The 71,153-nt window shown below is 49.2% G+C and overlaps 1 protein-coding gene and 1 long non-coding RNA gene across 3 annotated transcripts; one reads left to right on the top strand and one right to left on the bottom strand.

The window, feature by feature from the left end:
- LOC102190222 lies at positions 21,001 to 23,211 on the bottom strand. Its single transcript, XR_310197.3, has 3 exons — positions 22,791 to 23,211; positions 22,464 to 22,666; positions 21,001 to 21,227 (listed from the first exon to the last, which is right to left on the bottom strand). It is a non-coding gene; the product is annotated as an uncharacterized LOC102190222 (long non-coding RNA).
- MFAP3L (microfibrillar associated protein 3 like) lies at positions 23,353 to 70,806 on the top strand. Of its 2 annotated transcripts, none has more exons than XM_018051813.1 (3): positions 23,353 to 23,575; positions 49,337 to 49,759; positions 64,582 to 70,806. In XM_018051813.1, the coding sequence occupies exons 2-3, from the start codon at positions 49,468 to 49,470 to the stop codon at positions 65,493 to 65,495; spliced, it is 1,206 nt and encodes a 401-aa protein (XP_017907302.1). In that variant the 5' UTR covers positions 23,353 to 23,575; positions 49,337 to 49,467; the 3' UTR covers positions 65,496 to 70,806. The 2 variants fall into 2 exon arrangements, with proteins under 2 accessions (XP_017907302.1, XP_017907301.1); XM_018051812.1 differs by lacking the exon at positions 23,353 to 23,575 and adding an exon at positions 23,834 to 24,060.

The following is a 71,153-nucleotide window of genomic DNA, read 5'->3' as shown; positions in this document are numbered from 1 at the left end:
TTTCCCACTGGCACTTACCTTTTCAAGGCTACGAGACCATTGAGTTCCAGACCTCTGGCTACAATGACCGCAGGACTCAGCTACAAGCTAAAAATTAACCATCCCTTCAGAGAATTTTTCACTGGAGGGGTGTAAAAGAGACCCTGTCAGAAAGGGTGGACATGGGCTCTTCTCAAGGGCCAGTCATCCTCTCATTTTCCCTCTAATAAATTCCCCTTTCTTACCTGATTGCTTGGCTCACTCTCTTTTCCTCTGCACTCACCTTACACCTACTACTCTAGGCACTCAACCGAAAGCAGTGAACAAAACAGAGAGATCCTCACGTTTAGGGCAAGAGCTGGCAGAGGAAGATGGAGAGTGAAGAAACTTCTTAGTGTTCTGTGCAGTGCTAAGCACAACAAAGAAAACAATTCAAGATAAAGGGTGACGTAAAGCTGGGGTGCGCCTGTAATGGGGGCTAGAGAAGGCAGGTGAGACTGGCAGAGAGCAGGCTGCACGCATCGTGCATGGTAGCCGTGGAGCCCAGGGGCCTGAGAAGTAACCGTGAAGAGCTCAGAGAGGATGCAGGGTCGGCAGAGGTGGGGAAAGCCCCGCAGATGGCCGGCTTCAGCAACAGAAAGGGAGACCGGAAGTCTGAGACCCAGAGCCAGCAGGGCCGTTTCTTCTGCGGCCTCCCCCTGTGGTTTATGGCTGGACAGCGGCCTCTCCCTTTGTGTGCAAGTGGCCATCCATCTGTGTGTGACTGTGTCCTCACCTCTCCCTATAAGGACCACGGTCACAGGTGTCTTAAGGGACCAGGACCCGCCCTAATGACCTCAGTTTAAATTAACCCCTCTTGAGAGGCTTTCCAACCAAATACAGTCACATCCTAAGGTCCTGGGGGTTAGAACATCAACATATGAATGCCCCAGCCCAACTCAGCCCAAAAGAAAAGTGATAAGAGAGAGAGAGGGCAGGTGAAGGGGTGCTCAACCAGGTAAGGCCTTACAGGCCCTGTGAGATCTGGAATTAGCCCAAGAACAACGGAGCCACTGCAGGGTTCTAAGCAGGAGAGCGGCGGAACTGACTTGGCTTTCGAAGGCCATTCTGACCCAGAAAGTGGGGCACCATGAAGCAGGAGAAGCGCTAGGGGAGCCCCGAGCAGCCTGCAGATGGGATGTTCCGTCTCAGCTGGGGGGTCAGGACAACTCTGGCAACGCAGCATCTAAAGCGAAATCTGAATAAAGGGCAGACACTTGAGGAAGAGAAGCACAACGGCTTTTCAACACAAATGAAGTGTGAAAAGGCTACTTAAGGGGATCAAACCAGCCAATCCTAAAGGAAATTAACCCTGAATATTCATTGGAAGGACTGATGCTGAAGCTGAAGGTCCAATACTTCGGCCGCCTGATTTGAAGAGTTGACTCACTGGAAAAGACCCTGATGCTGGGAAAGATTGAAGGCAGGAGAAGGGGACGACGGAGGATAAGATGGTTGGATGCCATCACTGACTCAATGGACATGAGTTTGAGCAAACTCCAAGAGACAGTGAAGGACAGGGAAGCCTGGTGTGCGGTCACAAAGAGTCGGACATGACTGAGTAACTGAACAACAATGAATTGAGGGTGAAACAAGTACTGCATGGTTCCTGCTCTCATCTGCTTTGAATACGTAACTCATTTTCTCACTTACCAGCTTGGTTTGGCTCATTTGCTTCTCTTTGGTATTCCTGCTTTCATGGGTTTTTATTATTATTATTATTTCTTTATTTCATACTTCTCGTAAATGTTTCATGTCCTTTTTAAAGCTTGAAATTTATAACTGACACTGAAAATTTAAGTACTAACTTGTAACACAGTCATAATTCCAGTAACACTGAGTATTTACAAGCTGGATTGCTCAGACACTACAGTCATATGTTTATTAGAGTCATTGAAAAAGCACTTCAGATGAGAACCTCACGGGGCTCTTAGTGATTTTACATTCAAGGAAGAAACCAGGAGAAAATCAAACAAGTCTGGCTACAATTCAGGAACACTGGAGCCTGACTGAGAGTCCAGGTTGTATGCCGGCCCTGGGACAGCCTCCACCTGCGAAGACCTGCCTTGGGGCTTCTCCCCAGGTGCCTTGAACCCCCTCTGAACAGTCCCAGGAAGGAGGCAACGAAGCCACAGGGACACCAAAGATTCCCTAGATACCCTCCCAGGATTCTTAAAATTTTCAGAAAGCAGGGGAAGAATGAAGGCAGGAAGGAAAGGCCTGCATATGTCTTGTCAGAGCACCTGGAGCTCCGAGCTCAACAGCACCTTATGAAAGAAGCGGCCCAGGCGGCCAGCCACAACTTCCTCCCAGTGCCCCCGTCCCCCCGCCCATCCCCGCTCATGCTGAGCACTCCGGTCCTGCGGCCCCATGCTCGTGGAGGGGAGGCCCAGGTCACCATCACCCTGCACTGGCCAGGACAGGGCCTCCATCAAGCAGCACCGCTTTTCTCTGCAGCTCTTCCCATGGGCAGTGATTCTCCCTGCTATTGTTAATCATGTTCTCCTCTCAGGCCCTGAGGACAGGAGCCAAGCCACCCTCCTCAGGGCTGCATCCTCAGGGCTCATCCTCAGCACCTGGCCCGGGGGCAGGTCTTCAGTAAGTGCCTGCTGCCATTGGATTCTGCACTTTATTTGGGACACTAATTAAAAGATGCTTACTCCTTGGAAGAAAAGTTATGACCAACCTAGATAGCATATTCAAAAGCAGAGACATTACTTTGCCGACTAAGGTCCGTCTAGTCAAGGCTATGATTTTTCCAGCAGTCATGTATGGAAGTGAGAGTTGGACTGTGAAGAAGGCTGAGCACAGAAGAATTGATGCTTTTGAACTGTGGTGTTGGAGAAGATTCTTGAGAGTCCCTTGGACTGCAAGGAGATCCAACCAGTCCATTCTGAAGGAGATCAACCCTGGGATTTCTTTGGAAGGAATGATGCTAAAGCTGAAACACCAATACTTTGGCCACCTCATGAAAAGAGTTGACTCACTGGAAAAGACTTTGATGCTGGGAGGGACTGGGGGCAGGAGGAGAAGGGGACGACAGAGGATGGGATGGCTGGATGGCATCACGGACTCGATGGACGTGAGTCTGAGTGAACTCCGGGAATTGGTGATGGACAGGGAGGCCTGGCATGCTGCGATTCATGGGGTCGCAAAGAGTCGGACACGACTGAGCGACTGAACTGAACCACTGGACCTCCAGGGAAGTCCCTTGGATCGTACACTTTAAATGGGGAAGTTTGTGCTGCGTGAATTACATCTCAACAAAGCTAGTTTTAAAAGGTTACCATTAAAACAAATTAATTAATTAAACAGTAAACTAATGGTGGCTCAGATGGTAAAGAATCTACCTGCAATGCAGGAGACCTGGGTTCGATCCCTGGGTATGGAAGATCCCCTGGAGAAGGGAATGGCAACCCACACCAGTGTTCTTGCCTGGAGAACCCCATGGATGGAGGAGCCTGGCAGGCTACTGTCCATGGGGTCACAAAACGTCAGACATGACTGAGGGACTAACACAAGTGAATTACCATACAGTGGCATTCAATGTAGTTAAAAAAAAATGAGGTGCATGTCTATCGACATGGGAAAATATTCAAGAAATACTATGCAAAAGAGTTTTGATAAAGCAGTTTGTTTTACAATATAACCCTATTTTGTTGTTGTTTTGATTTTTTTTTTTTTTTTTTTTTTTTTTTTTGCTTAGCAAAGGGATATATCCACATATTTAACTAGTCTTTCTGAATGCCTATATTTGTGGGCACAGTTCTAAGTGTTTGTGACCCATCAGTGAATGAAGATCCTTGTTATGCAGCTTACTTTCTCACATGGGAGGCTGACCATAAGTGATAAGCACAACACACAAGTCTATCATATAGCATCTTAGATGGGACAAAGGGCCATGTGGGTGCGGCCTGGTAGAGAGGGCTGAGGTGCAGGCAAGGAGCGTGGTGCAGGGTGAATTCAGGACACTAGCCTGGGCCCAAACGGGTATCTAGTGGAGCAGTAAGAGCTCAGATTTGAGCCTTTTCATTCAGGGGGCTGCTAAAGGACCAGGGTGACTGCAACAGAGCAAACAAGAGGGACCCACTGGGAGAGGAGGGTGGGGTGGCCAGACCATCTTGTTGCCCCGGTGAGGACTCTGGCTTTTACCCTGCAAGCGGGGGAACCATGGTGGGATTTTGACCATGAAAAAGATGAGGCCTCTAGCTTGAGTTGGCGGCTCTGGCTGCTGAATTGAGGGAAACAGGAGAGGCAGGGAGGCCTGTCGAAGGGCTACAGCACTAACTCAGACTTGGGAGGACAGTGACTGAGACCCAGGAGAGGACAGCCAGGCGGTTAGGAAAGGCTGGTGTCCAGATTTTTCAAAACAGAGCCAAAAGGGTCTCATGTTAACGGAACGGGGGTTCCCCAGGTGGCTCGGGGGGTGCGGCCCCACTGGGGTCCTCCATGACGGGGACATGGTGAGTTCACCAGTGTGTGTGCGGTGCGGCCAGGAAAGAAGAGGCAGAGGAGTGCAATCCTGAAGGAGGGTTGGGAGCACTTACAACTAGGTTCTTGGCACATAACTGCTCGAGAGAAAGAAGCCTGAATTGTATTTGGACTCTGTATCAAAGGCTCAGAAATATAGCCCTAGATTTATCATCAGTGGTCATCAAGAAGGGAGAATAAACATGAAAGGCTTGTGGGAATGAAAATTGCTGGGATGTTCAAGCTTCAGTAATTCATGACAGCTTGGGAAGTTTCAAAAGTCCACATGTAGGATTGCTTCAAGTTGTATTATATTCTTTTGTAATGAAAAATGCCCAGATTATTTGAAATGAAGACTGAAGTAACAAGTCGTGGCCAGCAGGTGGCAGGCTTGCCTCATGGTTCCTTCAAAAGCTTGCCACCAGATTACAGTAAATTTTTGATTGAGTCAAAAATCCAAATATATCTCATATTTAGCAGGAATTATGAATGCAACATTATTCAATCATACTATGGCCTGGAGTGTCATGAGTAATGTTTTTAAATTTGTTCATTCAATTAACTGTAAGAATACAAGATAATACATGTAGGTATTAAGAGAATTAATCAAGACAATCCTGCACATTTCATATAAAGCATTAACATCTAGGCCATTCTAAGTCATAGTGGGGGAAGTAATATATTGAAACATTGATTTTCCCATTAAGATATGTAATCTATTGTGTCTTCCTGTGTAAGGCCTGTCAGTACGCTGTACGCTGCATACTCCTGTGTCTCATTTAATTTTTTAAAAGATGTGCATTTTCATTCATTGTAGAGAAATAACAAAATTTACCTTTAACTTCTCGGAAAGATTAATGTGGCTGTAATTTTCACAATATTTAAAAGTATATTTCACATTGTATTCAAAATTCAAATGGCAAACCCCATAGGATAATCATGGTAAATACATTTACTCCCAAAATACTGGCTGGGTCTAGTCCAGTGAGACAACACCTTTTCCTCCACTGACCTTATTGACATTAAGACGACCTCTGGCTTCCCTAACTACGGTGACAGGTCCCCAAGCACAGCCCTGCCCCAGCAGGAAGTCATCACCAAGCAGGAAAGAGAACGCTTATACTTTTGAGGAGCACACAGCCTTGTTATAGAGATAAGACCAACAGAGTCTGTGCCCCTGGGGACTCCCTAAAGTTCCTAAACATGTGATTGCACATACAGTCCCAAAAAAAGACCTGCCATTGTCAAAGTGCAAATGAGCAGCACGTTTCACGTATGGGTGAGGAACGGCCAGCCAGACACTCATTACCGTCCACTCCACAGCCCGGCCGCACACATCCACTCTTCAAAATCTGAGTGACTAACACTTGTATTTCAGGGGACTTCCCTGGCTGTCCAGTGGTTGGGACCCTGTGCTTCCAATGCAGGGGGCTTGGGTTTGATCCCTGGTCCAGGAACTAAGATCCCACATGCTACTTGATACAGCTTAAAAAAAAAAAACAACTATATTTCAGGAAAATTTCATGTGCCTAAGTATCAGAGTTCCTTTTAATAACAGAACCAGAAACTTCCATGGACAAATGCACAGAGCCTAAAAATGCACAATATTATTAAAACATAAGGTGGTGTGCACATTGAAAATTTCAGTGAATAAAAATCAGGAGACAGAATGGACCTAGTTACTACAGGCTGGTGCAGGGTTGGGTGGGGAGAATAGCTGGCAAATGTTTCCTGGGGGCAGTGGAGGTGGGCTGGAACCAGGAGGATGGGCAGTCAGAGAAAGAGAATGCCCACTGGGGCTGGAGAGGAGACACGGGCAAACAGCAGGGAGCTTTCATTATTGTGGAGCATTTGAAGGACGGTTTACCTGATTGAGGAGTTCCCTGGTGGCTCAGAAGGTAAAGAACCCACCTGCCAATGCAGAAGATATAAGAGACAGGGGTTCTATCCCTGGCTTGGGAAGATCCCTTGGAGGAGGACATGGCAACCCACTCCAGAATTCTTGCCTGGGCAATCTCATGGACAGAGGAGCCTGGCGGGCTACAGTCCGTGGGGTCACAAAGAGCCAGGCATGACTGAATGACGAAACAATGACAAACCACCTGATTTAACTTTGAATATAACAAGGTCTTTACTGCCCACTGAGCTCAGTGCAAAATATTAAGGTTGCATCCAATAATCTCCCAGGACTCTGCTGGTTCTAAGCCTCCATAAGCAGACTGTCTTCATGCCAATCACAGTTATGTGTGGAACTGTGTCCCCCAAATTCATACACTGAAGTCCTGAAGGACCCCTTCCCGGAGGGACAATGGTCCTGCTGACTTACACCTTGATCTTGGGTTTCTAGCCTCTAGAACTAAGAGACAAGTTTCCCTTTAAGGCACTTAGTTTGTGAAACTTTGTTACCACAACCCTAGCAAACTACTAACACTCATCACCTAAATTTCACTACCTTTATCTCAATATATTTGGTTATGTATAAATACACACAGTGAGACCCAGCAGAAGTAAGCAGAAGGAGTCAGCCATTAGAACTGCAGATGGTGGGCGGGGGAGGGGGTGGCTGTTTGTGAAGAGGCTAGATCGATTCAAAGACCCTGGGTGAGCCTCATTCACTGTCTTAAAACCTAGCCTGGCTGCCTGTGGGGACCAGTGAAACAGTCAAGGGGTTGGATGAGCTCACAGATGGGAATAACCTGGAAATTTTTCTTTTTAAATTTTTACTAACAAATTTTAAGGTTTTTTAAAATTTAATAATTTTAACAAACGATTTTGCAAGAAAATTTTAAAAGAAAAACTCAGAATCCAAGAGTTTCAGTGTGAACAAATAAATTATACACCTCTTCTGTAAGAGAGCTTTTGAATTACCGTAAAGCCTTCCCTGGTAGTTCAGATGGTAAAGAACCCAGCTGCCAATGCAGGAGACCTGGGTTCGATCCCTGGGTCAGGAAGCTCCCCTGGAGAAGGGAAAGGCTACCCACCCCAGTATTCTTGCCTGCAGAATCCCATGGACAGAGCAGACTGGCAGGCTGGAGTCAGTGGGAAGACAAAGAGCTGGGCATGACTGAGCGACTAACAGAGTGTCTCAAAATGAGCAAGATCCAGAACCAGTTCCGAAGTTGGATCTAAGGCCCCTGCACTGGAGTCACAGGCCCATAAACACCAAGTGCAAACAACCCCACAGCAGCGTCTGCGCTAAGGGCGACCCGAACGCTGCCACCCCCATAGCTGGCCTCCCAGTGGCCCTGCTGTGAGCGGACGGAAAGACCACGTTCGAGACAAACGTCCCCTGGAAACCATCTCGTCAGCCTGAGCTGCTGTCACAATTCCCCAGGCTGGGAGCTTAAACAACAGACATTACTGTCAGTCTGGAGGCTGGGAGTCCGCGGGTCAGCTTCTGGCAGGGCTGGGGGCAGTGTTCCCAGCCTGCACAGCCGCCTCTGCTGTGTCCCCATGCGAGGAGGGCCCTCTCTGACTCTGCTCACAGGAGTACCAGTCCAGAAGGAGAGCTCACCCCCAGCACCCATCCACCCTTCCTAAGACCAGCCCGTTGGGAGTTAGGCTCCCACGTGGGAAACTGGGGGGAACAGGACTCCATCCATGGCACAGGGAAGGATGGACCCAGCCTGCCAGCCTGTGCGGACCAGCCCGTGGCACACAGTTGGCACAAGCCCAGCAGGACTTGTTAGGGGAAGCACTCTGACTGAAGCCGCCCACCCTGGCCAGGCACCATAGTAACCATCTGCATGAGTTGTTTCACAACAGGAGCTCCTGGTAAGGAACTCGGAACTAATAAGCCACCACCAACCGGAAGAGTTCGGGAAAGGTCAAAAGGAGACACCACATGTCCAACCACCTCCCAGATCCTTCTCTCTGGCATCAATCTCAGCTGAGCAAGGTGTGCACCACCAGGAAGGACTCTGAGTCAGAATGACTGGGTAAGGACAACCCGGAAACTAATCCCATCACCATAAAACCCGAGACAGCAAACCATATGGCAGAGCTGTTCTCCTGGGTTCCCTCACCCTACTGTTCTCTGCCCGGGTGCCCTTTCCCAATAAAATCTCTTGCTTTGTCAGCACATGTGTCTCCTCAGACAATTCATTTCCGAGTGTTAGACAAGAGCCCGGTTTCAGGCCCTGGAAGGGGTCCTCCTTCCTGCAACAGACTCACTCCAATGAGCTTGGGGTCTGCCCCCACCCAGGTGCTAGGACCCAGGGACACAGTACATAGCGCCATGCAGGGCACACCCTTGGACACAATGTCACAGCACGTCAGGGAAGAACCAGCTGCCCTGGTCAACACAGGCAGCTTGGACGGCAGGACTGCATGTGTTGGAGAGAGACCCCATCTGCAGGCTGGCCAGGGGCCGCCGGCTGGACAGGCAGGACACGGAGCATCTGATGTCTAGGGAACTGAGTGCATGGGCCCAAGCTGCTTGGCCCCCAGGCGACACCAGGCTGCTGGGAAGTGTTCGTTATTGGAGATAGTAAACACTGCTGTTGCTGTTTAGTCCCTAAGTCAGGTCCTACTCTTTTGCAGCCCCATGGACCGTAGCCCGCCAGGCTCCTCCGTCCATGGGATCCTCCAGGCAAGAATCTGGAGTGGGTTGTCACTTCCTTCTCCAGGGGATCTTTCCAACCCAGAGATTGAACACGTGTCTCCTGCTTAGCAGGCAGATTCTTTAGCCATCTGGGAAGGCCACTATTAGATGCAATTATTAAGTTGAATGTAATAACTAATAAAAATGAAATTTAACTGACAAACTAAATGTACTTACTCAAGATTAAATGTACTTTAATGAGAAGACAACCAATTCACAGAGCTCCTGGAATGCACAGCCTCCGTGTGCAGTTCTTACTAGGTATGGGGGCGCCTTCAGGGCGGCGCCCCAGGGAAGCTTCCTGCATGTGGTACCCTCACGGCACTGTCAGCAGGCATCTCGCTGTAAGATAAGCCATCATGGTCCCTGGTCCTGGAGCATAAACTGAAGTGGAATCCCTGGCGTTTAGACCATCAGGTTGTTTCAGGATGAATCTCACACTGGCTGTGATCCCTCAGATTCCTTAACAGATTACAAACAGAACTCTGACGGCAGTGAGATTAGCAAGGTCCCTATTAAAGGAAAGGTCAAGAAACAAAGGGCAGATGGAGAAACACAGTCACACAGCTCGAACAGAAATACTGTACCTTTGGTCCAAAGACAATATTGATGAACTTCAGACCACTCGTCAGATCTTACAGGTCATCTCTGCCTCAAGCAACCTCCTGTGATGGTCTTAAACCCAAAACAGAGTGAGACTAAATTCTAATCATAAATAATACTCTGGTTTTACTGTCACGTGTCCTGTGATCTGAGAGCAGCAGCCAATCAAGCAGGCCTCCCTTGAAAAGTTCAAGCTAGATCAAATCCTCTGTGCATGGCCAGGCTGCTGAATGGCTGCCCCTCAAATAACACACCTCACTGGAAGATCTGCTGTGATCTCCAGTCTCCTTCACATCACAGAAACCTTCCTTAGAGGACAAAAGGGAGTGTGGTCTCCAACTCCTGCATCTGACCCTTTCTTGCATGAGATGCAGAAAATGTGACTTGTCTAATCCTTATAGTAAAATGCATTGAAGCATAAAGGTTTTGTTTTTTTTTCTTCTTTTTTTTTTTGCCACTTCGCATGGCATGTGGGATCCCACTTCCCTAATCAAGGACTGACCCTGTGCCTCCTGCATCTGAAGCCTGGTCTCCTAACCACTGGACCACCAGTTAAGTTCCTAACGGTTTAAATACTAAGGCAGAACAGATTAGATTCTGTGGGTGAGCAGGGATCCTGGGCTGTCTCCCGAGCCACCAGCCACCTAGGAATTTGAGATTTCTTCAATACAGTGCTGTGGATCTTACTGCCCAGGTAACAGGCAGGAAGGCCAGGGGTCTCCAAACGGAGGAAATTGGCTGCAAGTGTCAGACATTTTTTTCTCTCTCTCTTTAGCTGCAGGAGGAAACAAACTACAAGTCCTAGATTTTTCCTTTTTCTATACAAATTTAAAAAGAGGTTTCTTTTAAAGTTCCGCGTTGCCATGACAATACCTGGCTCCACCTGAACGTAATTATTCTCAACCTGGACCTGACCAATGCATTTTCCTTATGGAAATGTTTGTCTTAAGCTATCTTAATGAACTATATATTTACCAAAGACTCTCTTCAAGTCCATTCCGCCCAAGACTCAGAAGCAACTTGACAAACCAGTACTTTTTATTCATGCAAATGTTCAGTCACTCAGTAGTGTCCAGCTCTCTGTGACCCCATGGACAGCAGCACACCAGGCCTCCCTGTCCATCACCGACCCCCAGAGCTTACTCAAACTCATGTCCATTGAGTTGGTGATGCCATCCAATGACCTCATCCTGTCATCCCCTTCTGCTCCTGCCTTCAATCTTTCCCAGCATCAGGGTCTTTTCTAATGAGTCACTTCTTCACATCAGGTGGCCAAAGTATTGGAGTTTCAGCTTCAACATCAGTCCTTCCAATGAATACTCAGCACTGATTTCCTTTAGGATGGACTGATTGGATCTCCTTGCTGTCCAAGGGGCTCTCAAGAGTCTTCTCCAACACCACAGATCAAAAGCATCAATTCTTCGGTGCTCGGCTTTCTTTCTTTATAGTCCAACTCTCACATCCATACATGACTACTGGAAAAACCATAGCCTTGACTAGACGGACCTTTGTTGGCAAAGTAATGTCTCTGCTTTTTAATATGCTGTCTAGGTTGGTCATAACTTTTCTTCCAAGGAGTAAGCGTCTTTTTATTTCATGGCTGCAGTCACCATATACAGTGATTTTGGAGCCCAGAAAAATAAAGTCTGCCACTATTTCCACTGTTTCCCCATCTACTTGCCATGAAATGATGGGACTGGATGCCATGATCTTCATTTTCTGAATGTTGAGTTTTAAGCCAACTTTTTCACTCTCCTGTTTCACTTTCATCAAGAGGCTTTTTAGTTCCTCTTCACTTTCTGCCGTAAGGGTGATGTCGTGTACATATCTGAACTTATTGATATTTTTCCTGGCAATCTTGATTCCAGCTTGTGCTTACTCCAGCCAAGCATTTCTCATGATGTACTCTGCATATAAGTGAAATAAGCAGGGTGACAATATACAGCCTCAACATACTCCCTTTCCTGTTTGGAACCAGTCTGTTGTTCCATGTCCAGTTCTAACTGTTGCTTCCTGACCTGCATACAGGTCTCTCAGGAGGCAAGTCAGGTGGTCTCGTATTCCCATCTCTTTCAGAATTTTCCACAGTTTGTGGTGATTCACATAGTCAAAGGCTTTGGCATAGTCATAGAAATAGATGTTTTTCTGGAACTCTCTTGCTTTTTCAATGATCCAACAGATGTTGGCAATTTGTTCTGTGGTTCCTTTGCCTTTTCTAAATTCAGCTTGAACATCTGGAAGTTCATGGCTCATGTACTGTGATTTTGAGCATCACTTCGCCGGCATATGAAAGAAAGAAAGTGAAGTCGCTCAGTAGTGTCCTACCCTTTGCAACCCCGTGGACTGTAGCCCACCAGGCTCCTCCATCCATGGGACTCTCCAGGCAAAGATACTGGAGTGGGGTGCCATTTCCTTGCTAGCGTGTGAGATGAGTGTAATTGTGTGTTAGTTTGAGCATTATTTGGCATTGCCTTTCTTTGGGATTGGAATGAAAACTGACATTTTCCAGTCCTGTGGCCACTGCTGAGTTTTCCATATTTGCTGGCATACTGAGTGCAGAACTTTCACAGGATCATCTTTTAGGGTTTGAAATGGCTCATCTGGAATTCCATCACCTCCACTAGCTTTGTTCATAGTGATGCTTCCTAAGGCCCACTTCACTTTGCACTCCAAGAAGTTTGGCTCTAGGTGAGTGATCACACCATCATGATTATCTGGGTCATGAAGGTCTTTTTTGTACAGTTCTTCTGTGTATTCTTGCCACCTCTTCTTAATATCTTCTGCTTCTGTTAGGTCCATACCATTTCTGTCCTTTATTGAGCCCATCTTTGCATGAAATATTCCCTTGGTATCTCTAATTTTCTTGAAGAGATCTCCAGTCTTTCCCATTCTGTTGTTTTCCTCTATTTCTTTGCATTGATCGCTGAGGAAGGCGTCCTTCTCTCTCCTTGCTATTCTTTGGAACTCTCCATTCAGGTGGGTATCTTTCCTTTTCTCCTTTGCTTTTCATTTCTCTTCTTTCCACAGCTATTTGTAAGGCCTCGTCATACAGCCGATTTGCTTTTTTGCATTTCTTTCTCATGGGGACGGTCTCAATCACTGTCTCCTGTACAGTGTCATGAACCTCATTCCATAGTTCATCAGGCACTCTATCAGCTCTAGTCCCTTAAATCTATTTCTCACCTCCACTGTATAATCATGAAGGGATTTGATTTAGGTCATACCTGAATGATTTAATGGTTTTCCCTACTTTCTTCAATTTAAGTCTGAATTTGGTAATAAGGAGTTCATGATCTGAGCCACAGTCAGCTCCCGGTCTTGTTTTTCCTGACTGTATAGAGCTTCTCCACCTTTGGCTGCAAAGAATTTAATCAATCTGATTTCGGTGTTGACCATCTGGTGAGGTCCTTGTGTAGAGTCTTCTCTAGTGTTGTTGGAAGACGGTGTTTGCCGTGACCAGTGCATTCTCTTGACAAAACTCTGTTAGCCTTTGCCCTGCTTTATTCTGCATTCCAAGGCCAAATTTGCCTGTGACTCCAGGTGTTTCTTGACTTCCTACTTTTGTATTCCAGTCCCCTATAATGAAAAGGACATCTTTTTGGGGTGTTAGTTCTAGAAGGTCTTGTAGGTCTTCACAGAACTGTTCAACTTCAGCTTCTTCAGTGTTACTGGCTGGAGCATAGACTTGGATTACCGTGATATTGGATGCTTTGCCTTGGAAATGAACAGTGATCATTCTGTCATAATTGAGATTGCATCCAAGTACTGCATTTTGGACTCTTTTGTTGACCATGATGGCTACTGCATTTCTTCTGAGGGATTCCTGCCTGCAGTAGTAGATATAATGGCCATCTGAGTTAAATTCACCCATTCCAGTCCATTTTAGTTCGCTGATTCCTAGAATGTTGACATTCACTCTTGCCATCTCCTGTTTGACCACTTCCAATTCGCCTTGATTCATGGACCTAACATTCCAGGTTCCTATGCAATATTGCTCTTTACAGCATCAGACCTTGCTTCTATCACCAGTCACATTCACAGCTGGGTATTGTTTTTGCTTTCGCTCTGTCTCTTCATTCTTTCTGGAATTATTTGTCCACTGATCTCCAGTAGCATATTGGCGACTTACCGACCTAGGGAGTTCATCTTTTAATGTCCTATCTTTTTTGCCTTCGCATACTGTTCATGGGGTTCTCAAGGCAACAATACTGAAATGGTTTGCCATTCCCTTCTCCAGTGGACCACATTTTGTCAGAACTCTCCACCATGACCCGTCTGTCTTGGGTGGCCCTACATGGCATGGCTCATAGCTTCATTGAGTTAGACAAGGCTGTGGTCCATGTGATTAGATTGGTTAGTTTTCTGTGATTGTGGTTTTCAGTTGTCTGCCCTCTGATGGAGAAGGATAAGAGGCTTATGGAAACTTCCTTATGGGAGAGACTGACTGAGGGGGAAACTGGGTCTTGTTCTGCTGGGTGGGACCATGCTCAATAAATCTTTAATCCAATTTATTGCCTGGAGAATCCAGACAGAAGAGTCTGGAGGGCTATAATCCATGAGATCGCATAGTCAGACAAAAGTGAGTACACATGAGCACATGTGTGTGTGTACGGGTATATATATATAGATAGATAGATAGATGATTCACTTTGCTTATATATATATATATATTAGCAGCAGACACTAATACATAATTGTAAATCAACTATAGTCCAAAATAAAAAAACCTTACATTCAGGTTTGACCCAGCAGACACTGAGCCAGTACCAATCACACACAGAGTAAGACTCTGGATGCAGAGGCTGCATAAACCAGAGACAGGCTTCCATCCCCAAGGAGTTTCAACTCGTTTGGGAGGACGGGCAATGTGTGTTCAATGCAGTTTGCTTGATAAAACAATTTTAATGTTGTGCCAGATAAAAACAAAATTAATCAGCTGTGTAGTAAAATTCCTTAGACTGATTAAAAATGTAAAATTTGTTGCTATTTATTGTGACATTTATTCCTGCTGTAATCCTGTCATTGCAAGTACATTCATTATGCTTAATGTTTTTATTAATCTTGTGCCATAAATCACTCATGGGATAAGAGTCACTCTCCACTTTATGACTTAAAAAAAAAGATATCCTAATTCTTTCGTAAATGAACTGTCAGTATAAATTATGCAATGTCTCTAAACTGTTAGACAAATTTGGCATATTTATTTTGTAATAAATTAAAATGCATACATTAGACTCTATTTCCCCACTTATGTGCAGTATTACTTTCACTGGCCCAAAATATTGCATCTAATCCTTTCTAAAAGTCACAAGTTCTGTGACTAATTTCTTGTGCTGACATTAAGAGCAAATTGTCGTGATGCCATATATCATTGCCCTGACTGTTTGCGACCTCATGGACTGTAGCCTGCCAGGCTCCTCTGCCCATGGGATTCTCCAGGCAAGAACACTGGAGTGGTTTGCCAATTCCTTCTCCAGGGGATCTTCCCAGCTGAGGGGTCAAACCTGCATCTTTCATGTCTCCTGCATTGCAGGTGGATTATTTACCGCTGAGCCACCAGGGAAGCCCAGGTGTTTAGGAGGATGTAGCTTGACTCCTGGTGCAGCAAACGAAAAATATTCTCCCTCTAAAAGTATAAACATGCGCTTATAGATATTAGACATACAGAGTCCCTAAAAACATCATACTCCACTGACAAGAACATGACGTTCAGACACACATCCCCTCCTAAACTCCTGTTTCCTGTCTCTCTACCTCTAAACCCTCGAGGAGCCGTGGTTCTTACCGTGACTGTAGGTCCAACTGCAGCTCAGACAGGCTGCTGGCTCTGAGGGGCTAGAGGAAACCCCAGGGGGACTTAGAGGATGCCAGAATCTTCCATAGGGCTGGGTCAGGGTTCCAAAGTCCAGTCCCAGAAAGCAGCAGGGGACCAGCTGTGCTGGGGGAGGGGCGGGCAGAGGTGACAGGAGGGTAGCGGGAAGGTCAGCCAGCGCCAACGCCGGCCTCCAGCGGGTGCCACCGTAGGGGGTGGAAGGGTGGGGTGCTGAAGGCAAAAGACCACGACCTTCCTCCATCACCCCCAACCCTGAGGTGCCCCCCAGTAGGTGCCCATCACCCTGAGCTTTCGCCCTTCAGCCTCCTGGCCCCCAGGCCCTGCACCAGAGGCCCACGTAGACACAGGCTACTCCCAGAGGAGGTGAGGCCCAGGCAGACCCAGCAACGGGAGGGCTTTCGGTGAAGCTGGGGCCGCAGTCCCCCGATCCTAACCGTTTCCTGACAATCCAACACAGCAGATCGCACACCCCGACAAAGGTTTATTTCCAGGGGGTCTGAAAGCTGGCAGGGCTTGAATTGTATAATTCAATGCTCTTGACTGGCCTGTCAGGTCACATTCTGAATCCTCCAAGTTAGGTAACAACTACTATTCAAGGGAAACCTGAGCCAGAATCTCATTAGAGATGAATCAATTCAGCACGCCCTGCACGCAGTCTTGGGAGCTGTCCTGGATGAGAGGCCAGGGAGACCGCCGTTGGGGGCTGCAGCCTGGCCTCCCCCCATCCCCGGGGTCTCAGCACTGATGTGGCTCCTCCTTTTCCGTAAGTCTTCTCAGGAGTCATCCCACAACAGGACGAAAGGAAAGAAGTGACACCCTCAAGGAGAATGAGAGGGGTGAGAGTCAATACACACGAAAACGAGAGACAGAAGACCAGACCGGACCTTCAGAGCCAAAGCCCCGCAGGCTGGAAGGCAGATGTTGACCCTGCCCACGGAAACGACTCCAGGCTGCAGCCGGGCTAGTCTGAGGCTCAGGACAGCTTCAGAGCCGCCTGGCTCTCCCACTTCTCTGGCGCCAGAGGACCGCGGGCCCAGTGGCAGGTGAATTACACATCCATAAGAGGCCAGCAGATGACAGGCCATCATCTCCTCTGTCTCTTACGGGGAATAAGCGACAGTGGGCTTTTAACATAATTAAATGCCATATTCATGTACCAGCCAGAGGTTCCTGAAGACCGGCTGGTTAGCTCAGTCCATTTGCAGTCGTTAGCACTACAGGCCAAGCACAGACACATGGACTTGTAAACCACTGAAGTCAGCCACGTGGACCCAGCCTTGCAGAGCACTCTCCTAGCTCCACTCTGATGGCTCGGGACATCACCAGCCAGTGTCACTGGGTGTGTCAGCAATTTCTGACTGCCTCTCTCCCTGATCCTACAGCCCGTCATTTCCATTCAACACAAGCAAACTGGCGCATTCATCACTTCATACGCACAGTCACAACATTCCCCAAGGAAGGGCTGATTCCAAGACATTGTAGGATTCCTATTAAAGCAAAAGGAAAGGTTCATTGAAATTAATAGCGGAAATGCTTATCTATCACAATAGAGGGCCCTTGAACCATGATGCTGCAAAACCAGCGATTTAGTAGTCTTTTGCAAAAATTTACATGAATTCAGTCCCACACTCATCCAGGATTTATTTGCAGCTCTGCCTTTTTGCCAGCTGCCCCAAATAAGGGAGAAACACACTGGTAACAGATCTAAAACACTTCACCAGAGAGAAAAGCCAAATCAACATGACAGAGACGGAGCCCAAAGCCTGGATGGCGTTTCCCACTAACCAACTGAATGACAGATTTTGTATTTTTACATGCCTGCCTCCAAGATCCTCCAACATGTAGTTCTAACACCAATTCCAGTATGTTATTCAGCAAAATTTATTGGCCTGGCTTACATGCCAGAATCTATATGCGATGAGATTGAAACGCCTGCTGAAGAGAAGGTGCAGAGTTTGTGTCTGCCTGAAACTCGGGTGTGGTCCCGCCAGGAGGAGACTCTTCTGTGTTGGGTCGGATGATTCGGCTGGGTCAACCCCTGCATGGCTGCAAGCAGTGAAGAATGATTCACGAGCACACTTGCCCACCATGGAGAACACACCCCACAATTGTTCCTGTAGCAATGGTAGACACTGCTCTTGTTAGGGAGACGGGGCAGGGATCACAGTGAAGCCTGGCACACTTGGGTGTGTCTCCTGTGATGGGGAAGGAGTTTCAGTCTATTGGGAAACTTTATTTCCTTGACAAGGCTCAAGTTACAGTGGTACCAGCATCAGAAGTAAGTTCAGCCGCATCCCATCACTGTGGTGATAATCCCTGTGTAGCTGTCCAATGCCCCCATGCTGCTGGCTGCAGAACCTGACCCCCCCAACCCCCACCACCCACCCTTGCCGCCCCCGGCAAGACCTGGACTGCCAGCTCCCTTGACCGGAACCTGGCAGAGGGAAAGGCCCAAGAGGAAGCCAGTACCCATGGAAAGCAGGGCCTCTGGGCCTCCCAGTCCTTCAGCTCTCCTAGACCAGCGCTTTCCGCCTTTTGCAGGGCCAACACCTATTCTCCCCACTCCCTTTGTTCCTCCTCACCAGGCTCCTCTCCCCTGCCATCCACCTGGGCCGCTGCCCACCAGGTTCAGCTGCACCCTGGGGCTCCCCTCAGCCTTCGTCCCAGCTGGAGCCACTCTTTATCATAAGCACCCACAAGATAACAGAGGACAGAATTCCTTTCCTTCCCTCCTGTGTGTGCTTAGTCGCTTCAGCCGTGTCCAACTCTCTGGGCTCCCATGGACTGGAGCCCACCAGCTTCCCCTGTCCATGGGATTCTCCAGGCAGGAATACAGGAGTGGGTTGCCATGCCCTCCTCCAGGGGTTCTTCCCAACCCAGGGATCTAATTGGAGCCTCTTATGTCTCCCGCATCGGCAGGGGAGTTCTTTACCACTAGCACCACCTGGGAAGCCCCTTCCTTCTTAGTTCTAGCACATAATTGCTGAAAAGTGAGTGAAGCGTGGAAATCACCAGCACAAAAACCACACCCCGACTCTCTCGCTTCCCCTTGGAGTTCTCAGGTGCAGGGTCCACGGTCCCTCCCACCCAGGTCTGCAGGGTGCAGGTGGCCCTCTAGGCAAAGTCCAGGGCAGAGCGGCACTCGACGGGGGCACAGGGTCTCCCGACTGGAGCTCCCGGGGCACCTCTCTGCGTCTCTGTTTCTCACTTGCCGATCAGCGACATGGTTGTCAGTTTCATTACACGGGTCACTCAACTTTGACCCACGGTGGGGAAGGGGATGTCTTCCCTTCCTCCTTCCAGAGGTGACTGTAAACTCAAAGACCAGAACAAAGGCTACACACAAGAGATCACTTTCTCAGAATCCACGGGAAACACGGCTCTGAAGTCCAGTTTTAGAAAGCCCCCACCGCCACCCACCTCCCAGGCAGGCGCTCTGCAGAGAGATGCCCTCCCCGACCTTCCTGCACCAACACCTCTCCTCTGGGGAAGACCCTGCACACGGAGGCGACTCCTGGATTCATCCCTCTCCTGCCCATAAGCCACGTCCCTAACCCGAGTCACAGTCCGGAATGAAATCTGGGGGCAGCAGGCTCAGCTGGAAGGCGACCAGGGCTTTGCCATGGCCTCAGAGGGCAGCTGGAGAGGGTGTGAGCCCCAGCGGGGTCACCAGTCCTGCGAGAGCCACAGGCAGCCCCTTGCCCTGCCGGTGTCCGGCTGGCTGGTCCGACCACACACGTGCACACACCCCTCAGAGGACCAGCATCAGTGCTCCGTCTCCATCCGGAACAAGGAAGGGGATGCTTCCCAACACTGACTCAGGCTTCCCCCACCCGCCCCATGCCTGCTCAGGCTCCCAGGAACAAGGACACCGCCTAATGAGAGTCACGCTGCACCTCCCAGACTCTTCCGGGAAGGGGTCGGGTCAGAGCACCCACAGCCCCCAACCCCCTTCAAGGGGGGCTTCCCTGAGGACGCGAGTGCTGGGGACTCACACGTGGCCTAACAGCCACCAAGTAAAGCACACAGAGGAGCAAGCAGCTGCCTTATCTTGTGCTGGCGAGGACCCCAGACTCCCCAACACAAGCCCTGGTTGATCAACAAGCATACACACGGTAACACTTCTGAGACAGCTGACCGGGCACGCTTCCCGCCCACACGCAGCTCTCCATCTGAGAAGACCACTCAGGGGCAACTGAAGTGCTGGGAGTCAGTGTTTTTCTTTTACCCATATGACGTACAACTGTGTTTCTCAAATGAACCCAGGGGTCACCTGGACGGCCTGTTGGACTTGCCGGCTCTGAGGCACTCTGCCCAGGAGGTCTGGGCATGCCAACCAGCCCCAGCTAATCTGAAGCAGGGGGCCAGTCCCGCCACAGTCAGCTCCAAGCGCTGGTCCTGCCAGGTAAGCGACGAGATCCAGGAGAGACGCAAAAAAGTACGTTCCTTCTAAACGGTTAATCTGCCCTCCCTGGTGCCACACTCTCAACAGGAAAAAAACACACAATCTATCCTAAGAGTAACCTGTAATTAGAAGGCTACGACTACGCTGTAGAAGGAAACGAGGAGAGAGGACAAAGGAGTTTGCGGATTAATGAGCAATACCACGCGGAACTCTGCAGCCACAGACTGATAAACAAGGACCTGAGACTGGCTCAGCGGACACGCCCTGACCTCTGAAGCTGAAGAAAATCCACTGGGCCAAAGGTCAGATCTGAGGTCTCACTGACATCACTCGGAGGAGCACAGCCATTCAGCAAATTGCATATGATGTAACTTTGTCCTAGTATTTTCCCTTACAATTCTCAGAAAGGATATTTTTGCAGCATTATTTTTCTACTCTCATTTTTTTAAAATTATGAGCGTATGACAACACATTTCCAGGAGGCTGAGAAAACAGAACAAAGTCACATATAGTTCCACCATATATTACAGTTATTTTTAAGTAGAAAAATTAAGATTTTTAGTTGGAGTTTCAATATAAAAATCTCAAAAATTAAGAATGAAAATATAGAAAAGCAGAAGGATACAGTAGACCTGAAAAGTACCATGAACCAATTCAATATAATAAAGATTTATGCAATTTTCACACAACAGTATAATACAAATTCTATTCAAGTTCCCATAGACTGTAAACTAGGAGACACTGGAACACATCCAGAGACGTAAAACCAGGTGCAAAAATTTCACGGGCTAAAGGTATTGAAATCATACAGAATCTGTTCTATCACTGTGGAGTTATGTTAGAAATCAATGTCAAAAGATACTTGAAAATAACTCACATGCTTTCAAGTGCAATGTGACAAGGAGAGATCTTTGACTTAATCATCAAAAGCCTCAATAAAATTAGAAGACTGAAGAAAACACAGAGGGTGATTACAGAGAAGAAAGCATTTAAAGGAGAAGTTAACATTAAAGATACTTTAAAATCCCCATGTATTTGGAAATTAAATGTCCACTTTTAAATGATGAGTGTATTTAAGGAGCTTTATTTACGGGCTTCACGGGTGTCACAGCGGCAAAGAATCTGCCTGCCAGTGCAGAAGATGCAGGTCCCATCCCTGGGTTGGGACGATCGCCTGGAGGAGGAAATAGCAGCCCGCTCCAGTATTCTTCCCTAGGAAATCCCATGGACAGAGGAGCCTGGTGGGCCACAGTCTCTGGTGCCACAGTCAACGGAGCACATACAAGACCAAGAAGCTGCAACAAGGAAAATTAGAAAATATTTGTACCAGAATTTGTTGCATGCAGCTGAAGCTGCTCAATGCAACTAAACACAATGTGGAATCTGGAAAAGAATTTTTTAAATTAATGAAGTTGAAATATTATAGAGGTGCATAAATTTATCATTCACTTATTAAGCATAGTCTTAATGAGGACAGAGTGTCCACAGGAGCTTGCACAGCCATGCTGCCTGGGTTCAGTGGAGATGAAGGAAAATAAATCAAGGTCAGGTGTGTCAGATGGAGACAAAGCATATGGAACAGGCAAGGTGCCCACAAGGAAGCCCTGAGAAAGTCAGAGAACATCCAACCTGCACTGGGTGTTGAAGAAGTAAGTCTGCAAAGGGGTGAGCAAGACGAAAGGAGGCACAGGAAAGCTACAGGAACACAGAGGTGTGACTTTGCATGGTAAGTCACTGGGATGGGGGACATGCTAATTCAGAGAGGGAGCTGGGGGCCAGTTCATGCTTAAACTCAGACTTTATCCTGAAGGCACTGGGAAGCCATGTAAGAATTTTTAGCAGACATATTGAAATACAGTTTGCTTAGAAAGAAGAGTGTGTGGAGACAGGATGGATTGAAGAGATCACTAAGGGAGTATCCTTCTAGAACGTCATTACTCGGGTTGATGGCCAAGATCATGTGACTGAAGAGGGTGGGGCAGGTGGTGGGTCTGCCCCAGCGACGTCTACCGGCAGGTGAGTGGGCCAGCAACTAGCTAGACAACAGGGGAAAGTGGATGAGGGACTCCGGGAAGACGTCTGTAAGGGTGTACAGCCGAGAAGAAGCGTACCGGTCACTGAGCTAGGACATGTGGCTGAGGGGCAACCACAGTTCATCAGTTTTGCTGGGGACAGGCCGGGTGCAAATTCTCACCCATCCTCTCCCAGGCTAGACTCTTCGCACTGAGGACCGCCAAGGGGCCTGGGCAAGCTCAAGAGCAGGGCTCAGGAGTCAGGGACATTGACGGGAGAGAGAGAGGCGGGGACCCCAGCACAAGGCAGGGCTCTGAGAAGAACCAGAGTAAGCTTCCCAGGAAGTTCTTTGCCTGTGTGACCTTCCACGACAGGTGGTGTCCCCCAGCACGCTGGCGCTGCCCTGGGACCAGACGAGGGGAAAGTGATGCCGCCCCACGTAGGGGATCCCACCATAGCGTAGAATCTGGAGGGCCTGCGCTCCCCGCAACCCACCCCAGACGGGAAACAGGCCTCACCCCACTGATCTGAAGGCATCTCTCTGGGGTCTTTAGTTGACGCCTCTCCAGCCTGCAGACTCTCCTTGCTGGAAGCTCTCCATTTCCGCCCTCTCCTCGGTGACCTTGACCCAAGAAGTTCCCCACGCCCACTTCAAGTTCGTCCAAGGTGGCCGAGCGCAGTCCTGCAGGGCCCTGGAGAGTGTGGGGTCTCAGAGGAAGACCTGTTTGAAGACAAAGAGGACTATCATATTGCAAAATGACCTGAGAGTGAGGACAAAGCCTTAAGGTTTGAAAAACCAGGTGACAATGTCGTGTCCTCGTGCGGTTGTCAAAGATGCTTCCTACCCTGGAGACGGGAATGAAGCGTTCAGGCTTCCTGAAAGAAGAAAACAGCTGAAAGTTCCTGAGCTCCTGAAAGTAATGTTAAAATAGGGTTTCTAGGTCCACTCGCTCGTGAGCCAGACCCCCTCCACGCCCGACTCGGCCGCTTCCCGCGCACCTGCGCCCGGACCGCGCACCTGCGCCGCCCCTGCGCGGCCCGACCCAGAGGCCCGGCTGCGTCCAGACGCGGCGGCGAGCGGGCGAGCATGCTCAGTCGGGTCCTGACCCGCTTGTGCGGCCGGGCCGGCGGCGGGGGTCGGCACGCTCGCCCGCGAGGCTCACAGAGGAGGGGGAGAGAGCGGCGTGGGGAGAGCCGAGCAGGGTCAGCCTGCCCTCGTGGGGCTCCAGCCCGGCGAACGTCGGCCCCCGCGGCGCCGCGATGAGTCCGCCGCGCCGGGTTTTCGCCGCAGCCCTGGGGGCGGGACCCGGGAGCTGGTGTGGGCGTGTCTGGGCGTGGCCGCCGCGGTGGGGGCGGCCATAGAAAGAGCCGGGTCCGGGTCCCCGCACCGCGGGGTCCGGCGGGTCTGCAAAGAGGCTCGCTTGCAGAGCGAGGCCGGGCCGCTCAACTTCTGCAGGAGCCTTGGAAAATGTCTTTTCTTACTGAAAAAGTCCCGCAGTGGTCACTAGAGAAAACTTGGAAACTACAAGTAGTCTAGAAGGAGCTCTAGAATCCCGAGGGCCGGCTCAGAAGCCGCCGATTGACGTCCCGCTCCTGCGGCTCCTCGCGGCCGCACTGGGTCCCTGCAAGGGTAGGTGCGGGAGCGGTGCAGCGTCGCGAGTCCAGAGCGGGTCCCCAGCCTTGAGGGCGGGAGCCCGGGACTCCCCCGGCACTGCCAAGGCCGCACGGAGCGGGCGCTGGCTGGGGACAGCCGGGCGCGGGGTCCCGCCGCGGGGCCGCTAGGACCGAGGGGCCGCGCCCCACCTCCCGGCCCTGGTCCCTCCCCCGCGGGCCGGCCCACCGCCCCCAGCCCCGCCGCTCGCCCCGCCCCGCCGCGCTGCAGCGAAGACCCGGCGGCGCCGCGGCGCGCGCACTGGGCATGCTCCGCCCGGCCACTCGTCTCTGCTCTGCTCTGCTCGGGGAGGCTGGGCTCCGGGAGGCTCCGCAGCCCGCACATCAGCCGGCGCGGGGGCAGGGACAGCCGCCGAGAGGCTGCGGGCGTCGGCACGGCGCGGCTCCCGGGCTGGCCATGGCGAGGAGCGCATGGCAGCCGCCGGAGTGGCGAGGCGGCGTCAGGTTAGCCGGGTTAGCTGGGCGCCGGCGGGTGGGGCGCGGGCGGTGGGGAGCCCTGCACCGCGTGGTGGCCGAGTCGCCCCGGTCGCGGCCGCGCAACTTTGGGGCGCTGGGGCTGGAGGAGCCCGCGGCTGGGGCTGCGCTCTGGGAGGCGCCCGTGTCCCCGCAGTGGGCTCCAGGGTCGCAAGATGTTACGGGATCCCAGAGCAGCGGTTTGGGGACACCGCGTCCCAGGCTCGTGTCTTAGCCCTCCCACGGCGAGGAGCACGGTGTGCACCGCGCGCAGCCGAGGAGCCGGCAGGTCTCGGAGGAAAGGGGACGTCAAGCCACGGCGGGGCCTTCGCCGATTCCGGGCCGCCCGGGTCACCGGACCTTAGTGACCGGGATGAGGAGTGTGCACTGTCCTGGGCCCCGCAGGCCCCGAGTGCTGGCGGCGCATCCTGGTGCCGCAGGAAAGCGGGGAGCTATGTGCTCAGGGAGCCGCCGCCTCCGCTGGAGCTCCCGGAGTTTGTCGCATTTGACTCCATAGCAAGTTGACATCGAATTGCTTCATGGCGTGGAATGGGAAAACGTGCTTCATCGGCTTAACAAACAGAGTAATTGCAAAGCCGATTTATTTTAAGCTCGACCATTAACCCGCCTTCCCGTCCAAAAAAAAAAACTTGAGCCTGCAAGAGTTATAAAGAAAACTAGCAAAAAGGAAAAAAAAATGTTTGTAGGTGCATTATCTGCTCACGGTGTAGAAAAGAATCTGTTATGGTTGAATTGTCATTGTTTTTCAGAAGTTGGGTTACTGTAACCATCTTTATTGTACGGTATTTTGTATGTATAAGAATTTTGAAATACCGTGTGGCAGAAGCGCAGTGTTTTTTTGATGAAGTTTTCTCACTTTTGCTTCTAAATGAAACATTTTTTCTCAGTTGCTACTATGCTGAACATAGTAAAATTGTTCAGGATGAAATGGAAGATGGAAAAAAAAATGTTTTCAGAAAGGAGTAAGTTAGAACAATGCAGTTCTACTGGGCTTATAACTTTCATGACAAATGCAGTTTGTAGATCCCACCACAGTTTTTGCTGGTTCTTGAAACATTTAGCACCATTACCACCCTTATGATTACTGGATTTCGGGAGCAAGGGAAACAATCCTTATTCCAGCGGGGAATGGTTAGTTCTAATTCTCAAGCTGGTGTCCAAAAGCACCACTTAGTGGATACAGTTGTTTTATTTATTAAGCGTGTTACAAAACATCTGCTTTGTGCTCTTTATAGACTCTAATAGACTTTTGAGGTATGTTTGCTTTTCATTGGGTTGTGAATAGCTTTTAATGTTTGTTCGTGGGTGAGATGGTGCCAGCTCTCATTCCAAATGCTCTAAACCATTTCCCCATGTGGGCTGTGTGCCCTGCCTGTAGGTGACTGAGGTTTAATAACAAGAGCATTTGACTCCATAGCAAGTTGACATCGAATTGCTTGCTTCATGGAATGGAATGGGAAGAATGGGAAAACAGGTTGCACGTGTCCAGACAACAAGAACAGCAACATGCTGACTCTTTCTGAAAATTAGACCTGCAATTCTTCATTTTAGTCAAAAAGTTTGGTTGGTGGTGTTCATTGCTCCTAAACATTTTTCTTAATGTATTTATAGAAAATTTTAGAAGTTTGAGAAAGAACCAAGTCAAATATTGAGAAAATGTGCTTCCCCTTTCTGTAGAAGTGCATCCAGTTCAAAATCTCCTGTGTATACTACATACATGTAAAGCTTATCTGGTATGATGGGACTCATGTTCTCAGACTGCTTCCTAATACCAAATAGTTACTGTGGCGAAGTTGCTTTTAACCCACAGCACAGTAGTCAGCTGTGGTCAAGAATCATTTCTTAGAATTCAGAAGTAGTGCATGCGCCCAGTCACTAACTCGTGTCCGACTCTTTGTGACCCTGTGGACTGTAGTTCACCAGGCTCCTCCTCTGTCCATGGGATTTCTCAGGCAAGAATACTGGAGTGGGTTGCCATTTCCTTCTCCTGGGGCAGAAATAGTGCAGGTAATAATTCCCCAATGCAGCATCTAACCAAGCATTTGGTGTGTGGCTCGCCCTTTTCTAGCCAAGCTCAGGACATTTGACAGCACTTTGTGATCTATGGCAAATCACAGAAAAGTTAGAAAAGGGTTTCCCTGGTAGCTCACTGGTAAACAGTCTGCTTGCCAATGCAGGAGACACGGTTCGATCCCTGATCTGGGAGAATCACATGTGCCATGCGGCAACTGAGCCTGTGCTCCACAACTGCTGAAACCCATGTGCCCTAGAGCCTGTGCTTTGCAACACGAGAAACCTCTGCAATGAGAAGCCTGTTCGCTGCAACTACAGAAAAGCTTGTGCAGCATGAAGACCCACCACAGCCAAAAAATAAATGAATAAAATTATAAAGTTAGAAACAGCCTTAGATGCAAATGGTTGATTTTAAGTTCGCTGAAAAACCTCCCTGGAATGGTTACAGGATTAAAGGGCTTGGTTGATGATGTGATAAGGACCAGAGAAAAGCTGTCAGAACTAGTTTCTAAGTTATACTCAGCACAGAAGCCCTGTGTGTTTATTGGTCTTGCCTGTGCCTGAGGTCTTTACTCATTAAAACATCACATTCATTTTTCCTCCCCACCATCTTTATAGTCAAGCCCCTAAGGCTGCAGAAATGAGTAAGACACGGTGATTCACAATCTAGTCAGAGAGACAGGCTTGAGCACAAATAACAAGGTAAGTGCCGCCCAAGAGGCATCTGTACCAGGAACGAACGGAAAACCTGCAAGAAGGCCCTTGGGGTGGGAGGGGAGGGGGCCTCATGATAATAGTGATAATAATAGGAATGCCTGAGGAATTGGATAGGCGTCTTCTGACAGGAAGTGGGCTCTCCGGACGGACCACCATGATGGTAGTTAAGCTAATAATGCCCTCGCTCCCTGCCCAAGATGTCCACTTCTGGACTTTGCAGATGTGATTAGATGGAGGGTCTGGAGATGGAGAGATTGTTCTGAGTTATCCAGTGGGCCTCACGTCATCACAAGCGGGCTTACAAGTGGAAGAGAGAAGCAGAGTGTGTGTGTGTGTGCGTGCTCAGTCACGTTCAACTTTTTTGTGACCCCATGGACCTGGTGGCTCAGAGGGTAAAGCGTCTGCCTGCAATGCAGGAGACCCGGTTCAATCCTGGGTCAGGAAGATCCCCTGAAGAAGGAAATGGCAACCCACTCCAGTATTCTTGCCTGGAGAATCCCATGGACAGAGGAGCCTGATGGGCTACAGTCCACAGGGTTGCAAAGAGTCGAACACGATTCACTGTGGACTGGAGCCCACCAGGCTCATCTGTCCATGGGATTTCCCAGGCAAGAATACTGAAGTGGGTTGCCATTCGCTTCTCCAGGCATCTTCCCAACCCAGGGATCGAACCTGAGTCTCCTATATCTCCTGCATTTCGAGCAGATTCTTTACTGCTGAGCCACCAGGGAAGCCCAGTCAGTGTCAGATGCATGTGAGGAAGACTCGCAGGCCATTGCTGCCCTTGGAAATGGAAGAGTCAGGGAATGGGGAGGGAGGCGGGGGCAGGACAGCCTGTGGAAGCTGGTGAAGGTGAGGACACGGATGTCCCTCCCCCACCCCCCTGCCAATTCCTTGCTTAGCCCATCCTGACCCATGTGGAACTTTTCACCTGCAGGATCGAAAGATAACAGAGGTGTGTTCTAAGTCACTAGGTTTGTGACTTGGTGTCAATGGCACCCCACTCCAGTACTCTTGCCTGGAAAATCCCATGGATAGAGGAGCCTGATGGGCTGCAGTCCATGGGGTCGCTAAGAGTCGGACTGAGTGACTTCACTTTCACTTTTCACTTTCATACATTGGAGAAGGAAATGGCAGCCCACTCCAGTATTCTTGCCTAGAGAATCCCAGGGATGGGGGAGCCTGGTGGGCTGCTGTCTATGGGGTCACAGAGAGTCGGACACGACTGAAGCGACTTAGCAGCTGCAGCCTTAGGAGGGAGCCTGAGAAAGGTCATCCGACCGTACACAAGGAAAGGTCTGGTGTGATGGGATTGGGAGCTGGGGCAGAGGAGTTTGGATTTCATCATATTCTTGATAAATAATGGAACATCACCTAAGGACTTTTAAACAAGAGCCTGTGATAGACAAACTGCTGCTGTTTTATCTCCCTAAACCCCAGGATTCACCAGGCAGTTTGACAAAGGGTGTGTACCCTGAGGTGGTCCGTGGCAGTGGGGAATCTGGAACCAGTGTGTCGTATAACTCAGTTCTCCTCTTTAATCTGAAATGACCTTCGTCTGCATGTGTGAAATTAACAGCTTAAGACAGGACTTCCATGGTGGGCCAGTGGCTGAGACTCCTTGCTCCCGACGTGGGAGGGCCTTAGCTTCACTCTCTTGTCCAGGGAACTAGATCCCACACGTCACAGCTGAGAGTCCACATGCTCTGACTAAAGATCCCGATTGCAGCACAGAAGATGGAAGATGCCATGGGCTGCAGCTAAGACCCTGTGCAGCCAAAGAACTAATTTTTAAAAAGAGCTTAAGAAAACTTGCATTCTCAGTTCATCAGTACAGGAAGAGCGGAGATAGTAAAGCAGTGGAGTGGTCACATTTTGGCTATTTTGTTTCTGTTCCTTGTCTTTTTTTTTAATTAAAGTATAGTTGTACACTCTTATATAAATTACAGGTATACAGTACAGTGATTCACACCTTTTTTTAAGGTTGTACTTCCATCTGTAGTTATTGTGAAATTTGATTGTGTTCCCGTATTTTACAGTATATCCTTGTAGCTTATTTTGTTATTTAATTTTTACAGTGTTGTGTCTCTGCTTACAACAATGCAAATCAGCCGTAATGATACATATTAATACATCCACTCCCTCCTGAGCCTCCCTCCCCTCCCCGCTCCAACCCTCTAGTCTGTCACAGAGCGCCAGACTGAGTTTCCTGTCACTGTCCTCCTAACAGACAGCTGCTCTGCTGAATATGCACGGAGCACAGCAGACGTGAACACGGGGCGAGTCTGTGGGCAAGTCAGGTTGAACGTGCTACCTTGAGGCGATGCCAGGTCACTGGGCCAACTCTGACCAGTGGGCGGGAGCTGTCTGTCATGTCATGGGCTCACAGGGACTCAACTGAGAAACTGCCACCCCCATCAGCAGCGTTTGCTGTAGGCTCCGTGTTTGCTGGGGGGCAAGTGACAGTTACCATACCAGGCACCCTAACTTATGGGTTTAAATGTTAAGAAATCCGAGCATTCTTTCCAGTCTCTTTTACGTACAAGGGCTTAATATCAGTCCTGTAAAAACCTGTAGTTGGGGTAAGTTTACATCTCTGTGTGTCTGGAAAATCAGATCTGAAGAAATCTGCTACCTTAGGTGTGACAAGAGTAGCTCCAAGCTGAAACGGAACTACATGTAGAAAGATTAGTAAGGGAGAACAGGTTTTTCCAACAACATGGTAAAGGAAGCCCTGTGCTGAGAAAATCCAATCCTAGGAACAGCACTGAGACGTGATCAAAACTTACCTCAATGAAAACACAGCTGTGAATCTACAGTTTAGCTTCCGTCTGCATAACTTTGTAAGGTTTATACCTAGACTTCCTTAATTGAGTATGAAAATGCAATAACTATTATTTTACACTGTACAGGACAAGCTCAGTATAAGCCGTTCCGTCTTGAAGCTCCTCTCCCTTAGGCTCTGGGATACAGGTTTGCCGTTCTCTAAGGGTTTATCTTTCCTTTCCTGGTTTCTAACCTTACTCCTCTCATCATGAGGTCCATTGTGTTCCTTCTGGGTGATCCCTTTCTCCATGAGCATACCAGTCACCCACACACCAGTGTCCCCAAATCTCTGCCTTCAGATAAGCCTGTCTCATCCATTCACTGATTCATTTCAGCAGATATTGATAACCTGAGAGCTTATAATCAAGGGGAAGGACAGCTGTGCACAAAGACGATCACAGTGAAACTGTGAGGTTCTGGGTGAAGCTTAGTGAGTAGAGGAGTGTCTGGGGCAATCTGGAAAGTCCTGGTTGGCTTTGAACCAAGACTTGAGGGCTGAGTAGAGGGCTCCAGGTGTGTGAGACTATGGAAGGCAGCATGTCTAGAGGACAGGGGTGCTGAGAGAGCTCTGGAATGAGGCTCTAGAGGCTGGCGGGCAGGAGTCCGAATGGAGTGAGTCCTGCCATGGACTTCAGTTTTATACTGGTGGCAGGGTGAGGAGCTGGAGAACGTCTCAATCGGATCTCTCAGAGTCAGCCCACTTCAGCAGCCCCTCGGTGTGTGGACTGCAGGCGGGCCGGCAGGACGGGATCCGTGGGCAGTGCTAGTCAGGAGTTAGCACTAAACCAGGCAGAGCCCTGCCTGCGACAGCTGCAGGGGCGAGGAGGGGAGAGGAGGCGCGTCTGTCAGGTGTGTGGCGGCCGCTTCTAGAGGGACCGTGGGCTGCGAGACCGGCCTAACCAGAGGGAACTGAAGCTGATGGGGGCGGAGCAGGAAAGCCCGGGTTAGTCAGTGTCGCTCCGTCATGCCCCGCTCTTCACAACCGCATGGACTGGAGCCCACCAGGCTCCTCTGTCCCTGGGAATCTCCAGGCAAGAATACTGGAGTGGGTTGCCATTCCCTTCTCCAGGGATGGAACCCTGGTCTCCTGCATTATAAGCAGATTGTTTACCATCTGAGCCACCAGGGAAGCCCCAGGGCTGTAGTCAGAACTGCATTGCTGCAGGGCACAGACTTCCTAAGCCAGGCGAGGCAGAAAGAAAGAAGGGATTAATTCTCTGGTGATTATCCAGCTTGGTTGGTCAGTTTTCATTCCACTGCCAAAGAATGCTCAAACTCCTGCACAATTACATTCATCTCACATGCTAGCAAAGTAATGTTCAAAATTCTCCAAGCCAGGCTTCAACAGTATGTGAACAGTGAACTTCCAGATGTTCAAGCTGGATTTAGAAAAGGCAGAGGAACCAGAGATCAGATTGCCAACATCCGCTGGATCATCGAAAAAGCAAGAAAATTCCAGAGAAAAATCTACTTCTGCTTTATTGACTACACCAAAGCCTTTGACTGTGTGGATCACAACAAACTATGGAAAATTCTGAAAGAGATGGGAATACCAGACCACCTGACCTGCCTCCTGAGAAATCTGTATGCAGGTCAAGAAACAACAGTTAGAACTGGACAGGGAACAACAGACTGGTTCCAAATTGGGAAAGGAGTACGTCAAGGCTGGATATTGTCACCCTGCTTATTTCACTTATATGCAGAGTACATCATGAGAAAAGCTGGACTGGATGAAGCACAAGCTGGAATCAAGATTTCTGGGAGAAATATCAATAACCTCAGATATGCAGATGACACCACCCTTATGGCAGAAAGTGAAGAGGAACTAAAGAGCCTCTTGATGAAAGTGAAAGCAGAGAGTGAAAAAGTTGGCTTAAACCTCAACACTGAGAAAACTTAAATCATGGCATCCAGTCCCATCACTTCATGGCAAATAGATGGGGAAACACTGGAAACAGTGACAGACTTTATTTTTGGGAGCTCCAAAATCACCACAGATGGTGATTGCAGCCATGAAATTAAAAGACACTTACTCCTTGGAAGAAAAGTTATGACCAACCTAGACAGCATTTTAAAAAGCAGAGACATTACTTTGCCAACAAAGGTCCATCTAGTCAAAGCTATGGTTTTTCCAGTAGCTGTGTATGGATGTGAGAGTTGGACTATAAAGAAAGCTGAGAGCTGAAAAAATGATACTTTTGAACTGTAGTGTTGGAAAAGACTCTTGAGAGTCCCGTGGACAGCAAGGAGATCCAACCAGTCCATCCTAAAGGAAATCAGTCCTGAATATTCATTGGCAGGACTGATGCTGAAGCTGAAACTCCAATACTTTGGCCACCTGATGTGAAGAAGTGACTCATTGGAAAAGACCCTGATGCTGGGAAAGATTGAAGGTGGGAAGAGAAGGGGACGACAAAGGATGAGATGGTTGGATAGCATTATGGACTCAGTGGACATGAGTTTGAGTAAACTCTGGGAGTTGGTTGATGGACAGGGAGGCCTGACGTGCTGTGGTCCATAGGATTGCAAAGATTCAGACAGGACTGAGTGACTGTACTGAACTGAACCGATTATCCAGCTTCTGGTCAGAAGTCTGGTGCTTGCCAGGGAGACTGAAAGGAAATCAGTGTGGGTAGAATTCCTAATTCTGGATTTAGAAGGTGACTCTTTTAGAAACTGGGAAAAGGAAATGCCAACCCACTCCAGTATGCTTGCCTGGAGAATCCCATGGACAGAGTCTGGCAGGCTGCCGCCCGCTGGGTCGCAGAGCGTTGGACACGACCGAAACGAGTGCGCACTGTGCTCTGTTAGACCCTGGGCTGAAGTTGCTTCTTTGTCATCAGTGGGAAAGAGGAAGCTTGCTGGGCAGATATTTAAATAGCGGCCCAACCCTTTCCTTCCACTGAGGATTTGAGGTGGTTGATGGTTTGAGGAAGAGTGTAAGGGAATCGTTTGCTCCTTAATAAAAAAAAAAAAAATCAATGAATTGGGGTCGGTACCCATTGACAGAGCTGGAGGTGGCAGACTGGGGTTCCTTAAAGCAGTAAGTCTCCTGTACAAGACGGGACATGATTATTTCCACGCCTGTCCCTTTACAGAGGAGCCTGGTGGGCTACAGTCCACAGGGTCACAAAGAGACATGACTGAGCAGCTAACACTAACCTGGGCTTTCCTGCCCCCACCTCCCCGCCCCGCCCTCCGCTTCCATCTCTCTGGTTAAACATGTGTGGTGGACAGTCTCTCAGCCCTCAGTCCCTCTGGAAGGGGTCGTCACACAGCTGACAGGTGCTCCAGCCCTGCAGGAGTTGTGATGCCTCTTCTCCCTCCTGCCCACGTGGCTGCTGTGTCCAGGGCTGTGCCTGATTTAAGTGTTTCTCCCCTTTGATTAGCACTTTCCCCCTACTTTCTTGGATGTGCCAGGAGCTCTGCGATATTTGTAGCAGTGGGGGCCATCCACGTTGGCCCACTGACTCCTGTGTCCACTCTAAAGGGGTAGTTAGGTATATAGGCCCTGTGCTTTCTTAAAGGTAAAGAGCCCGCTTTCTGTGGCCCTCGGCAGGAGAAGGCATTGGAGTGAAGACGGCCATAGGGTTTGGCTCCAAGCTTCACCCAGGTCTTCACTCTGGGTCTGCACACCCCAGGATGGCCGTGAAATGGCTTAAACTTCCAGCAGCTGTGGAGCTTTCTCGCTTCTCAGATGCTGTTGTTAGTTTCATCCTATAGATTTCTATTCCTGGACTGGGTGGAAGGAAGTTTTTTGTCCTTCAGGGTTTGGACAGCCCTAGATGTTGGTCTCTGAGTGAGTCTAGCTCTCATTAGACATCCCAAGATAACCTGGCTTTTGAAATCCATTTTAAAATGATTTTGAGGAACTTGAAATTAATTTCCAGAAAATGCTTGAATATTACTAATCCTTTGCTCTACTGGGGACTGGGCTTTTCCCCCTGTACGTCTGACCCCAGGACTTCTGGTAGGCTTGACCCTTCTGCCTCTGTAGCGGATCCATCTCTTCCTTTCTCTGGGTTCTGGCTATCTCCTCTTCCTCCACTGGAGTAATAGATCTCTGTCCTGAAATCCTCTGTTATCATTGCGCCTAAGAAGCCCTGGACTGAAGGAGTGCCCGGATTCGCTGGCATTCTCAAGATGAGCACACACAGCAAATGCATTGCATGTTGTTGGTGCTGGTTCAGTGGCTAGTGGTGTCCGACTCTGTGACCCCATGGACTGCAGCTTGCCAGGATCCCTGTCCTTCACTTTCTCGGGGAATTGCTCAAACTCATGTCAGTTGAGTTGTGATGCCATCCAACCATCTCATCCTCTGTGTCTGCTTCTCCTCCTACCGTCAATCTTCCCCAGTATCAGAGTCTTTTCCAATAACTTGGTTCTTGCTGCCTGAGTCCTGCTAAAATGTACTGTGAGGAAGATTTTTGTTTTTAATGGGTGGGCCATGCCCTCCAGGCTAAACCAAGCCATTGCTCCTGCTGGAAAACTCTTCCTGTCTCCTTTTCTTGCCCTTCAAGTCCCGGCTAACCCCAGTGACCATTCTTGGGACCTTTCCAGCTGGCCTTCCTCTAAATTTCTGCTGTATTTACTCAGTTTAGTGCTTAATTATGTATTGCTCTGTATACCGGTATCACCAAGAATATAAGCGCCTTGAGTGTAAAGATCTGGTCTTAAGAAATTTCTTAAGCCCCAGAGCATATGAACTAAACTGATAAATAGTGGGCCTCCTAAATACTTTGAGTTCCAATTAATTGAGATGACTGAGTCTTAATTGTTTTTATCACTTAGAGGAATCTAACTGTCCACCTGAGAAATCATCGGGAACACCTGGAGAGTGTGCTCAGCCTAGCAGGGCCTTCTCCCGTTAGAGCCTGGAGAGAGGCAAAGCTTCCTTCAGAGAGTGCACTGTTGCTATTCAGTTGCTCAGTCGTGTCTGACTTTGCAACACCAGGCTACTGTGTCCTTCACCAGCTCCCACTCATGTCCATTGAGTCGGTGGTGCCGCCTAACCATCTCATCCTCTGTTGTCCCTTCTCCTCCTGCCTTCAATCTTTCCCAGCATCAGGGTCTTTTCAAATGAGTCAGCTCTTTGCATTAGGTGGCCAAAATATTGGAGTTTCAGCTTCAGCATCACTCCTTCCAATGAACACCCAGGGCTGATCTCCTTTAGGATGGACTGGTTGGATCTCCTTGCAGTCCAAGGGACTCTCAGGAGTCTTCTCCAACACCAGGGTTCGAAGCCTCAGCTCCTCGGCACTCAGCCTTCTTTATTGTCCAATTCTCACATCCATACATGATTACTGGAAAAACCTTTGTTGGCAAAGTAATGTCTCTGCTTTTTAATATGCTGTATAGATTAGTCATAGCTTTTCTTCCAAGGAAGAAAAGCATTTTTTAATTTCATGGCTGCAGTCACCATCTGCAGTGATTTTGGAACCCAGAAAAATAAAGTCTGTCACTGCTTCCATTTTTTTCCTTATCTATTTGCCATGAAGTGATGGAACTGGATGCTGTGATCTTAGTTTTTTGAATGTTGAGTTTTAAGCCAGCTTTTCCACTCTCCTCTTTCACCTTCATCAAGAGGCTCTGTAGTTCTTCTTCACTTTCTGCCATAAGGGTGGTGTCATCTGCATGTCTGAGGCTATTGATATTTCTCTGGGAAATCTTAATTCCAGCTTGTGCCTCATCCAGCCTGGCATTTCACATGATGTTCTCTGCATGTAAGTTAAATAAGCAAGGTGACAACATACAGCCTTGACGAACTCCTTTCCCAATCTGGAACCAGTCTGTTGTTCCATGTCTGATTCCAACTGTTGCTTCTTGACCTACATACAGGTTTCTCAGGAGGCTGGTAACGTGGTCTGGTGTTCCCATCTCTGGAAGAATTTTCCAGTTTGTTGTGATGGAAGACACTAAATCCACGTTTTCAACTTTCTTCTGGTGTTTTTGTGAAGATAATTTTCCACAGTGTCACATTGAAACACACTTAAACTTTAGGGAAGATTGACCTTAAGATATATGCATTGAACTCAGCTAGAAGGTTATTCTGGTTCAGTCACATTTTGGAAATTATTGCTCTATATCCAAACTTTTAAAACAATAACTTAAAAAATATGAAAATATTTAAAAATCGCCATCTGAAAATGGCAGTTACAGCAGTTTGGCCGTTAGTGGCATTAGCCAGTTTGCCCTGGCCATGACATCCAACCCCCAGTCACTGGCCAGGTGACAGGAGCTCCAGCCAGGGTCACAGGGTCCTGTGGGGCCTCCCCGGTGTGGGCGGGCAGCTTGGGCTTGGTCTCTTTCGCTGTCAGTGTAGACAGATCTACACGGTCCTTCCCATGTCATAGGGTCGTGGCAAGGCTCTGAGAGGTAGTATCCCCGGGTGTGTCTTGTAAATCATAAATGCCGGATGAGTATAAGGGATGTTGTTTTCGTGCTGTGAACAAGAGTTGAATCTAGTAGAGTTGGAATTACAGGATCTCTCCTGTCTTTGTTAAGATCTGGTTCTTAGAGAGAGCCTGTTAAGAGCGCTCACGTGACCACTTTGTGACAGCGGGGCTGGCAGGGAGAACAAAAGCTTTCTAACTGCTCTCTGCAGTTATGAGCATATTTTCTCAAATAGATGAGATTTTATTCTGATGAAGGAAGACTCCCCAGGTGCTCCAGTGCCTCTGCAGTAACTCTCAATGGCACTAATCAGACACCAGGGAGACCAGGAGTGAGGGATGGTTTCGACTCTGTGAAATAGAAATGCCATTTCCGCAATCATAGGTACGTACCAGAGTCCCATAAACCTCACTCAGCTTGCAGGCCTGAGTCCTTGGCCCTGCCCACGCCCTGGCCTCTTTGCCCAGGGGCTCTTGGGCAGTGCCTTGCCTCTCCTGCAAGGATATGTCGACGGCTGAGCCCTAGGGAAACCGCAGTTTATGTTTTAAACTGAGATTTGTGGTAAAGAATGGACACAGATACCTAGAATTCCTAAGAAATTGGTAGAGTTTGGAGGAAAGCAGGGTCTGCGTGGATGACCAGTAAGGTGTGTGTGTGTGTGTACTTACTTGTGTGTGACCCTTTGCAACCCTACCCCATGGACGGTAGCCCACCAGGCTCCTCTGTCCATGGGATTTCCCAAGCAAGACTGCTGGAGTGGGTTGCCATTTTCTATTCCAGGGATCTTCCCAACCCAGGGATCGAACCCACGTCTCCTGCATTGCAGGCAGATTCTTTACCACCGAGCCATTTGGGAAGCCAGTAAGGCAGTCCATGTAAAGAAAGAGCTCAGAAGCAGCTGGCAATCTGGTCTTCCGTCCCGCTTAATTTCCTGCAGGAGGACCTTCGTCTGCAGACTGACACCTCCCAGCTCCCTCCCTCCATAGCACAGCCACACCCCTGCTTGTTGTGGTCACAGGATGGTGGGTTTGGAGAAGAAATAACCAGCCATGCACCCCAGTCAGTGGAGGAACCCCCCCCCCCCAGCCAGTCCACACGAGGCGTCACCATTGACCAGTGGGAGGTCGTCCATGTACAGGTAGATTGGGGTGAGAAAGGGGCTTTCTCTGCCACGGCCTTGTTTGCCATATGTGCCAGAATCTGAGAAAATCTAAGTGCACAATCGCTTCAAGCCTGAACATCATACTTAGGAAGCAGGTTAAGAACGTTGGTCTCTGGTTTATGCAGCCTGTGGGGGGAGGAGGCTACCCCTCCATCGAGGCAGAGCACCAGCCTCGTGGGCAGGGCTCAGGATCAGCACATCCATCACGCATCACTCCAGAACGTGGGCGCCTCTGCCTGCTGTTCCAGGCGGGAAGGCAGTGCTGGTCTGTGGAGACGTCTAGGCTCCCAGGTGCACCCCAGCTCCTGCCCGGTCTCACTTTGCACGGAGGAGCTTGTTTACCAAATACATCATGAGCGTCTTAGAAATGGGCTCACAGTGAAATTAACAAGGAAGGATGGAAGGTAAGCTGAAGCTATGCTGTAGATTAGCCAGTAAGAGAAAATTAATTGCTCTAGAATAAAAATTTGACTCTCCCTATAGCAGCATGCGTGCATGCTAAGTCATGTCTGACTCTGTGCTACCCCATGGACTGTTGCCCCCCAGGCTTTTCTGTCCATTGGATTCTCCAGGCGAGAATACTGGAGTGGGTTACCATTTCCTTCTCTAGGAGATCTTCCCACCCAGGCATCAAACTGACGTTTGATCGAATCTCCCTATATACACTCTCCAAAGAATAGGGAGAATGTTTTGAAAGGACGTAATTTAGTTTCAGTTGCTTTTTTTTTTTCTTACTAAGTGGAAGGAGAATCTGGAAAAACACCTAGTGATAGAGACAGGAAGAGAAAGTGAGAAACAGCTCAAGGTGCTTCTGTACCAGCTTTAAGTCTGATACATAATCTGATCATCACAGGGTCAGAGCTGAGAGAAAAATGCCAACACAGCATCCTCACCTTCTGTCTGCCTCCTGCCATGCTTCGAGATCAGGTTTGGCAGCACAAAGGTACCCCCTCGCCAGTGGTTGCATCCCGTTTGTATTCAGTCTCCAGGGTTGGTTTATTCCCTGAACTGTCAGATTTCTGAGGAAGTATCTCTCTGATCAAGTAAGGACTTTCATTAATTGGGCCCCAAACTGTTTTAGCCTGTTCATTTAAATGAGAATTCAAAGATGTAAAATACAGGCCAAAACATCAATAAACTCTTCTGAAAGGTACTCTTGTGATTAGAACAGCCCTCAGTGTCTGTCTCAGCTGCCAGAACAATGAAAAACTGCCTTTATGGAGCCAAGAGGTTTTAATATGATATCAGATCTGATATGGGCATGACTTTTTATCCTGGTTTGAAGCGACTAAACTGTGTGTCCCAGGCAGTCTGTTACCTTCTTTGTTCTCTCTGTCTTCAGTTCAGTTCAGTTCAGTCGCTCAGTCGTGTCCGACTCTTTGCGACCCCATGAATCACAGCACACCAGGCCTCCCTTTCCATCACCAACTCCTGGAGTTTACCCAAACTAATGTCCATCAAGTCAGTGATGCCATCCAGCCATCTCATCCTCTGTCGTCCCCTTCTCTTCCTGCCCCCAATCCCTCCCAGCATCACAGTCTTTTCCAGTGAGTCAGCTCTTCGCATGAGGTGGCCAAAGTACTGGAGTTTCAGCTTCAGCATCAGTCCTTCCAATGAACACCCAGGACTGATCTCGTTTAGAATGGACTGGTTGGATATCCTTGCAGTCCAAGGGACTCTCAAGAGTCTTCTCCAAGACCACAGTTCAAAAGCATCAATTCTTCGGTGCTCAGCTTTCTTCATAGTCCAACTCTCACATCCATACATGACCACTGGAAAAACCATAGCCTTGACTAGACGGACCTTTGTTGGCAAAGTAATATCTCTGCTTTTGAATATGATATCTAGGTTGGTCATAACTTTCTTTCCAAGGAGTAAGCATCTTTTAATTTCATGGCTGCAATCACCATCTGCAGTGATTTGAGAGCCCCAAAAATAAATTCTGACACTGTTTCCACTGTTTCCCCATCTATTTCCCATGAATTGATGGGACCAGATGCCATGTCTTAGTTTTCTGAATGTTGAGCTTTAAGCCAACTTTTTCACTCTCCTCTTTCACTTTCATCAAGAGGCTTTTTAGTTCCTCTTCACTTTCTGCCATAAGGGTGGTGTCATCTGCATATCTCAGGTTATTGATATTTCTCCCGGCAATCTTGATTCCAGCGTTTCTCATGATGTACTCTGCATCGAAGTTAAATAAGCAGGGTGACAATATACAGCCTTGACATACTCCTTTTCCTATTTGGAACCAGTCTGTTGTTCCATGTCCAGTTCTAACTGTTGCTTCCTGACCTGCATAATGGTTTCTCAAGAGGCAGGTGAGGTGGTCTGGTTTTCCCATCTCTTGAAGAATTTTCCACAGTTTATTGTGATCCACACAGTCAAAGGCTTTGGCATAGTCAATAAAGCAGAAATAGATGTTTTTCTGGAACTCTCTTGCTTTTTCCATGATCTAGCGGATGTTGGCAGTTTGATCTCTGGTTCCTCTGCCTTTTCTAAAACCAGCTTGAACATCTGGAAGTTCAAGGTTCACGTATTGCTGAAGCCTGGCTTGGAGAATTTTGAGCATTACTTTACTAGCATGTGAGATGAGTGCAGTTGTGTGGTAGTTTGAGCATTCTTTGGCATTGTCTCTCTTTGGGATTGGAATGAAAACTGACCTTTTCCAGTCCTGTGGCCACTGCTAAGTTTTCCAAATTTGCTGGCATACTGAGTGCAGTACTTTTACAGCAGCATCTTTCAGGATTTGAAACAGCTCAACTGGAATTCCATCACCTCTACTAGCTTTGTTCACAGTGATGCTCCCTAAGGCCCACTTGACTTCACATTCCAGGATGTCTGGCTCTAGGTGAGTGATCACACTATCGTGATTACCTTGTTTTAAAAAGCCAAAACAAGCAGAAAACCCCACCAAAAAAAAAAAAACAAAAACACCTTTGAGAAGAGATGCCCAGGGTTTTCCAGACCTAACATTCTTGTTCTGTGAACAGATACATGCAGTAGACCTGTTTTTATCTTGCCTGACAATAGTCTTAGGTGAAGATCCCTGGAGAAGGGAATGGCAGCCCACTCCAGTATTCTTGCCTGGAGAATCCCATGGACAGAAGAGCCTGGTGGGCGACAGTCCATGGGGTCGCAAAGAGTTGGACACGACTGAGTGACTAACACGAGCAGAAAACCTTTTAATACTGTTCCTTTCTCTTTCTCCTTTTCTAAACATTATATTTATGAGTTTTATTTTATATGATTCCTACTTTATTCCTCTTTTTAAAATATTTATTTATTTTAAATGTATATGTTTTTTAATTGAAGGATGATTGGTTTACAGAATTTTGTTGTCTGTCAAACATCAACATGCATCAGCCATAGGTATACTTGTGTCCCCTCCGTCTGGTACCCACCTCCCACCCCTGCCCACCCCTGCAGGTCCAGTTCGAGTTCCCTGAGTCACACGGCAAGTTTCCATTGGCTCCGCTTTACGTGTGCAGTGTATGTGCTTCCATGCCACTCTCCATGGAAAAGGGGAAGAAGATGCCAGAGGAGTAAGATGCTTCTTACTTTTAATCAGAAAAGGCACAGCATGTGGAAAAAAATGAAGATCCAAGAAGGGTTTCTTTCTATGCTGGATCCATTAAAAAAATAAGTATTACAGAGATGACATCTTGGCGCCTCTCATTCGTTGTTAGGTTTGAGAAACAGTGATTTAAAACATCCATTTTTGAAAAGTTAGGTGCCTTTTGTGTTTCACAAAAATAATCAAGCGTACAGTGCTGTAGAGGCCTGAACGTCGGTGTCGTTCATAGTGTAGAAGGAGACCTTTTGCTCTAGCTCCTTCTGAATTGTTCAGTGACCTTGCCAACCTCATCTGGGGGTCCACTCCCCCGTTACCTGTGTGCAACTCATCCTTGATGTACAAATTTGTATAATGTTGGGGCTTCCCTGGTGGCTCAGTGGTTTAAAAAAAAAAATCTCACCTGCCAATGCAAGAGACACAGGTTCGATCACTGGGTGTGAAAGATCCCCTGTCCCCTGGAGGCAGAAATGACACCACACTCCAGTACTCTTGCCTGGAGCATCCATTGGACAGAGGAGCCTGCGTGCATGGGGCTACAGTGCATGGGGTCGCAAGAGTCGGACACGACTTGGTGACTCCGCCACCCATCACCGTCATATACATTTCCCCACGTGCCAGGTCCTGTCCAATCACTGTGGTCTCTTTGGCCCCTGGCCCCCTTGGCGAACTCCTTTGTCATTAGATCCCAGGGTCACTTCCTGTAGCAGGTTCTTCCTGGACCCTGAACCACTGCAGCCTCCTGTCCAGGACCACGTGGCTCTTTGACCGCTGTCTGATGGGGCGGTTGTCCCACTGTCCTGTGACTGGCGCTTTACCCTCTGTGTCCTCCTTCTCGAGTCTGGAGGACTAGGGTAAGGACCTGTCCTCCCCGTGTGCTCCACACCCCCGCAGTGCGCCTGGCATAGGGAATCTCCTCAGTTACTGCGCAGTGGTGTGGACGGATGCTGGGTGCTTCCAAAGATGCTCTTCCTCCTTTCACGTAACCTTCACATCTCTGTCTGGGTGGGGAGTTAGCTTTGCGTGAGGAGAGGCGTCAGGATCTCTGCACAAGCAGATTCCAGAGTGCATGTCAGGAAGAAAGAAGGACCACACGACCCTCTTTCTCTAACATGACTTTGGACATCGAGACAGAGCTCTGCTGATTGAGGACTTAAATGCTGGGGCTGGGCTGCAGTTATCCATGCAGGAACATGCCTGCTCCACAAAACTCTTCGTCTTGGCTTTAGACGCCCTTAGCTTGTGTTCGGGCATCTCCCTTGTAGCTCAGTCAGTCAAGAATCTGCCTGACCTGCCTGCAGTGCAGAAGACCCAGGTTTGATTGCTGAGTTGGGAAGATCCCCTGGAGAAGGAAATGACAACGCACTTCAGTATTCTTGCCTGGGAAATCACATGGACAGAGGAGCCTGCTCGGCTACAGTCCATGGGGTCACAAAGAGTCAGACATGACTGAGCAGCTAAGCACAGCACATGGCACAGCCCGTGTCCAGACGTCACCTTCACTACCTGAATACTCAAGTGATTGGAGAAAGAATGGACTGGTAGAATTTTGTCATTTTTCTTTAAAATTGCAAAAGAAAGTCATTTTTAAACCATGTGTGTAAAAGAAGGTTTGTTTTTGTTTAGTTGCTCAGTTGTGTCCTACCGTTGGGACTCCATGGCCCACCAGGCTCCTCTGTCTGTCTCCTCTTCTTTACTGCTGAGCCACCAGGGAAGCCCAGGTTAAAAAGGTTAGTGTGGGTGTTTTTCACTGATTATAAGACACAGGAAAGGAAGTTCCAGGAAGATAGCCAAACTAGGGTGGTGGCAGCTGGCTGTCAGTTGTTTCGTGTTTTTTTATTTTGTAGGTTTTTTAAAAATTCAGTCTACTCTTTTTTAAAAAGTCTTTATTGAATTTGTTACAATCTTGCTTCTGTTTTATGGGTTTTTCGGGGGGAGGTGGTAGGTGGCTGTAAGGCATGTGGGATTCTAAGCTCCCCAGCCAGGGACTCAACCTGCCCCGCTTGCCTGGAAGGCAGAGTCTTCACCACTGGACTGCCAGGGAAGTCCCAAGGCTGTCAGTTTTCAATGTTAGCATCTACGACGTACTGAGTTGTGTCAGGACCTCTCCATTCCACAGGAAGCTGAGATTTCCCACCACACCTGAGGAGTAGGGACCGATCAAGAATGTGTCTTATCTAAAGGGTGGCCTCTGTGCTGCTTACATCACTTATGCACAAGTGAGAGCCAGTGAGAACTCTTTGTAGATGCTGTAACAAAACGCCGTTGTATGAAGTATAAAATTATTCATCACAGTTGATGGGGAAATGCCAGCATGGACCCTGCCAGGAAAAAAACAATCATGTACATTCATGTAGTTCAGAACACCCTGACACAAGAGGCCCTTTCCCTTCCAACTCCAGAGCTTCATGCTCAATAGTCATGTTTTATTATAGGTGAAGAGACAGCAAATACGACTCCACAAAGCATTTTATTAAAATGCATTTAGATAAAATGCGGTTGTTTGGAAGTAGGGGAAGGGCCAAGCTGAAGAAAGGACCTTTGATGCTTGCTGACTCTTTTCTCTTTTGTTGCATTTATTTTTAAAGTCAAGTATTCTGTGAAAGTTTTCCGAGCACACCCATGAACCTCAACAATTTGTCCATTGTGGCCATGGGTAAGCCTGGTTTGGGGATCTGTGGCCTTCCTTGTTGTATTCTGTGTTTTAAGCTGGTGGATTTCAGCCCTCATGGTTTATCCTTCAGAGGCTGCAGTGTCTTTCCAAATGTGATAGTGATATTAACTGAACTCCTCACGATGCCATGTGCAAAGTCTGACAAGCTGAACAAAGTCCGTTTGTGGAACGTTTTCCCAGCGTGCAAAGGGACGTGATGTCTTTCTGTTCTTTTGGCAACTCCTGCCTCTTGAGCAGCGGCCTGGGGCTTCCACCCCAGTGTGGCTGCAGAGCAGGTGTGGAAGGAAGGAGGCAGGACCTTGGGTGCTGGGGAGGGAGGAGACTCTGCTGAGCTGCCCCGCGTCCCTGGGAAGCCAAGGTCTTGTGTGGGAGGGGTGTCAGCGAGTCTGGAACAAGCTGTAGCTGCCCTGGGACAATTAGGACCCGCATCTGCACCACGGGACTCCCAGGGTGGGGGCAGAGCTGGAGTGGGGCGGGGTACTGGGGAGGCCAACAGCAAGTACCGATTCCCAGTGTCGCCAGCCCGCCCCCATGCCCAGGCACCGGCAGAGCATGCTGAACTAACTGCTGGCTCTCACCGCAGGCCGCTGTGCGTAGACGCGGCCCATAACTGCATTCTCTGGCATGTTGACCCTGCAAGTCTGTGGCGGTGCACCTGGCACAGAATAGATACTTTTGTAAAAATCTGAACTTGAAAGGACGTGGCATGAAATAGGGTGAATTCTTAATTAAAAACTGTTAACTCATTCACATGCATTAAATGCTTTCTTTTCAAAAATAAACGTTCACAGACAGTTTTAGAGTAAAAACTCCTGGTTACAAACAGCCCATCAATGGCACATTCTGTTCTCTAAGTGCCTCAGTGATTTTTCAGATGGGGAAGGAGGGGAGGGATGAGTCGGCTCCCTACTTGGCCTGCATGGGAGTGGGGGGATGCCTCAGCCCCTTACCTGGTAAGGTCTCTGAGGGAACCAGATGCCAGTCCAGAACAGTTATGTGTTTCTAGCCCGGAACACTGATGGACATGATTGGAAGATGATTGGACAGTAGTCTCCTCTTTGTCCTCGCCGGCAGAGTGTGTTGGAAAGTAGAAACCAGGTGGCCAGCCTTTGTTTGAAAGTACCTCTGATTTATGTATCTTAAAGCCTAGTGCGGTCTCCCATTTACTGTATTCTCCCTCATTGCAGGGGAGAAAAAAAAATGTCAGTGTGCTTACTGCACATATGCGTGAAAACCTCTCTCCTACTATGTCTTCTTTCTGTCTCTCTCTGAGGTCCTTGGTCACCGTCTGCACAGGCCTCCCCCCACCCCAGGGAGTCAGAGCGACCCCAGGCTCTGTCCATGGTGCTCCTGCTTCTCAGACCCGTGGTTGGTCATTTGCTAAGTCGTGTCCAACTCTTTGCAACCCCACGCACTGCAGCATGCCAGGCTCCCCTGTCCTTCCCTGTCTGCCAGAGCTTGCTCAAATTGGTGTCCATTGAGTTGGCAGTGCTATCCAACCATCTCATCCTCTGCTGCCCCCTTCTCCTTTGCCCTCGGTCTTTCCCAGCATCAGGGTCTTTTCCAGTGAGTCAGCTCTTCATGTCAAGTGACCAAAGTATCGGAGCATCAGCTTCAGCATCAGTCCTTCCAATGAATATTCAGGGTTAATTTCTTTTCGGATTGACTGGTTTAATTTTCTTGCAGTTCAAGGGACCCTGAAGAGTCTTCTCCTGCACTGCAATTTGAAAGCATCAGTTCTTCAGTGCTCAGCCTTCTTTATGGCCCAGCTCTCACACCTGTACCTGACTATTGAAAAAACCATAGCTTTGACTATATTTAAAGTCTGCATTTACTGCATTCTCTCTAATTGCAAAAAAAAAAAAGTCGTGGTGTATTTACAGCACATAGTCATGAGAACCTGTCTCCTGGTATGACTTCTTTCTCATTCGCCCTGAGGTCCTTGGTCAGCATCTGCCCTCGCCTCCCTCTAGGGAGTTGGAGTGACCCTAGGTGCTGTCCACGGTGCTTGCACTTCTCAGATCTGAGCCCCTTCAAAGGAACCATGGTTGGAAATCATTTGTCATGATTTCCAGTGGTGGGATGGCAGTCACAATGTGTTCAACAGAACTGAAAACAAGACGTGACATAACTTAACCTCAAGAAGCATTAATTTCAGTGAAGGAGTCTTTGTACCTTGTATTAGTAATTTTTATTTATCGAGCCAAGCAGTGCATGTTTGACATACATGTGATCATAAATCCTTGTAAGTCTTTACTGATAAGTCTGTTACCAGTAGTGAAAGACAGCCTGGTTGTCAGGGGGGTTAGACCTGGGATCCTCGCCTAGTTGCTGTCAAACCTGGCCCATGTCTTAACTGTTGTGTAAGGAGCAGGTCAGCTTGATAACTCCTGCTGAAAGAAAACCACAAGATGAGCCACGCAGAGAAAACCGTAGTCTCAGGGGGTAACGTGTCATGATCCTGGGCCCCCTAGTTGCTGCTGGAGAGTCACGTGTGGGCTGTCCAGGACGGGAAGGCACCCAGCCCTGTGGGGAGTATGTGTGTCTCTCCTACTGAAGAAATCTGTGACCTGAAGCTGCCTTATCATCCCCGGTACCTCTTCAGTGTTTTTATCCACACAGTTAGAATGATAATTTCTGATTTTGAAGACAGATTCATCCATTCAGCAATTCACTGGGCATCTAAAGTGTCGGGGAACATGTCAGACTCCGCAGAGACAAAGATGAGGTTGACAGTACCGTCTGGAAGGTATTGGCCTCGGGAAAGACATCGGCCCTAGTGGAGCAGAAAGAGTGTAGAAACAGACTCATTGTGTTTGACAAGGGGGCAAGGCCGGCCACTGAAAAAGGAGGGTATTTTCTATAGATGGTGCAAACACGGCTGGATGCCCCTATGGGGAAGAAATGAACCTTGGTCCTTCCTCACACCGCGTACAAAGTAACCAAAGTGGGTCCGTGGAAAAGCTAAAACTGGAAGGGGCGTGAGAGTGCTTCTGGTCATGATGGAAGCATTCCGCATCTCGTGTATTGTGGTGGTTACATGGCTGTATAAATCTGCCCAAACCTATTAAAATGCATACCCCAAATGGGTACTTTGTTAAATTTGTCAATTGCAGCGCAGTAGAGTTGATTTCTGGCTTCCCCGGAGGCTGAGCAGTAAAGAGTCTGCCTGTCAGCACAGTATACGCAGCAGATGTGAGTTTGATTCCTAAGTTGCAAAGACCCCTGGAGAAGAAAATAGCAACCCTCTCCAGTATTCTTGCCTAGAGAATCCCATGGACAGAGGAGCCTGGCAGGCTACGGTCCAGGGGTCACAAAGAGTCAGACGTGGCTGAGCACGGGCAAAGTTGATTTTAAAAGAGAAATCGTATCCTCTCTCTCCCCTGCTTAACATTTTTCGGTGAACATCTGATGAAATCCAGGTTCCTTACTCTGTCCTCCAGAGCCCTAGGAGGTCTGGACCCGTCCATGTCTTTGACACACCTGGCAGTGCCCCGTTTGCTTGAGTTGTTGGCTCTTCCTGGAATGCCCTTTTCTGGGGCCTGGGTGATTCCCAAAGAGCTCCAAGGCCACCCGCTCAGGGAAGTTCTCCAGGATTGCCTCATTTGGCACTCAGGTGCATCATGGTGTGTTTTTCAAAGCACGTGTGGTCATCCGAAGTTCTTACATGCACGGGATTTACTCTGCTTTTCCCCATGAGGGTGTCATCTCCACAGGAAAGATCTGTATTGCCTGCTCGTCTGTCTCGGGGACCTAGAATGACGTCTGCCCATAGTAGGTATTTCCTGGCGGCTCCGAAGGTGAAGAATCTGCCTGCAGTGCAGGAGATGTGAGTTCAATCCTGCGGAGAAGGAAATGGCAGCCCACTCCAGTATTCGTGCCTGGGAAACCGCACAGACAGACGGGCCTGGGGGCCTGCCGTCCATAAGAGTCACAAAGAGCCGGAGCCGACTGAGCCACGAACACCTTCACTTTCGTAGCAGATGTTCAGTAATTCTTTTTGAATAGAAGGGATAAGGAATCCAGATTGTGTAGCACAGCAGTGCAAAGATGCAGATTCTTGCTACAGAAAGCAGGGGCGCCGTGGGGCTCGTGTTTAGAGCGGCTCGAGGGGTCGGCCTGGAACCTGGGCCAAGACTGAAGGCCGGCGGTCAGCCCAGAAGGCTCCCTCCCGGCTCCTAGGGGAGGGACACGGAGGCCCCCAGGGAGGGCCCTCAGAAGACACAGACACGGGGGGCCCACCCAAGCAGTATTCAGCAGGTGGAGTTCACAGTGTGGTGTTAGGGTCATTCAGAGGGGAAGAGGGTGGTGGTGGGGTTGAGAACTGTCCCTGCGCCTTCCTGCATAGACGGTGCCGCAGCCTGTTTGGCAGATTGACCAGCCGGTCTGAGGGCACTGAGACCTGTCCCCACAGGGCATCCTGGTGAGGAAGTGCATGGGCTGTGGGTGCTGCTGGTCGCAGGGTGGGGGTCAGAACCAGGAATCTGGCCCAGAGGGTGCTCGGGTGGGAGGTGGCAGGACCGGCCACAGGGGAAGGAGAGGGACTGGGGGAGAACGGGGAGCACCGTCCGTGCGGGCTGGGGCACAGAGACCCCACAGGAGGAGAGGATGGGGAGAGCCGCTGTCACAGGGACAGCTGCCACGGGTCTGTTAAGGAAGAGACTGGCGATGTGAGCAGGATCCGCTTCAACAGAGAGCAGGTGGACACCGAGGATCCCCACTAGAGGAGCTGATGGCAGCTGACGGCTTGCGGCTGAGAGGCAGGAGGCCTCCCCAGTGGGTGGGGGGCGGGCAAGGGGACTCAGCCCTGCACCCTGTGGGGGGCAGGCCGTACCACCGCTGGGCCACAGTGTTGGTTCTGTTGCTGGAGAGACCGTGGAGGGAAGAGGATGGTGGACCCACAAGCTGGGATCCTGGCTGGGCCGGCGACGTTCCGTGTTTCTGCGAGCATGTCGTGGGTGCAGTTCATCCCCAGTTCTGTGCGGGCCTCTGCGGTGGGAGCCAGGACATCCCGGGGCGGGTTGCATCCCGCTGGATGCTGGCAGGAGGATGCGGTCTTGTGGGGGGCGGGGGGTCCTGTGTGCCCGGGTGCTGGCCGGGGTAGTGGGGGCAGCCTGAGGGGAGTCAGGAGACCAGGAACCCCAGAGGGGGCACTGAGCAGGTGGGGTGCAGGGCAGGACAGCTACTGAGAACCTCAGAATGACCTGGAACTTCAGAATTCAGAATGTGGAGAGGAGAAAGGCCCCGGGGTGTGGCCATGTGCTTAGTGGGTGAGATGGAGGGGAAGGCAGTAGGCGGGGGTTAGATCTTGGGTGGACAAGTGCAGCCACCCACCATGTCACACCCTACATCCCAGGAGGCACGTGAAGATGGAGACTAAGGAGCTCAGTGAGTGACGTGGGCCGGAGGGGAGGGTCGCAGGGGCAGAGGGCCTGGAGCGGTTGCCTGAAAGCGGGGGGGCGTCCCAGTCGGGGGAGGGGCACGCCAGCTGATGCTGGGGGAGACCTTCCGCTGTGGCAGACCCCGGGGTGCACTGCAGCAGGCAGAGGGCCTGTCCAGCAGCAGAGAGAGATTCCGAGCACCCAGTGCACCCCAGGGTCCACGAGGGGACAGGTGGGAGGAGGCCTCGCGGTGCTGACTGAGGGGACCTTTGAGCCCTGCAAGGTCGTGTGATATAAAATTACGCTGTTCTTGCTAGGAGTCTTATGTTTCAGTAGCAGAAGTAACAAACTCGTATATCATGATTTCCATGAACATTTGAAACAACTTCATATTGGGTGTGCTATTTAAAAATTAGCCAGATGTGTGTTCTAACTGGGCTTCTAACATATTATAAATACTCATTTTAAAGTATGAATGCTAGTATTTATGCATTTTTTTTTCTAAACAGGGTTTTAATCAGGAGCCAGCTCCATGGAGCCAGGCCAGGTTTGGCCCCTGGCCTGCTGTGAACAGAGTGCCACCCACTAGAGGATTCCCCCAGCCGGCTGGCTCTGCCGCCTTAAAGAACAAGCGAAGAAGATGGATGGAGTGAAGAGACATCTGCCTGCGTGCTTCCTGCCTCCTGTGCCCTTGTTAATCCTAGTGTCCACGCTGGCGACCGCCAGCAGTGTGACCAGCAGCACTTTAAATGGCACCGACGTGGCGGTGGGCTCCGCGCCCGTGGTGGTTGCCAGAACCGACCATATCATCGTCAAGGAAGGGAACAGTGCCTTGATCAACTGCAGTGTCTACGGCCTTCCCGAACCCCAGCTCAAGTGGTACAATTCGGCGGGCAAACTGCTGAAGGAGAACGAGGAGGATCGAGGGGGAGGTAGGCCATCCCGCTACTCCAGAGGGGTCGGGTGGGTGCCCCAGACGTCTCTGGTTCTTGCTCACATTGTTTCAGGATCTTCCTGAGCCTTGTTCTTTTCAGGCAACGGAGAGAAATAGATACCCTTAAGGATTCACAGCAGTAATGAATTCATTTTTTTCACTCTTGACTCAGAAAACGAAAGGCAAGCATTAGTGTCTTTTAAAAAGCCTCTTAAAATCTCACAGTATAACGCATACTAATTGCTGTTGGGGTGGATGTAAAGTGGGTTTTCCTTACATGTCTCATTCATAAGGGAGTCTTCCTTTGTTTCATGGGATGTAGCAGTTGTCTATCGTTAAGCGAGTTTAAAGGCCATGCTTTTTTAAAGCATTTTACTTGTTTATTTGAGTTGTGCTGGGTCTCTTGCTGTGCGGCATTTCTCTGGTTGCACAAGCAGGGGCTGCTCTATTTGCAGTGTGCACTCCTCGCTGTGTGCACTTCTCTTGCTCTGGAGCACAGGCTCAGGGCCCACGGGCTTCAGTAGTTGAGGCACTTGGGCTCTAGAGCTCAGGCTCAGTAGCTGAGGTGCACAGGCTTGGTTGCTGCGATGCATGTGGGATCTCCCTGGACTGGCGACTGAACCCATATCCTCTGCATCGGCAGGTGGATTCTTAACCACTGGACCCCCAGGGAAGACCCTCAAGGTCACGCTTTTTGAACGCAGGCTCTGTGCAGCTTCTCGCTAGCAGCCAGAGATCATCTGTTTCCTGGCAGCCTGGCTGAAGTTTCTAGACTGTTGGCCAGGAGCTGGGGGGGAGGCTGCAAGAGGGAGCAGCAATGATGGGGCCACAGATCTTGCCCACTAGACGGAGCCCTGGAGACTGCACAGGCCAAGCCCCTCTCTTACGTGGCTTTTCCCTGGGCCCGTGGTCGTTAGCCGTGACCAGAACCTTCCAAGCTGATACTACTCTGGTCACAGAGCTGATCCTTACTGACGGTGGGCAGACGGAACAGCCCAGCCCCTTCCTCTCACCGCAGGTCAGGAGGAAGTGACGTCACACCTGTGAGGGGACGGTAACCATGGCAACGTGCACATATTCAAGTCCTGGACCCCAAGGGTTTTTCTGCAGGGCTAGAGATTCCAAGGACACTGAAGTGACCAGGGACTCCAGACTGAGTCTGCTGCCCCCTTAAGCCTGGAGTAGAGGTGGTCCCTAGTATAGAGGGCCATGGTGGGGACTCTGAGCCCTGTGTCCTGGTGAGAGGAGAGATGGGCACAGAGTGGGCCTGGACTTCAGCAGTGATGTTTCAAGGTCTGTCTTGGAGTCGTACTGACCACTCCAAGGAGATCTCGATGGTGTCCAGTCGGTCTCGGCAAGCGGACCTGTGCCTCATGTCTCTCTCTGTGCTTTGGGTGGTTGAATGCCCTGGAGTCACCTGGGGTCACTTCCCTTCCATCTGTGGGCACCGGGGGTGGAAGGAGCAGACACTGGTGGCCTGGAGACAGAGGCTAGGTTCAGGGCTCGTCTTCCAGAGCCCTCCGGTCCTATTTGTAGCTGCGTTCGTGCTGACAAATCCCTTGGCTATTCTAAAGCCTCATGAGGAAAAACACTAGATTTTTTAGAAGAACTTGTGATATTGGTACTTAACGTGCCAGCTCAGCTCTAGTGATTACCTCACATAATAACAGTCATTTCAGGACACAAGTAACACGGGGTAATATTCAGAACTGCCGAGCAAGACAGAGGAAGTAGAACGTCTATCCTCGGCATAAAATTTGAGCATCAGTGTGCCACTCGAGGAGCCAGGGTCTTGAAGTCTTCATTTATGACAGGAAGATGTCCACCTTCTAACCAGGATGTAGACTTCAGTTTCTGGGCCGATCAGCGAGGAGTTTACATGGAGTGGTATTTCATTAATAACTCAGCAGAGGTGGTTGCCACAGCGTGGGAATAGCACTAACAGCCTAGAATGTTAGTTGCGTGCGTGCACTGCACTGCTGCCTGGCGCTGTGCTCAGTACCCAGTCGTGTCTGACTCTTTGTGACCCCAAGGACCCTGCAGCCCACCAGGCTGCTCTGTCCATGGGATTCTCCAGGCAAGATTACTGCAGTGCGTTGCCATTCCCTTCTCCAGGGAATCGTCCCAGCGCAGGGACTGAACCCCATTTCTTGCATCTCCTGCAGGCAGGTTCTTTACCACTGAGCCACACACACACCACTGCTGAAATCAAACAAGATGAGCGTAACTCCCATTAACAACCATGCCTTTTGACTAAGGCCCTGTACCGTGTTGCCCAGTTTGTTTCTGGTCCTTACAGTGGGCATGAGGTTTCGTGGCCTTGATCCTCACGGGTCTGGATTGAGAAGCAGGGGGATGGAGAAGACAGTACTCAGCAGGGTGTGGCCAGGTTGGGCTTTATTCTCCCTCTGTGCCTACCAGCACCTGCTCCTCCTTCAGGTCTCGGCAGGCAAGGGGTGGTGAAAGCCCCTGACCAGACAGAACAGATGAGAGGCTGGATGGTCGGTGCACCAGCCCCATCACCGTCACCAAGAGGCAGTGCTAGGGCCCCACCGTGATGCACATGCGAAGCATGCATACACCCAGGTGTGTTCAGAACCATTTGATGAGTTGCCCACCATGCGTGCTTTGGGATTCCAGGAGTATTTAATAGTTCCATTTCTTGCTGGTGCTGAGAAAGTGACACAGCTGTTCCTGGTGCCAGCCCTGCAGGTCCTAGAAGGAACAGGTTGTTGCCTCTTGCTGGTGGGAGCAGCAGCTGGCTTGCTTTGTGTCCCTCGTGTTGTCATTTCAATCCCACAGATCAGGAGAGGCCACTCTATGATCTGTTTCTGGGGGACTCTTTTTTTTTGGGGGGGGGAGTTCACCGAAGGACACATTGGGGCTTCCCAGGTGGAGCTAGTCGTAAAGAACCCACCTGCCAACATGGGAGACGTAAGAGACCCGGGTTCAATCAGGACAGTTCCCTGAAGGAGGAAATGGCAACCCACTCCAGTATTCTTGCCGGGAAAATCCCATTGACAGAGGAGCCTGGTAGGCTACAGTCCATGGGGTCACAAAGAGTCAGACAAGACTGAAGCGACTTAGCAGGCATGCAAAGGACATGTTTGAGGTGATCCACCATTTTACAAAAATAACCCAGAGCTCCAATAATGTGAGCAAGCACAAATGGCCACAAAATGTCCTTTTTTTCAGTTTTTCTTTTGCTACAGGTGAGTAGCCATATATAAGTGCCAGAAAGTGTTATAAAAATGCCCCTGTTATTTCAGGTATGAATTATCCAGTGTATTTTTGCTGTAGTTTCTTCCTCTGACTTTAAACCATGAAAATGCACATTGGCACCTCTATCAGATGATAAATAACAAGCATTTCAAGAAAGTCGGCTCCGGAAAAGGTATAAGCCTGGCAATCATGCCTGGCTCAGTTATGTTGGAAATTCTTACTTCAGATGAGGTTTTAGGTTTCCCCATGGATTTGTTCTCCATTCTCTTGGAGCATTCTGTCTCCAAAAATAATTAAGAATTATCTCTGAAAATAAACACGCCCAGAGTGATCTGAGCCGAGTTATATGAAGCTCACAGCTCTTTCATGGCTGCCCCACCTTTGAAGAATTCATTGTTATGAATTTTGGTTTAGTTTACGTAGCTCTGGTATTTTTATCCTCTGCTCCTGCAGATGTTTTTAGTAGCCTGTGAGATGCTTTGGAAGGAATGATGCTAAAGCTGAAACTCCAGTACTTTGGCCACCTCTGCGAAGAGTTGACTCATTGGAAAAGACTCTGATGCTGGGAGGGACTGGGGACAGGAGGAGAAGGGGACGACAGGGGATGAGATGGCTGGATGGCATCACGGACTCGATGGATGTGAGTCTGAGTGAACTCCGGGAGTTGGTGATGGACAGGGAGGCCTGGCATGCTGCGATTCATGGGGTCGCAAAGAGTCGGACACGACTGAGCGACTGAACTGAACTGAACTGAGATGCTTTTACCTCCTCCTGCCAAGGGACCACAGGAAACTGTGCTGGTCACGTCTTCAGACCTGAGTGAATCTCCCCACCCCAGCATATCCAGGAGGGAGCCAGTGCCCACAGCAGCAAGTGTACATCATTGTTTGCCTCTCTGATGAAGCATGGAATAGTGTGTGAACCCATAAAAGTGCTACACTAAATTCTTTTAGTAAGTTAAATATTTGAGATTTTAAAAGTTGATTCCTCAAAATTAGACAAAATTTGTGTAATTGTAAATATACCACTGGAAATTCAGCAGAACCAAACAATGACGGCTCTTTGAGCAAGTTCCTCCACTTTTTGGGGTCAGTTTTCCCATCTGTAAAGCAGAGATAATCCTCTTTTACCTCCAGGCAAGGTTGTGAGCCTTCCATGATCTATTAGATGCTCAGTATGGTACCTGGAGAGGCTTCCCAGGTGGCTCAGTGGTAAAGAATCTGCCTGCAATGCTGGAGATGCAGATTCGATCCCTGGGTCGGGAAGATCTCCTGGAGAAGGAAATGGCAACCCACCAGTATTCTTGCCTGGAAAATTCCATGGACCAGGGAGCCTGGCGAGCTACAGTCCATGGGGTCGCAAAGAGTCGGACATGACTTAACAGCTGAACAACAACAGTGGTACCTAGAACACACCACGACATTGGTAAATGGCAGCTGTGTCACTGTTACCGGTCACTTCACCCTTGTTCTGTACAGTCAAGATCCCGAGTGCTTCTCTCTCTGCTTCATAGGACAGTGTGTTTTGCAAAGAAAGGAAATAATTTTCTGAGCAATTTCTTATTCACTCTCTCAAGTTCTCAACCTTAAAGTAAAAAAATAAAAAGCATGTCTGTCCCTGAAGTGTCATTTAAAATCTTGAGATGACACTGTAATGGCAAGGGAGGCCCCTTCTCTACCATCAGCCACCTCCCCCTTCCCGGCACGTTCCCTCTGTGTGCAGAGGCCCGCTGACACCCATGTGGTCCGGCCGTGGAGAAAGCAGTGCGTGTGGATGCTTTAGGGGATGTTATGCACACAGTATACTTTCTTTTGGCCAGAGCGAGTGATTGTCTCACCCAGAGGGTACCAGCCAAGTCTGGAGGCATTTTTGGTAGTCGTGGACAGGGCAAGAGAGGAGGGAGGGGGAGATGACGCTACTGGTATCTAGTGGGTGGAAACCAGGAATATTCTCAACATCCCACAATGCACAGGACAGCCCCCTACAGAGAAGTGGTGTTGCTCAGTCAGGTAGTCATGTCTGACTCTTTGAGACCCCAGAAACTGTGTAGCCCGCTAGGCTCCTCTGTCCATGGGATTTCCCAGACAAGAATACTGGAGTGGGTTGCAATTTCCTTCTCCAGGGGATCTTCCTGACCCAGGGGTTTGATCCCGTGTCTCCTCCATTGACAGGCAGGTTCTTTACCCTTGAGTCACCAGCGAAGCCCTCCAAAGAATTATCTGACGCAACATGCCAGCCCAAGTGGAGAAACCCTTAGTTCAGCTCAGTTCAGTTCAGTTGCTCAGTCATGTCCAGCTCTTTGCAGCCCCATGTACACCAGGCTTCTCTGTCCATCATCAACTGGAGAAAGCCTGGTCCCACCTAAAGAAGCCTCTTAGCCAGCTAAAGAATCATTCCACAGTCAGTTAAGTCATCTGTGAGAACCCATAATATAGTTTCTCGTAAGAGCGGTACTTCGGTTCATTTTCCAGAAGGAATCATGTCAGAGGCCAGCCTGCTAACGGGCCACCGTTTGTAATGTTTCTTCAGAGTGGTGCTCCCTCTGAGCAGTGGGAAGACCCTTCCCTATCACTCTCAGATGAGGATAGCCGAGATACCAAAACGGGAAGTTATTTCTCTCCACCCAGTGCTGGGCACTCTCAGAAGAGACTCTTGCCAGCCTGCATGCAGTGGTGTGTGGGCACTTTTTTAAAAATGAAGATGATCAGGTTGAATTAGCTGGTGAGTCAGATGTTTCCTTTGACAGGAAATGAAAAGATGGCTTCCTTTCAGGTATTCTTGATTCTTTAAAGCAGAGCACAACAGCAGGCTGTGTATACCCTGAGCCTTCCCCTGTTCCCCCCCTTCCTGAGCAGAGAGCTGAACTAAGCCGGGATGATCCCAGGCTCCTCAGCCCCACGTGATGTAGGAAGCAGCTTGTTAGCAGCCCCAGGACTGGCTGAAGAGGCCGCTCAGGAGGATGGGACCCTGGGACACGGGGGCCTGGCTTCTGCAGTGTCTATGCCCTCGGTCTCTGCAGTGGCTGGGCTCTGGGGAGGTGGGAAGGGTGGCTCACACCTGTTGTAGAAGCCCCGTGACAGTCATGTGGGGCTCCGTTCACATTCAGTTCTGTTTTGTAGAAGGCTGGATGCCTTCCCTGAGTCTCCTCTATTTCACAAACTAGAGAACAGGCCCCACACTTACAGATAAGTGTGGACTCTGTGGCGTCATTCGACTGACTGTTTGCACTTCCTTTCTCTCTGTGTAAACGTTATCAGGACCCTCACCTCCTGGAAAGTCTCAGTTGATTTCATGAAAATAACCTTATTGGGACAGATCCCCCATGTCTAAATGAGGTTGTGAGCAGAGACTTAATCTTCTCGTACCACCTATCAGGGTTTCCCCAGTGGCTCAGTGGTAAAAATCTACCTGCAGTGCAGGAGACGCGGGTGATGTAGGTTCAGTTCCCAGGTCAGGAAGGTCCCCTGGAGCAGGAAATGGCAACCCACTCCAGTATTCTTGCCTGGAGAATCCCATGGACAGAGGAGCCTGGCGGGCTATAGTCCATGGAGTCACTAAAGAGATGGACCTGATATGCAGAGTACATCATGAGAAACACTGGGCTGGAAGAAACACAAGCTGGAATCAAGATTGCCGGGAGAAATATCAAAAACCTCAGATATGCAGATGACACCACCCTTATGGCAGAAAGTGAAGAGGAACTAAAAAGCCTCTTGATTAAAGTGAAAGAGGAGAGTGAAAAAGTTGGCTTAAAGCTCAACATTCAGAAAACGAAGATCATGGCATCTAGTCCCATCACTTCATGGGAAATAGATGGGGAAACAGTGGAAGCAGTGTCAGACTTTATTTTAGGGGGGCTCCAAAATCACTGCAGATGGTGACTGCAGCCATGAAATTAAAAGACGCTTACTCCTTGGAAGGAAAGTTATGACCAACCTAAATAACATATTCAAAAGCAGAGACGTTACTTTGCCGACTAAGGTCCGTCTAGTCAAGGCTATGGTTTTTCCTGTGGTCATGTATGGATGTGAGAGTTGGACTATGAAGAAAGCTGAGCACCGAAGAATTGATGCTTTTGAACTGTGGTCTTGGAGAAGACTCTTGAGAGTCCCTTGGACTGCAAGGAGATCCAACCAGTCCATTCTGAAGGAGATCTGCCCTGGGTATTCATTGGAAGGACTGATGCTGAAGCTGAAACTCCAGTACTTTGGCCACCTCATGCGAAGAGTCAACTCATTGGAAAAGACTCTGATGCTGGGAGGGATTGGGGGCAAGAGGAGAAGGGGACGACAGAGGATGAGATGGCTGGATGGCATCACTGACTTGATGGATATGAGTTTGAGTAAACTCCGAGAGTTGGTGATGGACAGGGAGGCCTGGCGTGCTGCAGTTCATGGGGTCGCAAAGAGTCAGACATGACCGAGTGACTGGACTGGACTGACCTGAACTGAGCTAAGGACTAAACCACATCTACTCCTATCCATGAGTAGATGAACCATACATTAGTGGTTTACCCTTTCACAGAAAGACCTCTCCAAGGAAAAAGAGAAATCCTTTCCTTCTAAGAAATAATTTAAGGGAACTTCTAAGAGCTTTGTATTTGGTCATGATGTTAATTTTTTTAATTTATTTTTCACTGAAAGATAATTGCTTTACAGTATTGCTTGATTTCTGCTGTGCATCAACATGAATTAACCATAGGTGTACATCTGTCCCCTCCCTCTTGAACCTCCCTCCCTCCTCTCCCTTTCCCACCCCTGTAGGATGTTGCAGAGCCCTGCTTTGAGTGACCAGAGTCAAAACAGCCAATTTCCACTGGCTCTCTGTTTTACACTTGCTAGTGTGTATGCTTTTCATGTCAGTATACGTCAAGGCTGTATACTGTCGCCCTGCTTATTTAACTGATACACAGAGCACATCATGCGAAACGCTGGGCTGGAGGAAGCACAAGCTGGAATCAAGATTGCCGGGAGAAATATCAATAACCTCAGATATGCGGATGACGCCACCCTCATGGCAGAAAGCGAAGAGGAGCTAAAGAGCTCTTGATGAAAGTGAAAGAGGAGAGCGAAAAAATTGGCTTAAAACTCAACATTCAGAAAACTAAGATCATGGCATCCGGTCCTATCACTTCATGGCAAATAGATGGGGAAGCAGTGGCAAACTTTATTTTTGGACGGGGCTCCAAAATCACTGCAGATGGTGACTGCAGCCATGAAATTAAAAGACGCTTACTCCTTGGAAGAAAAGTTATGACCAACCCAGACAGCATATTAAAAAGCAGAGACATTACTTTGCCAACAACCGTCTAGTCAAGGCTATGGTTTTTCCAGTAGTCATGTATGGATGTGAGAGTTGGACTATAAAGACAGCTGAGTGCCGAAGAATTGATGCTTGTGAACTGTGGTGTTGGAGAAGACTCTTTAGAGTCTCTTAGACTGCAAGGAGATCCAACCAGTCCATCCCAAAGGAGATCAGTCCTGGGTGTTATATGAAGGACTGATGCTGAAGCTGAAACTCCAATACTTTGGCCACTTCATGTGAAGAACTAACTCATTAGAAAAGACCCTGATGCTGGGAAAGATTGAAGGCAGGAGGAGAAGGGGACAACAGAGGATGAGATGGTTGGATAGCGTCACCAACTCAATGGACATGAGTTTGAGTAAGCTCCAGGAGTTTGTGATGGACAGGGAGGCCTGGTGTGCTGCAGTCCATGGGGTTGCAAAGAGTCGGACACAACTGAGCTGCTGAACTGAATGCTTTCCTGGGCATGATAATTTTTGATGCTGAGTGGTCCTCAGGATGGCTGGACAGATGGGGGTTCTGGCAGACATGGGTTTGGAGGAGAACTGTGCTTGCAGCATCTCCATGGCTGTACTGTCACCTTTCTCAAGCTGCTTCCCTTCCGGGAGAGGTTGGTACTCTGGTTCTGTCCAGCGGTCATTTGACTGGAAGGTGCTGGCATGGGTATTATTCCTGACCTGTCTTGTCGAATCATGGTATCCCATGTACTGTGGCATTTCTTGGGTTTTAGCTGTCACCGCACGTTGCTTTTGACCTGCTTCTCTAGTTGCTGGACTGGTCCCCTGACCCAGTTCTGTGGATGTGAGCTTGTGCCACCCTGAGTGACTCGCCCTCTGTGTGCCCAGGCCCCAAGGTGACTAGCGATACAAAGTCAGCCACTTTCCCGGCCTGGGACCCAGATGTCGGCTTTGCCCAGAGGGTGTCAGCTGGGAGGAAGTTTCCAAAACTGTGTCCCCAAGGAGACAGATGCTAAAAAGATGTTTCCATGCCCTTGATTTTCTTACATTCAGTAATATTTTCCTGATCAGATCTAGGCCTGCCTGATTTGAAGCATTTCAAGAATCCTAGAAGTGGGTAACAGATACATTCATCTTGAACTTTGGTAGATTCCAGAAACCAGCCTTGCAGCAGCGTCCCCACGGCAGCCCCATCTGTGGGCAGTGTGTCTTTCTCATCCTCCCGTGACTCGCCGCCCCCTGCAAGGTGGAAAAGTTACCTGTTTTAAAAGTTACTCGAACTTCTTTAAATTTTGCTATGATTTAACCACATGTGATTTTGTGTACTTAGGCGCTACCTGCGTTCCATTTTTTGGTGACTTATTCATCCAAGTCCTTTCCCCCCACCTCTTTTTTTTTTTTTTTTTCCTTCTGGGTTGTTGCCTTGATTTTTAGGCATTCTTCGGGCTTCCCAGGTGGTTCAGTGGTAACGAACTCACCTCCAGTGCAGGAGGCACAGGAGATTTGTTGGATCCCCGGGTTGGGAAGATCCCCTGGAGGAGGGACTGACTACCCACTCCAGTGTTCTTGCTTGGAGAATCCCATGGCCAGAGGAGCCTGAAGGAGCCTGATGGTCTGCAATCCATGGGGTCACAAAGGGTCAGACCCGACTGAGGCAGCTGAGCACACACACTCGGAGTTCTTCATGGTCTCTAGTTACTAAGCAATTGTCAGATATTCTAGAAGTTTCCCCTGCTTGATCATTTGCTTATGACTTTAGTATAACATATATCATAGCGTGGAACTTTTAACTGGGGAGAAGTCGGATCCATCAGGGTTGTCTCTTGGCAGTTTCTGGGATTCTTGAAATGCTGAAAAAGGCTTACCTGTCCCAAGGCCATGGAAATATTTTCATGTCTTCTTCTTGTTATGTTTTACATTTGGATCTTCAGAGTACTTGGGATTTATTTTCATGTGTCACTAAACTAGGAGTTTAACTTTATTTTTTTTTTGAACAAGCCATCAGTTGTCCCACTGTTGTTTGCCTCCTGATCTGAAATGACATCTCCCTTAATTTAAAACCCCCCCATGTGCCGCCATCTGCATCTGGACCGCGAGGTCTTCTCTGCTGATTGAACCAGGGCTCAGAGCCAGGGAAGAGGTGGGGCGGCCAGGCCTCTGCCCGCAGTTCTCTGCCCCTGCAGCAATGGGCTCCCCTCCTTTTCTCACATGTCCCATCATCCCCTCTGGCCTTGGAGGGCTTTCTCCTCCTGTTCCTCTCCCCGCAGCCCCAGCCCCACCCAGGACCGCACCCTCCCGTCCAGCAGCATCCACTCAGGGCACGTGCCACGCACCCCGGTTTGGCAGGGAGTCTGCGTCCCTCTCTCCATATGACTGGTCTCTGCAGCCAGGGGTCGTGTCTGATTCATCCTTGCATCTGCATTCTCTGTCAGGGAGCCTGGTGACAGACAATGTGTAAACTAAGGCTTGTTGACAGAATGCATGAACAAGATAAAAAAGACAGCTGTCCTTCTAAAGAGGTCAACTTTATCACACAGTGAGGCTTCAGCCTTCAAGAATAAACAAGGTTCATTATTGGATAAAGTCTACAATAGGTGTTAGTCTAAGGACCCATTGTTCTGGGCTAAGAAGCAGAATATACACAAAACTAATAATTTATGCACTGACTATCCCACTAGTTTCCCCCAAACGAACCACAAGTGTCACCTAATTGTGTTTACTGCAGACGGGGCCTGTTTTGACCTGTGACTAGGAACTTCTGACGTGTTTGAGTCTGTATCTGCATTGAATCGGTTGGGCCCAAGCCAGATAAATACATGTCTGTGGACAGTTTCCAGGCAAACCTGTGGTTTTTCCAGCGGTCATGTATGGATGTAAGAGTTGGACTATAAAGAAAGCTGAGCACCGAAGACTTGATGCTTTTGAACTGTGGTGTTAGAGAAGACTCTTGAGAGTCCCTTTGGACTGCAAGGAGATCCAACAAGTCTATCCTAAAGTCCTGAGTGTTCATTGGAAGGACTGATGCTGAAGCTGAAACTCCAAAATACTTTGGCCCCCTGAAAAGAAGAACTGACTCATTAGAAAAGACCCTGATGCTGAGAAAGATTGAAGGTGGGAGGAAAAGGGGACGACAGAGGACGAGATGGCTGGGTGGCATCACCGACTCAATGGACATGAATTTGAGTAAGCTCCGGGAGTTGGTGATGGACAGGGAAGCCTGGTGTGTTGCTATCCGTGGGGTCGCAAAGAGTCGGACATGACTAAGCGACTGAGCTGAACTGAACTAGACAGTTGAACACATCCCTGAAGATAACTATAAAATCCAAGTTCAGAAACGCTTTGAATAGTCAATAAAGTGTTGGTGTCTTGTAACTAGTATGCATTTCTGTGTTTCACTTTTCTATGACAGAATACAGCCATCTCTAAAAGCATAGCTGAGATATTTCGAGAAAGCCATTTATGTTCCCGTCAGGCGCCTGCCTCCTGACTCCAACACTCTCTTCTGCTCCTCCTCTTCTACACCCAGGTTCCTCCTTCTCTGACCTTGAACTCGTAGATAATTCCTCCACAGAGGGAGTGGGGATGAAAGGGTAGGAGGTGAACAGACTGATCCCAAGTGTTCCCCATGCAAATAACCTCACCTTCTCCTGTCCTGCTGCTGTATTTCCTACCGAAGTGAGAACGGTCAGTGTGAGAAGTTCCCACAGATAGATTCTGCAGTTCTCTGGCGCTCAGCACCTTCCCTGTCTGTCATAAACCTTCAGCAACGAGACATGCTCTCTCTCTGTGCCTGCTGTGGTCTGGTGCGCTTCCAGGCGGTGCAGTCGGCAAAGAATCCACCTGCCAGTGCAGCGGGCACAGGAGATGTGGGTTTGATCCCTGGGTCAGGAAGATCAAGTTGATCGTTTCCCTTGCTCAGATGATTTTATATTTGGATAAATCTGCTGTATCACATCTGAAGCCTGATATTCAAGGAGCGAACAGACAGGGTAGGAGGCTGGCCCCTGCCCGTGTGGACAAGGGGAGGCTTCACAGAGGGGGTACAGGTTGGTCTGTCCACGCATGCTCACAGGAGACTGAAATCCACCAGATTTCCTGCATCTTCTCCTCTCAGAGAGAGGACACTGGCCAAGTTGTTAGAAGCCGGGTACTCAGGGACGCCAAGAGCCCCTCTCCACAGATGTTGCTCCAGAAAATGTGACAGCGCCTTCTATGGCAGGCTTCCCGCCAGGTTCCCCAGGCCGACGAGGGGTGGGGGGGCTGCAGGCCCCCACGGCTCCAGCCAGCTTCCCTGAGGACAGTCCCTGAGGCAGAGGACCTGGAGTGATGCAGGCTGTCTCCTGTCTCACACTCCCTGGGGACCCTCATCACTTTAATGCTCACAGATTTTTTTTTTTTTTTAAACAGTTTCTAGTTGCTTTGGGGAAATATCAGACTTCTCATTAGGCTTAAGTTTATGCCAGAGGGGGATGAAACAAACAAAAATGCAATGTGATAAGACACTTGGAAGGAAACTATAGTTAAGTTACCCCATCTCTCAGGAGAGCTTCTCTGGCTCACTTGGGGACATGAGTGCTTTCACGGAAATATCCGCCAGCTCTCAGAACTCCCCCAGGGCCAGGCCCAGCCTTGTGTCTCTGAGGGCCCATCTTGGGGAGATGGCATGGGCTGCAGAAGGCTCAGACCCAAAACCTGAAAGGCAGACCTAGGGTCATGTTTCCCGGGGCTCTGGGGTCGGGTCTTTTGACCGGCGGGTACACAGGCAAATTAAGGATGAACCCCTGCTGCTGCTGCGGCTAAGTCACTTCAGTCGTGTCCAACCCCGGGCAACCCCATAGACGGCAGCCCACCAGGCTCCCCCATCCCTGGGATTCTCCAGGCAAGAACACCAGAGTGGGTTGCCATTTCCTTCTCCAGTGCATGAAAGTGAAAAGTGAAAGTGAAGTCGCTCAGTCGTGTCCGACTCTTCGTGACCCCATGGACTGCAGCCTACCTGGCTCCTCTGTCCATGGGGTTCTCCAGGCAAGAGTACTGGAGTGGGGTGCCATTGCCTTCTCCTAGCAAAGATTAATTCAGATTAAGAACCTGATTCCCAGGGCAGTGCTGGATCCTTTCCGGGCCAGACAGGGAAGAGTTCGTCTCTGTTTCAATGTTCTCCATGGGGTGAGGCCTGCTTTCAACCTGATTTGTTGTTCAGTTGCTCAGTCGTGCCTGACTCTGCAACCCCATGGACTGTAACCTACCGGGCTCCTCTCTCCATGGGATGTTCCAGGCAGGAATACTGGAGTGGGTTGCCATTTCCTTCTCCATTCAACCTGATGGGTCTGTTGTTTATTTGCAAAGCCAAACCAAATTGATACTTATTCACACCCAGCTTCTGAATCTCCACAATGTAACTGATGTAGCTCATTGTAGAGTCTGAATGAATGATAAGTCATGTTTCCATCAACTGAGGATAACTTCAATCTCAAATATGAGAAACCCAGGTAAACAATTATAATTTAACTGCTTTACTTCCCTGGTGGCTCAGATAGTAAAGAGTCTGCCTGCAGTTCAGGAGACCTGGGTTCAATCCCTGGGTTGGGAAGATCCCCTGAAGGAAGGCATGGCAAGCAGTATTCTTGCCTGGAGAATTTCATGGACAGAGGAGCCTGGGAGGCTACAGTCCACGGGGTCACAAAGAGGTGGACAGGACTGAGTGACTAACGCTTTCACTCTAGTTCTCAGGTTGATCCCAAAGTACTTTATATTCTTTATACTTTATAAACAAGAACTTTCCAGTGAACGTATATTCTGCAGTGCCTGCGGTGCCTTGCTCACAGGCAGGTGAGAAAATCAGATGCCACATTAAGGAATTCCCTAGTAATAATAGCACAGTGCTTTTCCAGACTGTCTGTGTTTCTAATTTTTCTCTAGAGTGTGGAATTGCACAGTATGATTTGGTGTTCAGAGTCCAATGTGTTGGGCTTGAACTCGCATCTAGCCCAACTGATTCCTAACTGGTGCCCTTGAGAGGGTGTTAGAGGGCCCCTCCCTCAGTTTCTCCATCCTATAAAATGGGCTGGTGCTCATGACTCTTTCCTGAGTCTGTGGATTAAGTGGGCTCTTCCTCTCCCCGTCTATCGAGGTCAGCATTCACTGTCCCCGTCAGCAGCAGCAGCAGATCTGGTGGTGGGAGGTGTGCTCAGACCTCACCGTGCACGCCGTCAGTGGTGGAGGGGGGTGTTCTCTGTTCACCGCCAGCCTCCGGAGTGGTGTGAGGCGCACACAGTGCCACGTGGACCGGTCACTGTGGGGAGCAGAGGGCCTGGCTGACCCTGTCCTCCTTCTCCCGCAGGAAAGTGGCAGATGCATGGCGGCCTCCTGAACATCACCAAGGTGTCCTTCTCCGACCGAGGGAGATACACGTGCGTGGCCTCCAACGTGCACGGCACCGTGAACAACACGGTGACGCTGCGGGTGGTCTTCACGTCGGGCGACATGGGCGTGTACTACATGGTGGTGTGCCTGGTGGCCTTTGCCGTGGTGCTGGTGCTCAATGTCACCCGCCTCTGCATGATGAGCAGCCACCTGAAGAAGACCGAGAAGGCCATCAACGAGTTCTTCCGCACGGAGGGCGCTGAGAAGCTGCAGAAGGCCTTCGAGATCGCTAAGCGCATCCCGATCATCACGTCAGCCAAGACGCTGGAGCTGGCCAAGGTCACGCAGTTCAAGACCATGGAGTTTGCCCGCTACATCGAGGAGCTGGCACGCAGTGTGCCGCTGCCCCCGCTCATCATGAACTGCAGGACCATCGTGGAGGAGCTCATGGAGGTGGTGGGCCTGGATGAGCATGGCCACCAGAACTTCGTGCGCCACACGCCCGAGGGCCAGGAGGCCACAGCCGTCGACGGGGACGAGGTCTACACCATCCCCGACGCTGACTCTGATGCCTCGTCGCTGCACGAGCAGCCCCAGCAGATCGCAATCGAGGTGTCTGTGCACCCCCCAGCCCGCCGGGAGCCCTCGGACGACCAGGCCGCCGGGTCCCTGGAGGCCGGAGACGAGGAGGAGGACACCGAGCCATCGGCCGAGCGCTCCCCGGAGTCCGCGGCGCCCTCCACCGAGGTCACGTCGGCGGCGCTGACCTCCGAGGAACCAACGCCCGTCGAGGTGCCAGACCGCGTCCTGCCGCCTGGTCTGCTGGAGGCCACGGAGCCAGCCAGGCCGCGGGACGGGAGCACCCATGTCGTCTATGAAAGCCATGTCTAACAGTGTAACCCCCCCACCCCAAAGCTATGCACACCCCGAGATTCAGGGCCACCCCTCGGGACAGATGCAGGCCGCCCTCGCCGCTAAGCCTTACCGGAGACGCCGGTCGTAGGTAGGAGTCTGGCCCCCGCACGCATGTACGAGTCAGGCCCCTGCACGCACGCCCCGGTCGACCCCCAGCCAAGGGGGATGCGAGCACCATCTGGGGAGCGGGGGTGGTGACCTTGGGCGGGTGTCTGTCCACGTGACACGAACCTCAGAGGCTCTTCTCCGCCAGATAACCTTAACCGCTGCTGCCCCTTTGGCAGAGAACACTGACTGTCAGAGACTCTGAGTTCACAGCCCTGTCCGGGGCACAGGGCGCTGCTCTTCTGTTGAAAAAGGGGTCTGCCAAGGGAGCAGCTGTAGTCCATCCCTCTGCGGCTCTGTTGCACTTTCTTCTCAGTTTTGCCCCATCACTGTCGCTTTATAACCCAGGCGTTGTGACTTGAATGCTGACTGTTCCTGCGGGTCTGCTCCCCTGACCACTCTGTCCTTGTTCTCCCCCCTCCCCCGCACACCCCAGACTTTTACCTCGCAGGCTTTGGTGTCAGGGCCGATTCCCACGAGTCATCTTAACATTCCAAAGCAGCTAGCTACCAGCCTCCTGATGTTTGTCGTTTCCCAGGCCTGTCTCCATCGGTTGCTTTTTTTGTGTCTTCATTTCCAGTGAAGCTGCTGTTGTGAAACTGAGAGAAGAAAAAAAAAAAAAAAACCTTGCCCAGGAATAGCACTTTAATAGCCAAATAAAAATAGGTTTACCCGTCCCATTCTGAGAGCCTTTGGGTGAGCTCAGCTGAGGTTGGAGGGAGACCATGAACTTGAATCTGCCCAGACTGCCCGTGGAAAGCCCTGTTCTTATGTCTAAGCAGTGTCCCCCTCCAAGCCAGCTGCTGCTTCATCTGGAAGGCATGTCACCTGCGGAGACAGAGGTGCCTGAGGAATCTGTTTAGGGGGGGAGCGGGGGGCTCCCGCCATGGCTGCCATGGACCATGGACGTCAGGGGACCCCAGTGCTTGTGTTAGGGCAGCAAGCATGAGGGTCGTGGGGGTCGCCCCACCAGGCCCACTCCTGTTAATTGCATGGCTGACTTGTCCATCCTTGAAGGGGGCAGAGACGGGTTAGGATAACGGCATCATCATGCCAGCATTCTTGAATTCATTTTCAGCCCCACTAGAAGGCGGCTCTATGTGAGGCCAGAGTGATGTTCTTAGAAGCCGAAGCTCGTTGCCTCAGGCCCACCCCTCATTGGCCTGTGCTGGTAACCACTGTGGGCTTTGTGCCGGTGGGGGGGCACCCCACGCACTCCCTGGCCCCGTCTCAGTGCTTTCCTTGCCCACATAAGCCAGCCAGCATCATCACCCTGCCCTTCTCCACAATCGCTTGCAGGGTTGCACTGTCCTCGCTGGTTCCTCTAACACTTTTTACGCTGAAAATCAGTACTGTTGCAAATTCAAGGAACCAGCTTACAAAACTCAGAGCTTTTTAAGACAGTTGTGGATCTTCCGCCCCCAAAAGCATTAGAGCAACGTCCGCAGTGTAGATGTAACCATGAAAAGAAGAGGTACAATTTCCTTGCCATTTACGAGCAGGAGTGCCATAACCTTGAGGTCGTCATGAGTGTCACAGCCACGTCATGGGTCCACAAAGGTCCCTTGGGCTGCACGGTTGGTGAAGAGACCCAAGGCTTAGTCCTCACGTCCTGACTGTCTGCGTGAGTGAGCCTTCACCACGTCCCTGGGTTGAATCTTTCTCATCTGCCAAACACGGAGGTGGTACTTGGGTCCCCAGATCCCACCTGGTTCTGACATTTAGAGTTTTGTGCAAAGTTTGTCATCTCCCATGATGCCCCCCCTTACACAAGACAAGGAGTCTTGGGAGCAGAAATGGGCCCGTGATGTTATTAGATGCTTTTGCTGCCAACTTCTTCAGAAAATTCATCTGGGTCTGGAGCTGAGGACAGAGGGCTTGGCTTCAGTGGTTTCTCTGTGTAGAGATAACTGATGTGAAAGGTGGTCTGACTGGACACACAGTTGGGTCAGATTCCTCTTGGCCTCAGATGACCCATTCCCATCAGTTTGGAGTGTTTTGGGTGGTCACATAAAACATGAGAAGTGAACAGTCCAGAGAAACCTTGACCCCCGCATGGGCTCCCTGGAGAAAGGTTTTCTGTATTTGGCCTGCGGAGAAGTTTCATCACCTCGTCTTAGAATGTAAACATTTTTCCACTTGTGGAGGTCAGTGGATCCTTACCATGGATCTGTGCACCCAAAGCCACAATAAGGGGTCCCCAAATGAACTTTTTCCCATTCCGTTCCCTTCTCCCTCCAGCGAAACCCACATACAGGTTTCCACGTGGAAATGACAGGAGCAGGCATCTCCCACCTGGATGTTGGATACAGATAGTTAAACACAGGCAAACTTTTTTAAAAGCAGGAGCAGAACTGAGTGACCAAAGAATGTTTTCATGTTGGTTTTAGCTTCTTTAGACTGGGGAGACTATATAGATTTTTAACATGTTCCCCTTTAAGGCATCAGAAAGCTCTTGATAGAATAATATTAGTAGCCAACCAGAGATGAGGCTGGCTTACTACAAAGATGTCTCTGTCTCTCCCTGTTGATGCTATAGCTTCTTTATGAAATAGAAACGCTCTCCCACTAGAATAGGGGACAGAGACAGTGTCATGACTTTCGCCTGGTTTTTCAAAGATAAATGTTCAGCTTCATAGAAATTGATAGAAGTATGGCTACATATGGCTCTTTGGGGCAGTTTTGCAGCTTAACACTGAATCCCAAGCCATGTCCCTTGGGTCTTAGGTCATTCTTCTCAAAAGCAAGCAGTTTCTGGTTTCCGAGTCATCTGGTCATATCTATAACAATTTTTTTTCCTTGAAGTTCCGAAAATGATTCAGATATGTGTGCATATTTAATTCACTGCAATGACCTGTAAACTTGGATGATATTTATTCTAAATGGGGGAAAAACAATTTTATATTGCAAATCTATGTAATTTATAATGGTTTTGTTTTATATATATTTTCATATCTTTAGGGCACATCTACTATTCTCATCTTTTTGTATATCATACTTGACAAAAAGAGATACTAATACTTGACTAAATCTCTAGGAACCAAATGTGACATCTGTAACGTATAGAAATCGCTCTGGAAACACCTGAATGTCCTCGCTCGTCCTGAGCATTATTGTACTGCCGTTACACCCAGAATGACTGCTGATGGGCGTTTCTGTTTTTTTCCCCAAAGCCAAGGCCAAAAGTCCTGACCTCCCACACAGTGGAGTCTGGAATCCTTCGCTTCTTTATTGTGTGTTTCATTTTTAACTGTAGACATCTGTGTTGTTCAGACTCCCTTTGAAGGGCAGATGTGATAAAGCAGTTTGGTGGAGACTGGGCTTGAACGATGGCTGTGTAGCTTATTCACTGGACTGATAACATTTCAAATATAATACGTGGATTGTTATTTATTGGTAACCTCGAATCTGTTCAGCTCTTTAGCCTATGAAGAAAACGTAAGGCAGAAAGAATGTTGGCCTGTTTTGAATAGATAGCCTCTAAATGTAGTGCCACCAACATAAACCAGCTCAGCCCTAGAGACCCCAATCCCTGCTGGCTGAGGAGCTGTTTCAGAAAGGCAAACCAGCCCACCTGTATGTGCAGGGTAAATTTCAGTCTTATACCAGGGCTTCCCTGGTGTCTCATACAGTAAAAAATCTGCCTGCAACACGGGAGACCTGGGTTCATTCCCTGGATGGGGAAGATCCCCTGGAGAAGGAAATGGCAACCCACTCCAATATTCTTGCCTGGAGAATCCCACGGACAGAGGAGCCTAGCAGGGTTCAGTCCATGGAGTCACAAAGAGTCAGACACAACTGTGTGGCTACCGCTTTCACTTTTTCACCAGTGCTAAAACTCCTCATAGCCCCAGTGGTTCTGTGAACAGGGGTTTCAGCTCAGTGTTTCTTTGGGTGAGAAAACAGAGCATTTCGCTTATCTTTCAGATACTCTGTTTTATACTCAGCACAGTTCAGTGACTACCCAGTATTCATCTTCACACACCCTTTTTGCATTCTCTTTACATCATAATCCCTGTTTCTGTTCTGGCTTTTTAGACTAATTCATTGGTACTCTTTAAATAGCCACCAAAGCTCATTGTATAGTCACCCACATATTTTGATCTCTGTTGATTCCAAGGTTGGGTGTCTCTAGTGGCTCAGCAGTAAAGAATCCACCTGCAATGCAGGAAAGGCAAGTTTGATCCCTGGGTAGGAAAGATCCCCTGGAGAAGGGAATGGCAACCCACTCCAGTATTCTTACCTGGAGAATCCCATGGACAGAGGAGCCTGGCAGGCTACAGGGGCAAAGAGTTGGATACAACTTAGCAACAAAACCACCACCATCTTCAAGGTATTAGTCATTTTTACATTCACCTATTTATTGACTTCAGTTTCACTTTTCACTTTCATGCATTGGAGAAGGAAGTGGCAACCCACTCCAGTGTTTTTGGCCTGGAGAATCCCAGGGACGGGGGAGCCTGGTGGGCTGCTGTCTATTGAGTCGCACAGAGTCGGACACAACTGAAGCGACTTAGCAGCAGCAGCAGCAGCAGCAGCAGCATTCATTGTAAAATCCTCTAATAGATAACAAAGTTCATCTTCCTAATGACTTATAGGGTTTCTACAGTGATTAACAAGATCTGGATTAAATCAGTGGTGGGGTGAAAAATCAAATAAAATAGAATTGCTTATTTTGCTTCCTGAAAGACTGAGTGTCTGTTATACAAGAAAATATAATTAAGACTTTTTTAGAGATGTCATTTGTAAGAGGTCTAATGCTCAGAATGCCACCACCGAACTTAAAGCTCATAGAGAATGTAAAAATAAAGCAAATAGGTCTAAGAATGTTCCTGCATAAATTGTTTTTATTTCATGAAGAATGTAAACCTTCAGTGTATCTCTCAGACACCCTGGCGCTGCTCACAGAAGGTGCTGCCACTTACATTTGATGTGCTATCCCTCTGGTTCTGAATGTCCATTGTTAAAACTGGGAAATAAGATGGAAAAATGTATCTGGGTGGAAATGTCACTCTGTTGATTTGTGAGCTATAAATGTTCACCTTTTTAAAAATGATTTAAATGTATAAGCAAATGATTATATTTAAGTTGATATAGCAGCAAAAAAAAAAAAAAAGTGAGCCATCCTGTACTTTGGTTGTTGCTTTAATAAAGGATTTGCACAGGTGTGCAGAGCGTGTCACTTCCCTGCTCGAGGCTGTGTGCATGTAGCCTGGTGTACTCTTTACTTTTGTAGGAAGTATGTGGGCGGTGCACGTCCCTACCTTTTGTATCTGTGGCATATCTTAGGGGAAAGGGGGTAAAGGAAGTAATTTTTATGTGAATCTACAAACTTGATCCAAAGTCAAAAATCTTAACTCTGTCCTAACGAACTTGATGGCCATGTATTTATATCAAGAAGGAATTTTAACAGGTAACATCAAGCTTATTGCAGAAGGTCCACAAAGACCAGGAAACTCACCCAAGAGAAGGTGTTAGTTGCAGACCTCGCCGAGAAACCTGAGGCAGCACCCAGTCCAGGCCAGATTG

Source organism: Capra hircus, chromosome 8 (assembly GCF_001704415.2).
Source record: "Capra hircus breed San Clemente chromosome 8, ASM170441v1, whole genome shotgun sequence".
NCBI lineage: Eukaryota > Metazoa > Chordata > Mammalia > Artiodactyla > Bovidae > Capra > Capra hircus.
This window is presented reverse-complemented; position numbering and strand designations above follow the sequence as displayed.

What these genes read in the sequence shown, in the direction of transcription:
- MFAP3L (XM_018051813.1), top strand. Translation starts at nt 49,468, where the DNA reads ATGGATGGAGTGAAGAGACATCTGCCTGCGTGCTTCCTGCCTCCTGTG. An exon ending in CGAGGAGGATCGAGGGGGAG is followed by an intron (nt 49,760 to 64,581) that starts GTAGGCCATCCC and finishes CTTCTCCCGCAG; the next exon opens with GAAAGTGGCAGATGCATGGC.